We start from the raw sequence: 72,089 nt of genomic DNA on the forward strand, positions 1-72,089 counted from the left end.
TTCTGATTATGAACAAGGTGTTGTTGCTTGATAACTGGATCACGTCATTAGGAGAATCACGTGATGGACTAGACCCAAACTAATAGACGTAGCATGTTGATCGTGTCATTTTGTTGCTACTGTTTTCTGCATGTCAAGTATTTGTTCCTATGACCATGAGATCATATAACTCACTAACACCGGAGGAATACTTTGTGTGTATCAAACGTCGCAACGTAACTGAGTGACTATAAAGATGCTCTACAGGTATCTCCGAAGGTGTTCGTTGAGTTAGTATGGATCAAGACTGGGATTTGTCACTCCGTGTGACGGAGAGGTATCTCGGGGCCCACTCGGTAATACAACATCACACATAAGCCTTGCAAGCAATGTGACTTAGTGTAAGTTGCGGGATCTTGTATTACGGAACGAGTAAAGAGACTTGCCGGTAAACGAGATTGAAATAGGTATGGGGATACTGACGATCGAATCTCGGGCAAGTAACATACCGAAGGACAAAGGGAATGACATACGGGATTATATGAATCCTTGGCACTGAGGTTCAAACAATAAGATCTTCGTAGAATATGTAGGATCCAATATGGGCATCCAGGTCCCGCTATTGGGTATTGACCGAGGAGTCTCTCGGGTCATGTCTACATAGTTCTCGAACCCGCAGGGTCTGCACACTTAAGGTTCGATGTTGTTTTATGCGTATTTGAGTTATATGGTTGGTTACCGAATATTGTTCGGAGTCCTGGATGAGATCACGGACGTCACGAGGGTTTCCGGAATGGTCCGGAAATGAAGATTGATATATAGGATGACCTCATTTGATTACCGGAAGGTTTTCGAAGTTACCGGGAATGTACCGGGAATGACGAATGGGTTCCGGGTTTTCACCGGCGGGGGGGGGGGGGGGGGGGGCAACCCTCCCCGGGGAAGCCCATAGGCCTTGAGAGTGGCGCACTAGCCCTTAGTGGGCTGGTGGGACAGCCCAAAAGGGCCCTATGCGCATTGGAAGAAAAAATCAAAGAGAAAGAAAAAAAAGGAGGAGGTGGGAAGGGAAGGAAGGACTCCCACCCACCAAACCAAGTCCAACTCGGTTTGGGGGGGGAGACCTTCCCCCCTTGGCTCGGCCGACCCCCTTGGGGCTCCTTGAGCCCCAAGGCAAGGCCCCCCTCTCCCACCTATATATACGGAGGTTTTAGGGCTGATTTGAGACGTTTTTTCCACGGCAGCCCGACCACATACCTCCACGGTTTTTCCTCTAGATCGCGTTTCTGCGGAGCTCGGGCTGAGCCCTGCTGAGACGAGATCATCACCGACCTCCGGAGCGCCGTCACGCTGCCGGAGAACTCTTCTACCTCTCCGTCTCTCTTGCTGGATCAAAAAGGCCGAGATCATCGTCGAGCTGTACGTGTGCTGAACGTGGAGGTGCCGTCCGTTCGGTACTACATCGTGGGACTGATCGCGGGATTGTTCGCGGGGCGGATCGAGGGACGTGAGGATGTTCCACTACATCAACCGCGTTCACTAACGCTTCTGCTGTACGGTCTACAAGGGTACGTAAATCACTCATCCCCTCTTATAGATGGACATCACCATGATAGGTCTTCGTGCGCGTAGGAAAATTTTTGTTTCCCATGCGACGTTCCCCAACAAAGAGGACGTCTACGGCGGTGGCGGATGAGGATGATACGACTCCGGCGTGGTTTCGGCGACGGAAAAGTCGAGGCAGTGAAGCTCTTCTTCGCCGGTGTCGAGACTTCCAGTGGTGGCGCTAGGGTTCGAGGCTTTGCTGTGGTAGGAGAGCGATGGAACGAAGAAGTGTTTACCGAGGGGGATGGGGACATATTAATAGCCAGGCGGTTACTGTTGGCGCGAAGAAATCAGACCGAATAGCCCCTGCCTCTACGTCTCCGCGGGACACGTGTAGCTTACGAGAAAAGCGGTGGAGATCGTGGTTATCCGAACGAGGAAAGTGGAGTTCAGTTACTGTTAAATTTTTTATTTTTGAAGATTTGAGGATTTTGTTACAAAATCATCAGCTGACAAGGACACAGTGAGGATTTCGAACAAAGTTTCAAGTAGAACGCATATGAAGAATTGAATAGACTGGATGAGAATAGCATAGAGGGAAAGTAGGGTCCGATCACATTCACTTAGATGAAATATCAACATGAAGAAATAGCTATAAGTGAATGCTGTTGAGGACATGAAATCACAGTCTATCTAGGTAAAGGAAAGTCATCAAGTGTTTTTTGAAGATTTGACAAACTTGAGGATTTTGTGATAAATCGTCACAATGATGAAATTTAGTTTTGAAGAAAATCAAATTTTGAGAAAATGGAACTTTGAAGAAAATCAACTTTAAGAGTTTCATGTTGGGCGGTGGCCTGACCCACCATATAAGAATGTTGATTACACACGCCGCGTACAATTATTGTAGGGCCTTGAGAATCAATTTCTTCGTTGATTTCTTCACACTCAGAGTGATATTCTTCATTAGTTGAAGAAAATCGATTCATCGTGTGTTGCACATCTAAGTCATCAATTTTGCATAAGTGTTAGGATGTGTGCATGTTTTTACAAAACATTTAAAGATTCTAAGATATTTAGCTCACACCGCAACTTGCAAAACCTTTTATCATCCAAGGGCTTAGTGAAGATATCTGCCAGTTGATCATCAGTCTTCACATGGTCGATGAGGATATTGCCCTTGAGGACATGGTCCCGAAGAAAATGATGACGAATCTGGATGTGCTTGGTCTTCGAGTGCTGTACTGGGTTGTATGCAATCTTTATTGCGCTCTCATTGTCGCAGTAGAGAGGCACATTCTTCATGTTGATGCCGTAGTCCTTGAGGGTTTGCTTCATCCATAGCAATTGAGCACAACATGAACGAGAAGCAATGGACTCAGCTTCGGAAGTGGAGAGTGATACGTAGTTCTGCTTCTTTGAGGACCAGCAAACTAGTGATCTTCCGAGGAAATGACATGTGCCAGATGTTGACTTGCGATCCACACAGTCACCAGCATAGTCAGAATAAGAATACCCTACCAGATGAAGATTTGAGCCCTTGGGATACCGCAATCCTAGTGTTGGTGTGTGAGCTAAGTATCGAAGAATATGCTTCACAGCCTTATGGTGTGATTCCTTCGGTTTTGCTTGAAAACGTGCACACATGCAAACACTAAGCATTATATCTAGCCTAGATGCACATAGATACAATAAAGAGCCAATCATAGAGCGATATACCTGCTGATCGAATTCTTTACCATTTTCGTCAGTGCTAAGGTGGCTGTTGGTAGGCATTGGAGTCTTGGCACCTTTGCAATCAGGCATGTCGAATTTCCTCAAAACATCCTTGAGGTATTTCTCCTATGATATGAAGATTCCATTGCGTTGTTAACGAATTTGAAGACCTAAGAAGAATTTCAGCTCCCCCATCATAGACATCTGATATTCTTCACTCATCATGTAAGCAAATTCATCACTGTATCGTTTATCAGTACAACCACATATAATATCATCGACATATATCTGGCACACAAATAGCTCATTATCATAGGATTTAGTGAAAAGAGTTGGACCGAGTGAACCAGGTTTGAAGCCTTTCTTCATGAGGAATTCCTTCAATGTATCATACCGTGCCCAAGGGGCTTGCTTGAGACCATAGAGCGTCTTTTTGAGTCTGAAGACTTTGTCTGGATTCTTTGGATCCTCAAAACCTGGGGGCTGAGCAACATATACTTCTTCCTCAAGCTTACCATTGAGGAATGCACTTTTCACATCCATTTGATATAATATGATGTTATGATGATTAGCATAAGCAAGTAGTATTCGAATAGCTTCGAGTCTAGCAACATGTGCAAAAGTTTCATCGAAATCTATTCCTTCAACCTGGGTGTAGCCTTGGGCTACAAGTCGTGCCTTATTCCTCACCACTTGACCATCCTCATCTTGCTTGTTTCGAAAAATCCACTTGGTTCCGATGATATTGTGTTTGCGAGGATCTGGTCGTTTGACGAGCTCCCATACGTCATTCAGCTTGAATTGAAGAAGTTCGTCTTGCATAGCTTGGATCCACTCCGGTTCCAGGAATGCCGCAGCAACTTTTGAGGGTTCTGTGATAGATACAAAGGAGAAATGCCCACAAAAGTTAACTAAGTGTGAAGCTTTTGAGCGAGTGAGAGGACCTGGCGCGTTGATGTCATTGAGGATTTTGTCAAGTTCTACTTCATTTGCAATCCTCGGATGAGCTGGTTGAGGATTTCGTCTGGGCTGAGGAAGTGGTTCTGGAGCAATTTCCTCAGGAGCACCTTCTTGATTGTCATCAGTGATGGCGATGGTTTCTTCATCAATTTCCTCAATGGGAACAATGTCTTTAGTAGGTTTGAGCTTTATTGCTTCCTCAGGAGACAACTTATCTGTATCAGAAGGCAATTGCTCTCTTTGCGAGCCATTAGTTTCATCCAACCGCACACCTACAGTCTCAACAACTTTGTTGGGATAGATGTTGAAGACTTTGTAGGTGTGCGAGTCCTTTCCATAAGTGAGCATAAAACCCTCATGTGCCTTAGGTGCAAATTTTGAGCTATGGTGAGGATCTCTAATCCAACATTTTGCACCGAGGACTTTGAAATAACTTACAATGGGTTACTTATCAGTGAGGAGTTCATATGAGGTTTTCTTGAGGAATTTGTGAAGATATACCCTATTGATGATATGGCATCCAGTGTTGATTTCTTCAGGCCAAAAGCGACGGGGAGTCTGATATTCTTCAAGCATGGTTCTTGCCATCTCAACCAGAGTCCCGTTCTTCCTTTCGACGACACCGTTCTTTTGAGGAGTATAAGGAGCGGATAATTCGTGAGTAATACCAAGTTCATCAAGATAATCATCAAGACTAGTGTTTTTGAACTCTGTTCCATTATCACTCCTGATATGTTTGATCTTGATGCTGAAGTTCGTCGAGGCCCTTGAAGAAAATCGTTTGAAGATTTCCTACACTTCAGTTTTATATAATATGATATGCACCCATGTATATCTAGAATAATCATCACTATGACGAAGCCATATAAAGATGCTGCATTTGTTAGTGTGGCATAGTGAGTAGGTCCAAATAGATCCATGTGAAGCAATTCAAATGGACGACTAGTGGTCATGATAGTCTTCGAGGGATGCTTGGATCTGGTCATTTTCCCAGATTCACATGCACCACAAAGATGATCCTTGAGGAATTTGACTGATTCGATGTCGATGACATGCTTCTTCTTCGCGAGCGTGTGCAAATTCGTCATGCTTGCATGACCTAGTCTTCGGTGCCACAGCCATCCTTCAGAGGTTTTTGCTAGTAAGCAAGTGGCTGGTTGAGGACCTGTAGAGAAATCAACAATGTACAAGTCCCCTCTTCTTACACCTTCGAAGACTTTGGATTTGTCAGATTCCATGATCACAACACATCTATATCTACCAAAGATAACAATCATATCAAGATCACAAAGCATCGAGACTGACATGAGGTTAAATCCAAGGGATTCAACAAGCATCACTTTGTCCATATGCCTATCCTTGGAAATAGCCACTTTGCCAAGTCCGAATACCTTGCTTTTACCTTTGTCAGCATATGTGATTTGCTTCAGAGGTGATGGAATTAGTGGCATATTCATGAGCAGGCTTTTATCACCAGTCATGTGATGTGTGCAGCCACTATCAAGAACCCACTCAGTACTCTTGGGTTTGTCATCCTGCAAATGAATTAGTACAGCTTATCATCCCATATGCTTCAAACTTGAAGAATATGATACCAATTTCATCAGATAGGAATTTCATCATAACAGAATTATAAGGACATGTGAAATATTTCTATTTCATCAATATTAGCTTGCGTCCTATCAAGTATTTCCTCAGGTCTCGAGCAACTTCTTCAGATGATGATTTTCATCTGGAGACCTGACCTGCAGAAGTGATTAGTTCAATTTCTTCATCACCCACATCTGAAGGGGTGGTAAAGCATTCATCATCCTGCGAGCACCATATGAGAAAGGAGGCATTGAAGCTAATGCACTTGTCTTAGCAGTAGGGGGGGTTAAAGTACTTATATGAATATGCAGAGAACTGGTTGAGGATTTATGAACATAATGATTTGAAGAGTAACACTCATATTCATATTCCTTGTAGTTTCCCTGCATGTTAGAAGCATTAGCACGGGTACGAGCATAGCTTTGACCAGTTGAAGATTTTGATCTTCTTGAAGATTTTGGTCCTCCTGAGGAATTTGATCTGGGGTTCAGATTCTTCATTGGTGGTGTCATGAGGACATTCACCTGAAGATTTTCAAGACAACTTTTGGGAACCCAGATTTTCCTCACGGGAGGGCCATTCCTGCAGTTAGTTCCAACATATCAAGCAAATACTTCACCAGCTTGATTTTTGAACAGTTTATAGTTGGAGTCAAATGACTCATCTGAGGAATAGGATAATTCACATGAAAAACCAGTTAGATTGGATGGATCAAAAGGAGGCCCAGTAGCAGCAACCCATGAGGTTTTGGGATACTGCTCAGGTTTCCAATAAGATCCATCAGCATTCAATTTCCTCTCAAAGGCAATTCCTTCTTTCCTCGGGTTCCTGTTCAAGATCTGCTTTTTGAGCACATCACAAAGGGTTTGATGTTCTTTGAAACTTTTGTATATGCCTGTCACATACAATTCCTCCAGCCCTGCATTTTCATCAGTGACATGTGTGTTTTCCTCAAGTGAGGAATTTGACACTACAGGAGCAGTAGAAGAATTTGTAGCAATAGAAGCATTTGACGATTCTGGTGAGGAATTAGCAATTTCACGTTGAATGCATTTAAGGCATGGAGGAATGACTTGAGCAGCGCTGATCTGTTGAGCTAGTAATGAATCATTTTCCATACGAAGATCGTCATGAGAAATCCTCAACTTCTCTAGATCAAGCTTCCTTTGAAGAAATTCATAGGAAAGTTTCTCATGATTACCGAGGAGTGTATCATGACGATCTTGAAGATTATCAAATCTAGACTGAAGACTTTTCACATCTTCAGTCAGGATTTGGGTAAGATTCATTTCATCATTCAACAGATCATCGCTTCTATCTAGCAGTTTCTAAAGCTTTTCCAGGGCAGTTTGTTGTTTAGTGGCAATGATAGCAAGTTTACTGTAACTGGGTTTTTTATAATCATCAGGTTCACAGTCACTTGAATCAGAGGAGGAATAATCATTCGGTACCTTTGAACCTTTTGCCATGAAGCAATAGGTTGGAGCGAAGTCATCAGCATAGTCATCAGTGTGGATGGTGTTATTATCTTCTTTAAGGTTGAAGATTGACTTGCTGACGAAAGTGGTTGCAAGTGCAAGACTGGCCTGTCCAGATTCTGAGTCTTCATCAGAACCCTCCTCTTCATCACATTCCTCAGATTCTGCCTCAGAATCCATTTGCTTGCCAATAAGTGCCTGAGCCTTTCTAAAACTAGTCTTCTTGTGCGATGAGGACTTTGAGGATGAGGATTTTGAAGATTTCTTCTTTTTCTTCGAGTCATAAGAACTTTCATCCTTGTATTTGTTCTTCTTTGATTCCTTCAGCCAACAAGGACAATCAGCAATATAGTGACCTGATTTCTTGCATTTGTGACAGGGTCTTTTCTTGTTGTACTCAGATGAAGATTATGATTTCCTCGTATCTCTTCTTGAAGATTTACCAAACTGGCCACGTCTTGTAAACTTCTGGAATTTTCTCACGAGCATTGCAAGCTCCTGTCCAAGTTCTTCAGGATCACCAATGCTGCAATCCGAGTCGTCTTCTTCAGATGAGGAAATTGCTTTGGCCTTCAGTGCACGAGGTCTAGAATAGCTTGGTCCATATAGATCTCTCTTTCCATCTTGTTGGAATTCATGAGTATTGAGTCTTTCAAGTATATCAGCAGGATCAAGCATCTTGTAGTCTGGTCTTTCTTGAATCATCAGAACTAAAGTGTCAAATGAAGAATCCAAAGATCTTAGCAGTTTCTTCACAAGTTCATGGTCAGTAATGTCTCGAGCTCCCAGTGCTTGCAGTTCATTTGATATGTCAGTGAGGCAATCAAAGGTATCTTGGCAGCTTTCATTGTCAAGCCTCTTTAAGCGATTGAAGAGATTGCGAAGAACATGAACACGAGAGTCACGCTGAGTTGATACTCCTTCATTGACTTTGGACAACCTTTCCCAGATTAGTATTGCTGAGCCCAAAGCACTCACTCTTCCATACTTACCTTTGCTGAGATGGCCACAAATGATATTCTTCGCTTGAGAATCAAGTTGCTTGAATTTGTTCACATCAGCGGTAGAGACAGTAGCAGTGATGAGGGGAACACCATGTTCCACAATATACCAGAGATCATTGTCAATAGCTTGTAGATGCATCTGCATCTTGGTCTTCCAAAAGGGAAAGTCCTTTCCTTCGAAAGTAGGACATCCTGCAGTAACCTTGATCATGCCTGCAGTCGACATAACTAAAACTCCACGTGGTTAAACCAAAATCACACAGAACAAGGGAGAACCTTGCTCTGATAGCAATTGAAAGTGCGTTATATCGACTAGAGGAGGGGTGAATAGGAGATTTTTAGAATTTCATCGCTGAGAAAATTCCTTTTGAGGAAATTCCTCACTAATGAATAACTTGCAGCGGAAACAACACATGATCAGGGGTTAAAAGTATCACAACAACAGCTTTCAAGATGAGGAATATGAAAAACAGTTTGCATAGTACTACTACCTCTTGAGATTGCGTTGGTTTTTCCCTTGAAGAGGAAAGGGTGATGCAGCAGAGTAGCAGTAAGTATTTCCCTCAGTTTGAGAACCAAGGTATCAATCCAGTAGGAGTATCAAGCCAAGTCTCCACCGTACCTGCGCAAAAACAGCAAACTTGCACCCAACGCTACAAAGGGGTTGTCAATCCCTTAACGATTGATTGCAAGGTCAGATCTGAAGGCGGAAAGTGCAACAAAATAAAAGTGTAGGGCTGAAAATATGATGTGAAGTAGACCCGGGGGCCATAGTGTTCACTAGAGGCTTCTCTCATGATAGCAAATATTACGGTGGGTGAACGAATTAGTGTCAAGCAATTGATAGAACCGCGCAAAGTCATGACGATATCTAAGGCAATGATCATACATATAGGCATCACGTCCGAGACAAGTAGACCGATAGTTTCTGCATCTACTACTATTACTCCACACATCGACCGCTATCCAGCATGCATCTAGTGTATTGAGTTCATGACAAACACAGTAACGCCTTAAGCAAGATGACATGATGTAGAGGGATAAATTCATGCAATAGATATAAACCCCATCTTTTTACCCTTGATGGCAACAACACGATGCGTGCCTCGCCACCCCTTCTGTCACTGGGTGAGGTCACCGCACGGTATGAACCCAAAACCAAGCACTTCTCCCAATGCAAGAATCATAGATCAAGTTGGCCAAACAAAACCCACAACTCGAAGAGAATTACAAGGATATGAAATCATGCATATAAGAGATCAGAAGAAACTCAAATAAGATTCATAGATAATCTGATCATAAATCCACAATTCATTGGATATCGACAAACACACCGCAAAAGAAGATTACATCGGATAGATCTCCATGAAGATCATGGAGAACTTTGTATTGAAGATCCAAGAGAGAGAAGAAGCCATCTAGCTACTAGCTATGGACCCGAAGGTCTATGGTGAACTACTCACACATCATCGGAGAGGTAATGGTGTTGATGAAGAAGCCCTCCATGTCTGAATTCCCCCTCCGGCAGGGCACCGGAACGTCCCCTAGATGGGATCTTGCGGAGACAGAAGCTTGTGGCGGCGGAAAAGTATTTTCGTGGCTCTCTCTCATGGTTTTGGATTTTTCGGGGATTTATAGGCGGAAGAAGTAGGGGTAGAGGAGCCACAGGGGGCCCACAAGCCTACTAGGCGCGACCCCCCAGGCTTTGGCTAGGGGGCTTGTGGCCTCCCCTGGTGCCCTCGGCCTTGGTTCTCAAGCTGCATGCGTATCTTCTGTTCCGGAAAAAAAATCTTTTCGGAGGTTTTATTCCGTTTGGACTCCGTTTAATATTCTCCTCTAAAAAGGGTGAACAACACGGAAAAACAGGAACTAGCACACTGAATTAATAAGTTAGTCCCAAAAAAGATATAAAAGGCATACAAAACATACAAAGTTTGACAAGATAATAGCATGGAACCATAAAAAATTATAGATACGTTGGAGACGTATCAAGCATCCCCAAGTATAACTCCCGCTCGTCCTTGAGTAGGGAAGTGATAAAGACTGAATTTTTGATGTGGAATGCTACCTAGCATATTTATCCTTTGTAACTTCTTTCATGTGACATGAATGTTCAGATCCGTAAGATTCAAAACAATAGTTTGCTATTGACATGAAAACAATAATACTTCAAGCAAACTAGCAAGGTAATCATGAACTTTCGAAATAACAAGGCCAAAGAAAGTTATCCCTACAAAATCATATAGGCTCGCTATGCTCCATCGTCCCCATACAACGAATTTAAATCAGCACAACCCCGGTATTGGCCAAGTAATTGTTTTCGCACTCTTACTTTCTCAAACCTTTTTCAACTCTCACGCAATACATGAGCGTGAGCCATGTATATAGCACTATAGGTGGAATAGAGTGTGGTGGAGGTTGTGAGGCAATAAGAAGGAGATGGTCACATCAACACGGCGTATCAAAGGGCTATGGAGATGCCCATCAATAGATATCAATGTGAAATACTAGGGATTACCATGCAATGGATGCACTTAGAGCTCTAAGTATGTGAAAGCTCAAAAGGAGAACTAGTGGGTGTGCATCCACCTTGCTTGCTCACGAAGACCTAGGGAAATTTTGAGGAAGCCCATCTTTGGAATATACAAGCCAAGTTACATAATGAGGATTCCCACTAGTATATGGTGGTGATAAAACAAGAGACTGTCAATCATGAAGAACATGGTGCTACTATGAAGCACAAGTGTTGAAAAATATAGTAGCATTGTCCCTTCTCTCTTTTTCTCTCTTTTTTTGTTTGGGCTCTTTGGCCTCTTTCCTTTTTTTGTGGGAAACTTTGGCCTCTTTTTTTTATTTCCTCACATGGGACAATGCTCTAATAATGATGATCATCACACTTTTATTTACTCACAGCTCAATGATTAGAACAATGATGACTCTATAGGAAATGCCTCCGGCAGTGTACCAGGATGCACAAAGGTCTAGCTTAGCGTATGACTCGCTATCTATCAATATGAAAGTGACGGCACAAGTCATGAGTCGGAACAGTGGGAGTTGCATGTCAATATATCTCGGAATGGCTATGAAAAGGCCATGATAGGTAGGTATGGTGGTTGTTTTGAGGAAGGTATATGGTGGTTTTGTGTACCGGCGAAAGTTGCGCGGCACTAGAGATGCTAGCAATGGTGGAAGGTGAAAGTGCATCTATACCATGGACTCACATTAGTCATGAAGAACTCACATACTTATTGCGAAAGTTTTTATTAGTAATCGAAACAAAGTGCTAAACGCATACTCCTAGGGTAAGGGTGGTAGGTGTTAACCATCCCGCGATCCCGACTGCAACACAAAGGATGACAATCAATAAATCAATTATGCTCCGACTTCCTAACATGGCGGTTCACCATACATGCATGTTACGGGAATCACTAACTTCAACACAAGTATTTCTAGATTCACAACACCCTACTAACATGACTCTTAATATTACCAAATCCATGTCTCAAAACTAATCGAGAGGAATCAAACTTCTCTTTCTAATCAATGCACAAGAATATGGATGTTTTATTGTATCCTCTTTGGACGCCTATCATCTTTAGGACAACTTTTATAGCACAAGCCAACTACCAAGTTACTCAGAGAGAGCACTCTCAAAAAGATATAAGTGAAGATCGAGAGTTATTATTTCTCCAAAATATGACCCCGCCGTGATCTAAAAGATCTAAGTGAAGCACTTAGAGCAAAGTTATCTAGCTCAAAAGATATAAGTGAAGCACATGTGAGCTAAATTTCCTAACTCAAAAGATATAAGCGAAGCTCAATGAGTATTCTAGCAAATTCACGTTGAGTGCATGTATCTCTCAAAAGGTGTGAAGCAAGGATGACTGTGACACAACAAAAATAAAAGACTCCTATGATACACGACGCTCCAAGCAAAACACATATCATGTGGTGAATAAAAATATAGCTCCAAGTAATGTTACCGATGGATTGAAGACGAAAGAGGGGATGCCTTCCCGGGGCATCCCCAAGCTTAGGCTTTTTGGTGTCCTTGAATTTGTCTTGGGATGCCTTGGGAATCCCCAAGCTTGAGCTCTTTCCACTCTTTATCCCTTTGTCCATGAGAACATCACCCAAAACATGAAAACTTCACAACACAAAACTTTAAACAGAAATTCGTGATATCATTAGCACAAGAAAACAAACTACCACCTCTTTAGGTACTGTGGAAAACTTGATTTCTATTTATATTGATGTTATATTAGTGTATTCTTACTTTTCCATGGCTAGTACCCCCCGATACTATCCATAGTTTCATCAAAATAAGCAATCAACACAACAAAAACAGAATCTGTCAAAAACAGACCAGTCTGTAGCAATCTGTATACTTCGTATAGTTCTGGTATCTCAAAAATTCTGAAAAATTACGAAAATTTGGGAAATTGGCATATCAACCAGAAGCAAAAAGAATCAACTAAAGATCTCTTTCTGGATAAAAATAAAAATTATTTCGCGAGCGAAGAGTTTTTGTCTTTTTCCAGCAAGATCAAACAACCATCACCAAAACTAGTCATAAAGGTTTTACTTGGCTCAAACACAAAAAGAAACACAAAAACACAATCATAACAGAATTATGATGGTGTGGACGCAACAAAACAGAAAGCAAAAAGCAAAGATAAATTTATTGGGTTGCCTCCCAACAAGCGCTATTGTTTAACACCCTTAGCTAGGCATAAGGCGATAGAATCACGTATCGTCGTCTTTGGTACTCAAACCATAAGTAGGGTGAACACTCATCATCTTAAGATCTTCATCTATCTTACTAGATGGTTCACCGCTATTTTTAGGAACAAAAACAAACTTGGTGGCCTTATTGTGGGCAAAATTTGGAGTGTTTTGCACAGCGGCAAAAGCGGAACCCAAGTTAGTTATAACATCCTCTAGTTTGCCAATCCTAGCGGAATCATGACCTAGTTTTTCGTTAACTGTGGGTTACCTCTCCTTTAAATTTTTCAAAGTCATTCGCACCTTGGATCCGTGCTGAGTGATTCGATTGTGGATCTTTCTATCCAAATTCTCAATGAGTTCAATCGTAGCAACTTTATTTTCAATGATATCCAGCCTACGCATCACATGTTCCAAAGTTAAGGTAGTTCCATTAACCATGAGTGGGGGTGAGCCTACCAAATTTATTAAAGCACCATAAGAATCAACGGTATGGCTACCCAAGAAATTTGCGTCTACGATGGTGTCGAGAACATACCTATTCCAAGGGGAAATACCCACATAAAATTTGCAAAGCAGGACGGTAATAGATTGCTTACGATTAGATCTACTCTGAGCATTGCAAATCCTATACCAAGCATCCTTTAAGTTTTCTTCCTCATTTTGTTTGAAATTGAGAACTTCGCTTTCGGGAGTATCGTTCAAAGCGGTAGGTCTAGCCATGGGGACAGGTAGACTATCCCACACAAGCAGGCAGAAAGCAAGCGAAAGAAAAGGGCGAACGAAAAAGGCAAATATTTTTGTAATTTTTTGTTTTTCAGAAGTGGGGGATAGGAAAACAAGAGGAAAAAAAAATTAAAGGCAAGAGATGAGTTTGCGACGGTTACTTGGATAAGCTTCACTTGATGCTCCCCGGTAACGGCGCCAGAAAGTCTTCTTGCTACCTCTTGAGCTTGCGTTGGTTTTTCCCTTGAAGAGGAAAGGGTGATGCACCACAGTAGCAGTAAGTATTTCCCTCAGTTTGAGAACCAAGGTATCAATCCAGTAGGAGTATCAAGCCAAGTCTCCACCGCATGTGGGCAAAAACGGCAAACTTGCACCCAACGCTACAAAGGGGTTGTCAATCCCTTAACGCTTGATTGCAAGGTGAGATCTGAAGGCGGAAACTGCAACAAAGTAAAAGTGTAGGGCTGAAAATATGATGGGAAGTAGACCCGGGGGCCATAGTCTTCACTAGAGGATTCTCTCATGATAGCAAATATTACAATGGGTGAACGAATTACTGTCGAGCAATTGATAGAACCGCGCAAAGTCATGACGATATCTAAGGCAATGATCATACATATAGGCATCACGTCCGAGACAAGTAGAAAGATACTTTCTGCATCTACTACTATTACTCCGCACATCGACCGCTATCCAGCATGCATCTAGTGTATTGAGTACATTACAAACAGAGTAACGCCTTAAGCAAGATGACATGATGTAGAGGGATAAATTCATGCAATAGATATAAACCCCATCTTTTTTACCCTTGATGGCAACAACACGATGCGTGCCTCGCTACCCCTTCTGTCACTGGGTGAGGTCATCTCACGGTATGAACCCAAAACCAATCACTTCTCCCATTGCAAGAATCATAGATCAAGTTGGCCAAACAAAACCCACAACTTGAATAGAATTACAAGGATATGAAATCATGCATATAAGAGATCAGAAGAAACTCAAATAAGATTCAAAGATAATCTAATCATAAATCCACAATTCATCGGATCTCAACAAACACACCACAAAAGAAGATTACATCGGATAGATCTCCATGAAGATCATGGAGAACTTTGTATTGAAGATCCAAGAGAGAGAAGAAGCCATCTAGCTACTAGCTATGGACCCGTAGGTCTATGGTGAACTACTCACGCATCATCGGAGAGGTCATCGTGTTGATGAAGAAGCCCTCCGTATCCGAATCCCCCCTCCGGCAGGGCACCAGAATGTGCCCCAGATGGGATCTTGCGAAGACAGAAGCTTGTGTCGTCGGAAAAGTATTTTCGTGGATCTTCTAATTTTTTCCGGGATTTTAGGGAATTTATAGGCGAAGGAGCTAGGGCAGGGGAGGCCCAGGGAGCCCACAAGCCTAGGAGGCGCGGCCCCCCTGGCTGCGCCATGAGGGCTTGTGGCCTCCCTCGGGACTCTCTGCATTGGTTCCCAAGCTTTCTACGTATCTTTTGTTCCGGAAAAAATCTTTTCGGCAGTTTTATTCTGTTTGGACTCCGTTCAAAATCCTCCTCTGAAAAGGGTCAAAAACACAGAAAAACAGGAACTCGCACTTGGCACTGAGTTAATAAGTTAGTCCCAAAAAATATATAAAATGCATACAAAACATCCAAAGTTTGACAAGATAATAGCATGAAACCATAAAAAATTATAGATACGTTGGAGACGTATCAACCATCCCCAAGCTTAATTCATGCTCGTCCTCGCGCAGGGAAGCGATAAAGACTGAATTTTTGATGTCGAATGCTACCTAGCATAGTCGTCCTTTGTAACTTCTTTCAAGTGACATGAATGTTTAGATCCGTAAGATTCAAAACAATAGTTTGCTATTGACATGAAAACAATAATACTTCAAGCAAACTAGCAAGGTAATCATGAACTTTCGAAATAACAAGGCCAAAGAAAGTTATCCCTACAAAATCATATAGTCTGGCTATGCTCCATCATCCCCACACAACTAATTTAAATCATGCACAACCCCAGTATTGGCCAAGTAATTGTTTTTGCACTCTTACTTTCTCAAACCTTTTACAACTATCACGCAATACATGACCGTGAGCCATGGATAAAGCACTATAGGTGGAATAGAGTGTGGTGGTGGTTGTGAGACGAAAAAGGAGGAGATGGTCACATTGACTCGGCGTATCAAAGGCCTATGGAGATGCCCATTAATAGATATCAATGTGAATGAGTAGGGACTGCCAAACAAAGGATGCACTAGAGCTATAAGTGTGTGAAAGCTCAAAAGGAGAACTAGTGGGTGTGCATCCAACTTGCTTGCTCACGAAGACCTAGGGCAATTTTAGGAAGCCCATCATTGGAATATACAAGCCAAGTTATATAATAAAGATTCCCACTAGCATATGGTGGTGACGAAACGAGAGGCTCTCAATCATGAAGAACATGGTGCTATTATGAAGCACAAGTGTGGAAAAGGATAGTAGCATTCTCCCTTCTCTCCTTTTATCTCTCTTTTTTTATTTGGGCTCTTTGGCCTCTCTTTTTTATGTGGGCAACTTTGGCCTCTTTTTTTATTTTATTTCCTCACATGAGACAATGCTCTAATAATGATGATCATCACACTTTTATTTACTCACAGCTCAAAGCTTAGAATGATGATGACTCTATAGGAAATGCCTCCGGCAGTGTACCGGGATGTGCAACGCTTGGCGTATGACGTTGAAACATCTCGCTAGCTATATTACGATCATGCAATGGCAATATGAGAGCGACGTCACAAGTCATGAGAGGGAACGATGGGAGTTGCATGGCAATATATCTCGGAATGGCTATGAAAATGCTATCTTACGATCATGCAATGTCAATTATGCTCCGACTTCCTAACATAGCGGTTCACCATATGTGCATGTTACGGGAATCACTAACATCAACACAAGTATTTCTAGATTCACAACACCCTACTAACATAACTCTTAATATTACCAAATCCACGTCTCAAAACTAATTGGGAGGAATCAAAACTTCTCTTTCTACTCAATGCACATGAAGATGGAGGTTTTTATATCCTCTTTGGGTACCTATCACCTTTGGGACTACTTTCATAGCACAAGCCAACTACCAAGTCATGCACCGCCGTGCTCTAAAATATCTAAGTGAAGCACATACAGCAAAATTATCTAGCTCAAAAGATATAAGCGAAGCTCAATGAGTATTCTAGCAAATTCACGATGAGTGCATGTCTCTCTCAAAAGGTGTGCAGCAAGGATGATTGTGACACAACAAAAATAAAAGACTCCTATGATACACGATGCTCCAATAAAAACACATATTATGTAGTGAATAAAAATATAGCTCCAAGTAATGTTACCGATGGATTGAAGACGAAAGAGGGGATGCCTTCCCGGGGCATCCCCAAGCTTAGGCTTTTTGGTGTCCTTAAATTTGGCTTGAGATGCCTTGGTAATCCCCAAGCTTGAGCTCTTTCCACTCTTTATCCCTTTATCCATGAGAACATCACCCAAAAATTGAGAACTTCACAACACAAAACTTAAACAGAAACTCGTGATATCATTAGCACAAGAAAACAAACTACCACCTCTTTAGGTACTGTAGCAATCTTGATTTATATTTATATTGGTGTTAGATTACTTTATTCTCACTTTTCCAGGGCTAGTACCCCCCGATACTATCCATAGTTTCATCAAAACAAGCGACCAACTCAACAAAAACAGAATCTGTAAAAAACTGACCAGTCTGTAGCAATCTGTATACTTCGTATACTTCTGGTACCTCAATAATTCTGAAATATTACGCATGCCTGGGAAAAAGGTATATAAACCAGAAGCAAAAAGAATCAACTCAAAAGCTCCTTCTTAATAAAAATGAAAAATAATCTCGTGAACAAAAAGTTTCTATCTTTTTCCAGCAGGATCAAACAACCATCACCAAGCCTAGTCATAAAGGTTTTGTTTGGCTCAAACACAAAAAGAAACACAAAAACACAATCATAACAGGATTATGATGGTGTGGATGCAACAAAAAAGAAATAAAAAGGTAAATTCATTGGGTTGCCTCCGAACAAGCGCTATTGTTTAACGCCCTTAGCTAGGCATAAAGCGATAGAATCACGTATCGTCGTCTTTCGTGCTCAAACCATAAGTAGCGTGATAACTTATCATCTTAAGGTCTTCATATTTCTTACTAGATGATTCACCACTATTTTTAGGAATAAAAAAAGACTTGGTGACCTTATTGTGGGTAAAATTTAGAATATTCTGCAAAGTGGCAAAAGCGGAACCCAAGTTGGTTATAACATCCTCTAGTTTGCCAATCCTAGCGGAGTCATGACCTAGTTTTTCGTTAACTGTGGGTTCCTTCTCCTTTAAAGTGTTGAAAACCATTCCCACCTTGGATCCGTACTGAGCGATTTGATTGTGGATCTTTTTATCCAAAATCTCAATAAGTTCGATCGTAGCAACTTTATTTTCAATGACATCCAACCTACACATCACATTTTCCGGAGTTAAGGTAGTTCCATTAACCATGAGTGGGGGCGAGGCTACCAAATTTATTACAGCTCTGTAAGAATAAACGGTATGGCTACCCAAGAAATTACCACCTACGATGGTGTCAAGAATATACCTATTCCAAGGAGAAATACCCACATAAAAACTGCGAAGCAGGACGGTAGTAGATTGCTTATGAGTAGATCTACTCTGAGCATTGCAAATCCTATACCAAGCGTCCTTTAAGTTTTCTTCCTCAATTTTTTTGAAATTGAGAACTTCATTCTCGGGAGTATCGTTCGAAGTGGTGGACCTAGCCATGAGGACAGGTAGACTATCCCACACAAACGAACAGAAAGCAAGTGAGAGAAAAGGGCGAATGAAAAAAGGCAAACGAAAAAGGCAAATATTTTTGTAAATTTTTGTTTTTTCAGAAGTGGGGGAGAGGAAAACGAGAGGCAAAAAAGTAAATGCAGGAGATGAGTTTGCGACACTTACTTAGATGAGTTCATGACTTGATCCTCCCCGGCAATGGCGCCAGAAATTCTTCTACTACGGCGACAGAAATCCTTCTGTCGTCTCTTGAGCTTGCGTTGGTTTTTCCCATGAAGAGGAAAGGGCGATGCAGCACAGGAGCAGTAAGTATTTCCCTCAGTTTGAGAACCAAGGTATCAATCCAGTAGGAGAATCACGTCAAGTCCAAAGTACATGCACAAACACAAAAGAGCTTGCACCCAACGCTATAAAGGGGTTGTCAATCCCTTCAAGATTGATTGCAAAGTGAGATCTGAAGGCGGAAAGTGCAATGAAGTAAAAGTGTAAGGCTGAAATTATGGTGTGAAGTACATGTAACATCCCAAATTTCCTAATTTGGAATGTTTTACAATTGTAGCTAAGCATCTATGCATATTGATTGAAATAAAGTTGGCATTGGAATTCTTTCAATTTTTCCTTTTGCATTTCTATTTTTCTTCGTGCAAGAAATGCCGGGAAATAAATTCTTGCAAGCAAGAAAGAGAGGAGGAATATGACCCTCCAAAACCAGGGGCATTTTTTGAAATATTTTTAGCCAAGAAAACCAAAACTTTATTGAGAAAATAATTGCAAAAAGAAAATAAAGCTTTTAGGGGTTTTTCTGAAAAAACATTTTTAAGTTTTTATTTTGGCCTTGAAAAAATGTTAAACGTGTAGAGATTTTTTTTTCTGAAAAGTTTGGTATATAATACCCCTATATTTGGATTTTATTTTATTCCTTTTTTTATTTTACTTTCTGTTTTTGAAAAAAATAGAAAAGGAAATTTTTTTTAGGAAAGCGCCTGAGCGCTTTATAGCCACATCAGGCCGATCTCTTTGGCCCGGGACCGAATCCTCTAAGGATCGGCCGACTGCCACCCAGGATCCTCCCTCCCTCTCGCTAACGCTGGGCCCCACGCCTGACCCGATCCCCTCGGTCATCTTCTTCCACCCCACGACCCCGATCTCTTTCCTTCCTCGCCGGCAGCACCACGGGATCCGATCCCCTCCCCGGATCTCTCTCCTCCTTCCCTCCCGACAGCTCCCCTCGCCCCTATTTAAACCCGGCCTCCTCCCCACCCCATTCCCCTCATCGCCGCCTCTCCTCGCTGCCCCCACGCCGCCCCTGCCATTGCCTCGCCGGAGCCGAGCTCCAGGAAGACCCCGACACCCTGCCGCGCCACCCCACGCCTCCCCGCACCACCCGACGCCACCAGTAGCCACCCCACCGCCCCCGCAACCCATTTCCCCCCAAGGCCCCGAGCTCCACCGTCCCATGCCCCAGACTCCATCGTCGGAGCTCCGACCAGGAGCCGAAGCTCCCTGGTCTCCCCCTGCTCGCACCGACCCCCTCTCGCCTCGTCGTCATCACTAGGGACCGCTGGAGCCCACTTCACCCTTTGGACCCCTCAGACGCCGCCTAGGACCGCTGCATCGACATCCCCGTGCACCGCCACCTCCCTGCTTCACCGGAGAAGGACCAACACCGACAGTTCCCCCTATGAGCAACTGATACATGAAGGGTTTCCGCGACAAAAGGGCTTGTGGGAACCCTTGTGCCCCACTGGCCCCCCTCTTTTGCTATATGAAGGGTTTCGTCCGGAAAAAAAATCAGGGTGGAGCTTTTTCGTGGATTCTTCGCCGCCACGAGGCGGAACTTGAGCAGATCCAATATAGAGCTCCGACAGGACGATCCTGCCGGGGAAACTTCCCTCCCGGAGGGGGAAATCGTCGCCATCGTCATCACCAACACTCCTCTCGTCGGAGGGGAGTCGTCTCCGCCATCATCTTCATCAGCACCCAGGATCCTCCCTCCCTCTCGCGACTCCGATTGGTACTTGTAAGGTTGCTAGTAGTGTTGATTACTCTTTGTAGTTGATGTTAGTTGGATTACTTGGTGGAAGAGTTTATGTTCAGATCCTTGATGCTATTCATTACACCTCTGATCATGATTATGATTATGCTTTGTGAGTAGTTACTTTTGTTCCCGAGGACATGGGATAAGTCACGCTAATAATAGTCATGTGAATTTGGTATTCGTTTGGTATTTTGATATATTGTATGTTGTTTTTCCTCTAGTGGTGTTATGTGAACGTCGACTACATAACACTTCACCATGTTTGGGCCTAGAGGAAGGCATTGGGGAGTATTAAGTAGATGATGGGTTGCTAGAGTGACAGAAGCTTAAACCCCAGTCTGTGTGTTGCTTCATAAGGGGCTGATTTGGATCCACTAGTTTAATGCTATGGTTAGACGTTGTCTTAATTCTTCTTTCGTAGTTGCGGATGCTTGCAAGAGGGGTTAATCATAAGTGGGATGCTTGTCCAAGTAAGGGAGTACCCAAGCGCCGGTCCACCCACATATCAAACTATCAAAGTAACGAACGCGAATCACATGAACATGATGAAACTAGCATGACAGAAATTCCCGTGTGTCCTCGAGAGCGCTTTTCCTCCTATAAGACTTTGATCAGGCTTGTCCCTTGCTACAAAAGGGATTGGGCTACTTTGCTGCATTGTTGCTACTACTTGTTACTTGTTACTTTTCGCTTGTTACGTTTCACCTCACTACACCATCACTTGTTACCGCTACTTTCAGTGCTTGCAGTTATTACCTTGCTGAAAACCGTTTATCAGAGCCTTCTTCTCCTCGTTGGGTTTGACACTCTTACTTATCGAAAGGACTACGATTGATCCCCTATACTTGTGGGTCATCAAGACTCTTTTCTGGCACCGTTTCCAGGGAGGGAAGCTCCTTTGGTAAGTGGAATTTGGTAAGGAAACATTTATATACCATGCTGAAATCTATTGTCACTTGTCACTATGGAGACTGTTCCTTTGAGGAGTTTGTTCGGGGTATCTTCACCACGAACGGAAGCAAGAGGAGTTGTTCCTCAACCTGAGGTACCTACTGAAAATATCTTTTATGAAATTCCTTCGGGTATGCTTGAGAAACTGCTCGCTAATCCTTTTACAGGAGATGGATCATCACATCGAGACTTGCATCTGATCTATGTAGATGAAGTTTGTGGTTTATTTAAGCTTGCAGGTTTGCCCGAGGATGAGGTAAAGAAGAAAGTATTTCCTTTATCTTTGAAGGATAAGGCGTTGACATGGTATAGGCTATGTGATGATACTGGATCATGGGACTACAATCGGTTGAAATTGGAATTTCATCAAAAGTTTTATCCTATGCATTTAGTACATCATGATCGGAATTATATTTATAACTTTTGGCCTCGTGACAGGGAAAGCATAGCTCAATCTTGGGGGAGGCTTAAATCAATGCTATATTCATGCCCCAATCATGAGCTCTCGAGAGAAATTATCACTCAAAACTTTTATGCTCGGCTTTCTCATGAAGATCGTACCATGCTTGACACTTCTTGTACTCGTTCTTTTATGAGGAAGGATATTGATCACAAGTGGAATTTATTGGAAAGAATCAAATGTAACTCTGAATATTGGGAGCTTGAAGAAGGTAAGGAGTCAGGTATGAATTTCCTGTTTGATTCCGTTAAATCTTTTGTTGAAACAAACACTTCTAGAAATTTTAGCGCTAAGTATGGACTTGACTCTGAGATAGTAGCTTCTCTATGTGAAATTTTTGCTGCTCATGTTGATCTTCCCAAAGAGAAGTGGTTTAAGTATCATCCTCCTGTAGAAATCAACATAGTTAAACCCAATCTAGTTGAATAGAAAGTCATTGCCTTTAGTGATCCTATTGTTCCTAGTGCCTACACTGAGAAACCACCTTACCCTGCTAGGAAAAAGGATTATTCTAAAGCTTCAACTGTGATACGTAGGGGTTACATTAGACCACTTGCACCCCCTGAGGCAATTAGAGTTGAACCTAGTGTTGCTATTATCAAAGATCTCTTAGCCGAAGACATAGATGGGCATGTTATCAAATTTGGTGACGACTCCGCTAGAATAGCTAAACCTCACGCGAAAGACAAATACGAACCTCTAGTTGGCCTGCCCATTGTTTCTGTTAAGATAGGAGATTACTGTTATCATGGTTTATGTGATATGGGTGCTAGTGTTAGTGCAATACCCCAGTCCCTATATGATGAAATCAAAGATGAGATTGCACCTGCTGAGTTAGAACCCATTGATGTCACTATTACGCTAGCTAATAGAGACACTATCTGTCCCCTGGGAATTGTGAGAGACGTAGAAGTCCTGTGTGGTAAGACGAAGTATCCTACTGATTTCCTCGTCCTTGCTACTGCACAAGATAGCTTTTCTCCCATCATATTTGGTAGACCCTTTCTCAACACTGTCAATGCTCACATTGATTGCATTAAACAGACTGTCACTGTTAGTTTCGAGGGTGTGTCTCATGAATTTAAATTCTCGAAGTTTGGAAAACAACCCCATGAAAAAGAGTCGTCTGGTAGGGATGAAATCATTGCTCTTGCCTCTATTGCCGTACCTCCTACGGATCCTTTAGAGCAATATCTGCTTGAGCATGAAAATGATATGCATATGGATGAAAGAGATGAGATAGATAAAAATGTCTTAGAACAATATCCTATTCTCAAGAATAATCTGCCTGTTGAACTGCTTGGGGATCCTCCCCCAGCAAAAGCTGATCCTGTGTTCGAGATAAAACAGTTACCAAATACTCTTAAGTATGCCTATCTTGATGAGAAGGAAATATATCCTGTTATTATTAGTGCTCACCTCTCGAATCACGAAGAGAAGAAGTTATTAAAAACTTTGAGGAAGCACTGTGCTGCTATTGGATATACTCTTGATGATCTTAAGGGTATTAGTCCCACTCTATGTCAGCACAAGATTAAAACTGATCCTGATTCCAAGCCAATTGCTGATCATCAACCGAGACTAAATCCGAGGATGAAGGAGGTCGTGAGAAAAGAAATATTAAAGCTTCTGGAAGCAGGAATCATATATCCTATTGCTCATAGAGATTGGGTAAGTCCAGTACATTGCGTACCTAAGAAGGGAGGTATCACCGTCGTTCCTAATTATAAGAATGAACTAATCCCACACAGGATTATTACTAGCTATAGGATGGTGCTAGACTTCCGGAAACTGAACAAGGCAACCAGGAAAGACCATTATCCTTTGCCGTTTATCGACCAAATGCTAGAAAGGCTATCTAAACACACACATTTCTGCTTTCTAGACGGTTATTCAGGTTTCTCGCAAATACCTGTTGCACAATCTGATCAAGAGAAAACCACCTTCACATGCCCCTTCGGTACCTTTGCTTATATATGTATGCCTTTTGGCTTGTGCAATGCACCTGCCATCTTTCAAAGATGTATGATGGCTATATTCTCTGACTTTTGTGAAAAGATTGTTGATGTTTTCATGGATGATTTCTCCGTCTACGGTTCTTCCTTTGACGATTGCCTCAACAACCTTGATCGAGTCTTACAGAGATGAAAAGATACCAACCTCGTCTTGAACTGGGAGAAGTGCCACTTAATGGTTAATGAAGGCATCGTCTTAGGACACAAAATCTCTGAGAAAGGCATTGAAGTTGATAAGGCTAAGGTTGATGCAATTGAGAAAATGCCTTGCCCCACAGATATCAGAGGTATACGAAGTTTCCTAGGTCATGTTGGTTTCTATAGAAGGTTCATTAAAGACTTCTCTAAGATTTCCAGGCCTCTTACCAACCTCTTGCAGAAGGATGTTCCTTTTGTTTTTGATGAGGATTGTGAGGAAGTTTTCAAAATACTTAAGAAGGCCTTGATAACCGCACCTATTGTTCAACCACCTGATTGGAACTTGCCCTTTGAAATCATGTGCGATGCTAGTGATTATGCTGTTGGTGATGTTCTAGGATAAAGAGTTGACAAGAAGTTGACTGTCATTCACTACGCTAGTAAAACTCTAGACAGTGCCCAAAGAAACTATGCCACTACGGAGAAGGAGTTTTTAGCAGTCGTGTTTGCATGTGAAAAGTTCAGATCTTATATAGTTGACTCCAAAGTCACTATTCACTCTGATCATGCTGCTATTAGGTACCTTATGGAGAAGAAGGACGCTAAGCCTAGAACAATCAGATGGGTTCTCGTGCTACAGGAATTTGATTTGCACGTTGTTGACCAAAAGGGTGCTGATAACCCTGTAGCACATAACTTGTCTAGGCTAGAGAATGTCCTTGATGACCCATGACCTATTGATGACAGCTTTCCTGATGAGAAATTCAATGTCATCCGCACTTCACATAGTGCACCGTGGTATGCTGATTACGCAAACTATATCGTAGCCAAATACATACCACCCAGTTTCACCTACCAGCAAAAGAAGAAATTCTTCTTTGATTTGAGACACTACTTCTGGGATGATCCTCACCTTTATAAGGAAGGAGTAGATGGTGTTATTAGATGTTGTGTGCCTGAACATGAACAGGGACAGATCCTGCAGAAGTGTCATTCCGAAGCCTACGGAGGACACCATGCTGAAGACAGAACTGCTCATAAGGTATTGCAATCAGGTTTCTATTAGCCCACTCTCTTCAAGGATGCTTGTAAGTTTGTCTTGTCTTGTGAGGAATGCCAAAGAATAGGGAATATCAGTAAGCGTCAGGAAATGCCTATGAACTATTCACTTGTCATTGAACCATTTGATGTCTGGGGCTTTGATTATATGGGACCTTTCCCGAGTTCCAATGGGTATACTCACATCTTAGTTGATGTGGATTATGTCACTAAGTGGGTGGAAGCTATCCCCACTAGAAATGTTGATCACCACACCTCTATTAAGATGCTTAAAGAGGTCATTTTCCCAAGATTTGGAGTCCCTAGATATCTGATGACTGATGGCAGTTCACACTTTATTCATGGTGTTTTCCGCAAGATGCTCGCTAAGTACGATGTCAACCATAGAGTTTCATCTCCTTATCATCCTCAGTCTAGTGGTCAAGTGGAGTTGAGTAATAGGGAGATCAAATTGATCTTACAAAAGACCGTTAATAGATCTCGAAAGAATTGCTCTAGCAAACTTGACGATGCACTATGGGCTTATAGGACTGCTTATAAGAATCCCATGGGCATGTCGCCATATAAAATAGTTTACGGTAAGGCCTGTCATTTACCTCTTGAGCTGGAACACAAAGCTTATTGGGAAATCAAAGAGCTCAACTTTGATTTCAAACTTGCCGGTGAGAAGCGGTTGTTTGATATCAGCTCATTAGATGAATGGAGGGCCCATGCATATGAGAATGCCAAGTTGTTCAAGGAAAAGGTTAAGAGGTGGCACGATAAAAGAATACAAAAGCGAGAGTTCAATGTAGGTGATTATTTCCTGCTATAAAATTCTCGTTTAAGATTCTTCGCAGGGAAGCTTCTCTCTAAATGGGAAGGTCCCTACATTGTCGAGGAAGTATATCGTTCCGGTGCCATCAAAATCAATAACACGGAAGGTAATTTTCCAAGAGTGGTAAATGGGCAAAGAATCAAGCATTACATCTCTGGTACTCCCATAAATGTTGAGACCAATATCATCAATATCATAACTCCAAAGGAGTACATAAGGGATGTTTATCAGCCTGTTTCAGACCCTGCAAACGAAGAGGTATCTGTTTCAGTAAGTAATTGGACTCCGAAACTTTTCCAATAGGAAATTTTCTCCGTTTTGGAATTTTTGGAAAATTTGAAAAATAAAAAGCAGTCCGGAGAGCGCACGAGGCGGCCACAAGCTTGGTTGTCGTGGCCTCCCCCCTGGCCACGACAACATGGCTTGTGGGCACCTCGTGTGCCTCCTGGACTCTGTTTTCTTGCGGAGCACTCCTTCTGGTCCAGAAAAAATCATTATATATACGCCCGAGGGTTTTGATCTCCGTATCGCGCAGTTTTCCTCTGTTTTTGTTTCGAGCCTATTGTGTGCCGCAGATTTAGAGCAAAGATGTCTCAGGAATCTGTTGGGGAGAATAATCTCCCTCAAGTTCATGAAGAAGTAGATGGTGATCTGAAAAGGGTAGAAGTCACGGAAGCCAGGGACAAAACTAAGGAGAAACCCCAAGCTAGGGAGGAAGTTCAACCTATGTTCAACATTGAAGACGTTGAAGGAGTAGATTTTCTCCAACCCTTCCTTCACGTGCTGTCTCCATCCTAGATTGAACTCTTGAGGTTTTGTGAAACAACTCATGCTCGCAATATTTCCCTTTCTCATGAAATTGTTTTGCTTGAAAACCATGTCGCAGATCTGAAAGGTATAAATCAAAGATTGATAGCTCTCTTGGAATCAAAGGCAAAGACTACTTCAACAACACCACCACCATCACAACCAAAGGAAGACAACTAAGCATTGGTATGGGAAATCCCCTTGGCTTATGCCAAGCTTGGGGGAGTTGCCCTGGTATCGTATCACCTTTATATCTTTTGCTTTTACCTTTGTTTTAGTTCTTTCCTTTTCAGTTTTCTTTCTTCTCTTAGTGGAATAAGTCTTTAGTGTTTAGTTTGAGTCTTTTGCCTTGTGTCTCCCCTGATGTATTTGAGCTTGCGAGCTATATAATAAAGAGTATCTTAGTGAAGGGCTTTGTTTTGTGCCGTGATCAAAAGTATGAAAAGAACGATAGCATGAAAGATCATGAGATGATCTTATGGAAAGTGATAGCTTCACATATAACAAGTATGATGATTGAAACTTGTTGGAAATAGACCAACATAGACCTCGGTCATTGTTGAAATTAATAAGAAGTAATAAGGAAAGAGAGGTTCACATATAAATATATCATCTTAGACACTTTCTATAATTGTGAGCACTCACCAAACTATTACATGCTTAGAAGTAGATGTTGGACAAGGAAGACAACATAATGAATTGTGTTTGCTTGGTTCCAAACAATGTTATATGATTAGACATCCCTTAGCATGTGACGATTGCTTCCGCCTCATGTTAGCCAAAACTCCCGCACCAAGTAGAGATACTACTTGTGCATCCATAAACCTTCAACCCAGTTTTGCCATGTGTGTCCACCATACCTACCTATGGATTGAATAAGATCCCTCAAGTAAGTTGTCATCGGTGCAAGCAATAAAAATTGCTCTCTAATATGTATGATCTATTAGTGTGTGGAAAATAAGCTTTGTACGAGCCTGTGATTAGGAAGACATAAAAGCAACAGACTGCATAATAAAGTTCTTTATCAAAGTAGGCAATATAAAGTGACGTTCCTCCGCACTAAGAGGACACGCATCCAAACCTCAAAAGCGCATGACAACCTCTGCTTCCCTCTGCGAAGGGCCTATCTTGTACCTTTACTTTTTCCCCTTGTAAGAGTCATGGTGATCTTCACCAATTCCTTATTTAGCCTTTTTCTTGGTGAACGTCATATGCTTGGGAAAGATCTATATTCATATATCTACTTGGAGCTGAGTACTTATGCTTTATTATTGTTGACTTTACCCTTGAGGTAAATGGTTGGGAGGCAAAATTATAAGCCCCTATCTTCCTATGTGTCCAAGTGAAACTTTGATATCATGAGTACCACGTGAGTTGTAACAATTGTGGAAGACAAAAGAGATGATTGAGTATGTGGATTTGCCTTACAAGCTCTTATTTGACTCTTTCTGATGTTATGATAAATTGCAATTGCTTCAATGACTATGGACTATTGTTGGCTACTTCTCGGTAAGGTTTTTGTTTCATACTTTGCTTTGTGAAGGAATTGTTACTTTCCCATAAGAATCTCTATGATGTATTGTTGTTCTATGTTTGATCATGATGCCCTCATGACCGTATTATGTTTTATCGACACCTTCATCCCTAAACATGTGGACATGTTTTGGGTCTTGGTTTTCGCTTGAGGACAAGCGAGGTCTAAGCTTGGGGGAGTTGATACGTCCATTTTGCATCATGCTTTCATGTTGATATTTATCGCTTTATGGACTGTTATTTTACTTTGTGGAACCATACTTATGCCTTTTCTCTCTTATTTTGCAAGGTTTATTTGAAGAGGGAGAATACCGACAGCTGGAATTCTGGACTTGAAAAGGAGCAAGTTTGAGTCCTCTATTTTGCGCAACTCCAAATGCCCTGAAAATCAACGTGGATTTTTTTGGGAATATATAAAAAATACTGGGCGAAAGAAGTGTCAGAGGGGAGCAACCAGGGGCCCACAAGCCTGGTTGCCGCGGCCTACCCTCCTGGCCGCGGCAACAAGGCTTGTGGGCACCCTGGTGGCCCACTGGCCCCCCTCTTTTGCTATATGAAGGGTTTCGTCTGGAAAAAAATCAAGGTGGAGCTTTTTCGTGTATTCTCCGCCGCCACGAGGCGGAACCTGAGCAGATCCAATCTAGAGCTCCGTCAGGACGATCCTGCCGAGGAAACTTCCCTCCTAGAGGGGGAAATCGTCGCCATCGTCATCATCAACACTCCTCTCGTCGGAGGGGAGTCATCTCCACCAACATCTTCATCAGCACCATCTCCTCTCCAAACCCTAGTTCATCTCTTGTAACCAATCTCTGTCTCGCGACTCCGATTGGTACTTGTAAGGTTGCTAGTAGTGTTGATTACTCTTTGTAGTTGATGCTAGTTGGATTACTTGGTGGAAGAGTTTATGTTCAGATCCTTGATGCTATTCATTACACCTCTGATCATGATTATGATTATGATTATGATTTGTGAGTAGTTACTTTTGTTCCTGAGGACATGGGATAAGTCATGCTAATAATAGTCATGTGAATTTGGTATTCGTTCGGTATTTTGATATGACGTATGTTGTTTTTCCTCAAGTGGTGTTATGTGAACATCGACTACATAACACTTCACCATATTTGGGCCTAGAGGAAGGAATAGGGGAGTAGTAAGTAGATGATGGGTTGCTAGAGTGACAGAAGCTTAAGCCCCAGTCTATGCGTTGCTTCGTGAGGGGCTGATTTGGATCCACTAGTTTAATGCTATGGTTAGACGTTGTCTTAATTCTTCTCTCGTAGTTGCGGATGCTTGCGAGAGGGGTTAATCATAAGTGGGATGATTGTCCAAGTAAGGGTAGTACCCAAGCGCCGGTCCACCCACATATCAAACTATCAAAGTAACGAACGTGAATCACATGAACATGATGAAACTAGCATGACAGAAATTCCTGTGTGTCCTCGGGAGCGCTTTTCCTCCTATAAGACTTTGATCAGGCTTGTCCCTTGCTACAAAAGGGATTGGGCCACTTTGTTGCACCGTTGCCACTACTTGTTACTTGTTACTTTTCGCTTGTTACGTTTCACCTCACTACACCATCACTTGTTACCGCTACTTTCAGTGCTTGCAGTTATTACCTTGCTGAAAACTGTTTATCAGAGCCTTCTTCTCCTTGTTGGGTTCGACACTCTTACTTATAGAAAGGACTACGATTGATCCCCTATACTTGTGGGTCATCAGCAACCCCCTCCTCCCTTAGCCGTCCGATTGAAGCTCAACGGTGTAGATTAGAACGAAATACTTCTTCGGTTTTTAGTCAAAAACCTGAACGGTTTTTCTCCACTTAAGTTTTAGCCGGAGACTTTTACTTCATATGCGGCCATTCACTAGCTAAGCCACCGCAGCGCACACCCCTGGCCAATTAGGAGCTGCCATGTACCGCCCCTGTTCGCTAGATCTAGTTTTTCTTTTTCTGTTTTAGTTTAGAAAACAGAGAGAGTTTCAATTTTGTTTTCTTTATAACTTTTTTTCTATGACTCCAGTGGAGTTGATTATTTTTGCAGTAGATCACAATTGTTCTGTAGTTTCCGAAAACATATTATTTGCCTATGTTTGAAATTTCAAAATTTGAATTTGAACAGATTTAGTTTAAATCTTGTTTTGCTTATTCCAGGAGTTTAAAAATAGGTTTTGATTTAATTCTTTTTGCTGCTGCTTCCTAGTGATAATATATTTCAGTAGTTTAAGTTTCAATTTTTTAATATTTTTACTTGGGGTTTCATCAAAAACAGATTCTGCGTTGGTTAGGTTAAGTGAATTACTTCACTTTGTGCAATGGTGTTTATATGTTAGTGATTGTAGTGCTTATTGTGTGTATTGTGTTTGTATCGATAGACCACCCGGTATGGTCTGTATGAGTACACGGTCATGTCATTTGGACTGACTAATGCTCCGGCATATTTTATGAATCTGATGAACAAGGTATTTATGGAATACTTGGACAAGTTTGTCGTAGTGTTCATCGATGACATATTGATATTCTCCAAGAATGAGGAGGAACACAAGGAACACTTGCATCTGGTTTTGAAGAAACTTTGAGAGCATCAGCTGTATGCGAAGTTCAGCAAATGTGAATTTTGGTTGAAGGAAGTCGGATTCCTCGGACACGTCATTTCAGGAGAAGGAATAGCAGTGGATCCTGCCAAGGTTGCAGCAGTTACCGAATGGGTAGCACCCACTTTAGTTAAGGAGATCCGCAGTTTCCTCGGACTTGCCGGATATTACCGGAGGTTCATTGAGAATTTCTCAAAGATCGCCAAGCCCATGACAGAGCTGTTGAAGAAGGAGTCCAAGTATGTTTGGACCGAGGAATGTGAAGCCAGTTTCCAAGAGTTGAAGAAACGTCTGGTTACAGCCCCAGTGCTGATATTGACGAACATTCGGAAGTATTTCCATGTTTATTGTGACGATTCTCGTCGAGGACTTGGAGGAGTGCTCATGCAAGAAGGAAAAGTTGTAGACTGTGCATCCAGGCAGCTCAGAACCCATGAGTCCAATTATGCCACACATGACTTGGAACTAGCAGCCGTAGCGCACGCTCTCAAGACGTGGAGACATTTCCTGATCGGAAATAGTTGTGATGTTTACACTGATCACAAGAGCCTGAAATATATCTTCACGCAGAAGGAGTTGAACCTTAGACAGAGGAGATGGCTAGAGGTAATCAAGGACTATGACATGAGATTGCACTATCATCCAGGGAAGGCAAATGTTGTAGCAGATGCCTTGAGCCGTTAGAGTTATGTGAACACACTCATAGCGGGAGGATTACCCAGGAGTTAGCCGATGATCTCAGAGAGCTCAAATTGGAGACAGTCCCAAGAGGATATGTGGCAACGCTGGAAATTCAGTCCACCTTGACCGAAAAGATCCGCGAAGCACAGAAATCAGACAAGGAGATAGCTGAGATAAAGCAGAAAATGAATGACGGGAAGGCTAAAGGTTTTCGTGAGGATGAACACGGAACTCTATGGTTTGAGGATCGCATCTATGTGCCCAATGATCCTGAACTCAGGAAGTTGATACTTCAAGAGGCCCATGATTCCCCGTATTCGATACACCCAGGCAACACCAAGATGTATCTGGATTTGAAAGAAAGTTTCTGGTGGAGAGGAATGAAGAAAGATATTGCTGAATTTGTAGCGATATGCGATGTTTGTCAGCGAGTAAAGGCTGAGCATCAGAAGCCAGCAGGATTACTTCAACCATTGCCAATACCCGAGTGGAAATGGGAGAATCTTGGTATGGACTTCATCACACGATTACCCAGGACCCATTCTGGTTATGAGTCTATCTGGGTTGTGGTCGATCGCTTGACCAAGGTAGCTCACTTCATCCCCATGAAGACTACTTACACGAGTGCTAAGCTGTCCAAGATATATATGACCAGGATCGTATGTCTACATGGAGTACCGACGAGTATCGTGTCAGATAGAGGAACTCAGTTCACGTCAAAGTTTTGGCATCAACTACACGAAACTTTGTGAACGAGATTGGAGTTCAGTACAACTTTTCACCCTCAGACCGATGGACAGACCGAGAGAGTCAATCAGATTCTGGAGGACATGTTGAGAGCTTGGCACTAGACTATGGGTCTAGCTGGGACGACAATTTACCTTATGTCGAGTTCTCATACAACAACAGCTATCAGACCAGTCTGAAGATGGCCCCTTTCGAAGCTCTATACGGAAGGAGGTGCAGAACACCATTAATGTGGGAAGGTGTTGGAGACCGACAACTTTTTGGTCCTGACCTTATCCGAGATCCTGAAGAGAAGGCCAAGCTGATTCGTGACCGACTCAAGACAGCTCAGTCCAGACAGAAGAGTTATGCTGACAGCAAACGCATGGAAGTAACATATGAAGTGGGAGACCGAGCATACCTTCGGGTGTCTCCACTTCAAGGAATCAAGAGATTTGGTGTGAAAGGAAAGTTAGCACCCCGATTCATTGCCCCCTACAAAATTCTTGAACGTAGAGGCGAAGTTGCATACAAACTAGAATTGCCGGAAGGATTGTTCGGAGTTCATGATGTCTTCCATGTTTCCCAGTTGAAGAAATGTCGTGCTGAGATGGCTGATGTTCCATTGAGATATACAGTGCCCCTAGAGGCCATACAGCTTGACAGTGATCTGACGTATGAGGAGAAACCCGTCCGGATTCTTGAGACTGCCAACAGAGTTACCCGCAGCAAGATCATCAAGTTTTGCAAGGTTTTGTGGAGTCACCACACCGAGGAAGAAGCCACCTAGGAACGAGAAGAGGATCTTCGTCGAGACCACCCGCACCTATTTTCTAGCCAACCCGAATCTCGAGTGCGAGATTCATCTTAAGGTGGGTAGATTTGTAACATCCCAAATTATTTGGAATATTTTACAATTGTAGCTTCGGATCAAGTCGCTACTGATCAAGTCGCCAACTGAAGAGGAAGTTAATGATAATTTTCATGAAGCTTCGGATCAAGTCGCTACTGAACCACGAAGGTCCGCAAGGGTACGTTGCGCACCAGAGTGGTACGATAACGCTGTGATGGAAATCATGTTGTTAGACAACGGTGAACCTTCGAACTATGAAGAAGCAATGGCGGGCCCGGATTCCAACAAATGGCTTGAGGACATAAAATCCGAGATAGGATCCATGTATGAGAACAAAGTATGGACTTTGTTGGACTTGCCCGATGATCGGCGAGCCATAGAAAATAAATGGATCTTCAAGAAGAAGACTGACACAAACTGTAATGTTGCCGTTTATAAACCTCGACTTGTCGCAAAGGGTTTTCGACAAATTCAAGGAGTTGACTATGATGTGACCTTCTCTCCTGTAGCGAAGCTGAAGTCAGTCCGAATCATGTTAGCAATTGCCACTTTTCATGATTATGAAATTTGGCAAATGGATGTCAAAACAGCGTTCCTTAACGGGTATCTTAAGGAAGAGTTGTATATGATGCAACCAGAAGGTTTTGTCGATCCTAAGAGAGCTAACAAGGTATGCAAGCTCCAGCGCTCCATCTATGGGCTGGTGCAAGCATCTCGGAGTTGGAACATTCGCTTTAATGAGGTGATTAAAGCATTTGGGTTCATACAGATTTATGGAGAAGCATGTCCGTACTAGAAAGTGAGTGGGAGCTCTGTAGCTTTCCTCATACTACATTTGGATGACATATTATTGATGGGGAATAATATAGAGTTATTGGAAGGCATAAAGGTATACTTGAACAAGAGTTTTTCAATGAAGGACCTTGGACAAGCTGCATACATATTAGGCATCAAGATCTATAGAGATAGATCGAGACGCCTCATAGGTCTTTCACAAAGCACATACCTTGACAAGATATCCTTGCCATAAGTTTGGTAGGAAGGTACCAAAGTGATCCCGGTATGGAACACTAGATAGCGGTCAAGAATATCCTTAAGTACCTGAAAAGGACTAAGGAGATGTTTTTCGTTTATGGAGGTGACGAAGAGCTCGTTGCAAAGGGTTATGTTGATGCTAGCTTCAACACAGATCCAGATGACTCTAAGTCACAAACCGGATACGTGTATGTTTTGAATGGCGGGGCACTAAGCTGGTGCAGCAACAATCAAGACGTCGTGGCAGCATCTACATGTGAAGTGGAGTACATAGCTGCTTCGGAAGCCGCTCATGAAAGGATCTGGATGAAGGAGTTCATCACCGACCTTGGAGTGGTTCCAAGCGCGTCAGGTCCGATGACACTCTTCTGTGATAACACTGGAGCCATTGCCATAGCCAAGGAACCCAGATTTCACCGGAAGACCAAGCACATCCAACGCCGCTGCAACTCCATCCAGGACCAGGTCCAGAGAGGAGTCATAGATATTGGTAAAGTACACACGGATCTGAATATTGCAGACCCGTTGACTAAACCTCTTCCACGAGCAAACCATGATCAACACCACAATGTTATGGGTGTTTGATTCATCACAATGTAACTAGATTACTGACTCTAGTGCAAGTGGGAGACTGTTGGAAATATGCCCTAGAGGCAATAATCAAATGATTATTATCATATTTCCTTGTTCATGATAATCGTCTATTGTTCATGCTATAATTGTATTAACAGGAAACAATAATACATGTGTGAATAAATATATCACAATATGTCCCTAGCAAGCCTCTTGTTGTCTAGCTCGTTGATCAATAGATGATCATGGTTTCCTAATCATGGACATTGGATATCATTGATAATGGGATCACATCATTAGAAGAATGATGTGATGGACTAGACCCAATCCTAAGCATAGCACTAGATCGTGTTGTTCGTATGCTAAAACTTTTCTAATGTCAAGTATCTTTTCCTTTGACTGTGAGATTGTGCAACTCCCGGATACCGTAGGAGTGCTTTGGGTGTATCAAACATCACAACATAACTAGGTGACTATAAAGGAGAACTACGGGTATCTCTGAAAGTGTCTGTTGGGTTGGCACGAATCAAGATCGGGATTTGTCACTCCGTGTGACGGAGAGGTATCTCTGGGCCCACTCGGTAGAACATCATCATAATGAGCTCAGTTTGACTAAGGACTTAGTCACGGGATGATGTGCTACGGAACGACTAAAGAGACTTACCGGCAACGAGATTGAACAAGGTATAGGAATACCGACGATCGAATCTCACACAAGTTCTATACCGACAGACAAAGGGAATTGTATAGGGGATTGTTTGAATCCTTGACATCATGGTTCATCCGATGAGATCATCGTGGAACATGTGGGAGCCACCATGGGTATCCAGACCCGCTGATGGTTATTGGCCGAAGAGGTGTCTCTGTCATGTCTGCATGCCTCCCGAACCCGTAGGGTCTACACACTTAAGGTTCGATGACGCTAGGGTTATAGGGAATTGTTATACGAGGTTACTAAAGGTTGTTCAGAGTCCGAGATGAGATCCCGGACATCACGAGGAGCTTCAGAATGGTCCGGAGGTAAAGATTGATATATAGGTTGGATGAGTTTGGATGCCAGAAATGTTTCGGGCACCACCTGCAAAGTGCCGGGACCACCCGAAGGGTTCCGGAGGCCCACCGGGAGGGGGATACGTCTCAAATGTATCTATAATTTTTGATGGTTTCATGCTGTTATCTTGTCTACTTTGGATGTTTTATATACATTTTATATCTTTTTTTGGAACTAACTTATTAATTCACTGCCAAGTGACAGTTCCTGTTTTTTTGTGTTTTTGACTCTTTTCAGATCTGATTTTGGAACGGAGTCCAAACAGAATAAAATCCCCGAAATGAATTTTTCCAAAACAGAAGAAGATAGGGGGACTTGAGGGCCAAGGCAGCAGGCCCAAAGGGTGCCCACAAGCCCTGTAGCCGCGGCCAGGGGGGCGCGGCTACCAGGCTTATGGCCCCCCTGGAGCTCCCCTGCCCTAGCTCTTTCGCCTATATATTCCCTAAAATCCCAGAAAAAATAAGGGCGTCCACGAAACCACTTTTCCGCCGCCACAAGCTTCCGTTTCCGCGAGATCTCATCTGGAGACCCTTCCTGGTGCCCTGCTGGAGGGGACTTTGGAGCTGGATGGCTTCTACATCAACATCATTGCCTCTCCAATGACTCGTGAGTAGTCTACTTCATACCTACGGGTCCGTAGTAAGTAGCTAGATGGCTTCTTCCCTCTCTTGGATCTTCAATACAAAGTTCTCCATGATCTTCATGGAGATCTATCCGATGTAATCCTCTTTGGCGGTTTGTTTGTTGAGATCCGATGAATTGTGGATTTGTGATCAGATTATCTATGAATTATATTTGAGTCTTTGCTGATTTCTTATATGCATGATTTGATATCCTTGTAAGTCTCTCCGAGTCTTGGGTTTTGTTTGGCCAACTATATCTATGATTCTTGCAATGGGAGAAGTGCTTGGTTTTGGGTTCATACCGTGCGGTGACCTTTCCCAGTGACAGAAGGGGCAGCAAGGCACGCATCGTGTTGTTGCCATCAAGGTTAACAAGATGGGCTTTCATCATAGATTTGAGATTGTCCATCTACATCATGTCATCTTGCTTAAGGCGTTACTCTGTTCTTATGAACTCAATACACTAGATGCATGCTGGATAGCGGTCGACGTGTGGAGTAATAGTAGTAGATGCAGAAAGTATCGGTCTACTTGTTATGGACGTGATGCCTATATGTATGATCATTGCCATAGATAACGTCATGACTTTGTGCGGTTCTATCAATTGCTCGAAAGTAATTCATTCACCAATCGTCTACTTGCTTTCATGAGAGAAGCCACTAGTGAACACTACGGCCCCAGGGTCTACTCACAATTATCATCTCCGCTTTTACTTTTACTTTGCTTTGTTTACTTTTTGCTTTGAGTTCTCACTTTGCAAACAATCTGTAAGGGATTAACAACCCCTTCATAGCGTTGGGTGCAAGCTCTTTGTGTTTGTGTAGGTACTTGTGACTTGACGCGATCCTCCTACTGGATTGATACCTTGGTTCTCAAACTGAGGGAAATACTTCCCGCCGCTGTGCTACATCACCCTTTCCTCTTCAAGGGAACACCAACGCAAGCCTCCAAGGCCGCGAGGGAATCCTTTGCATATTTGCCAAGGAAATCCCTATAGGCGTAGCCAGCAGCAGAAGGATTTCTGGCGCCGTTGCCGGGGAGAGATCAAGTCAAGATCTATCCAAGTAAGTGTCACAAACTCATCTCTTGCATTTACCTTTTTTGCCAGTTGCCTCTCGTTTTCCTCTCCCCCACTTCACATTTGCCTTTCTCCTTTGTTGTTTTCATTTGCCTTTTTGCCGTTCTCTTTTGCCCGTTTCACTCGCTTACTTCCTGCTCGTTTGTGTGTGGGATAGTCCATCAATGGCTAGACCCACCACTCCAAACGATACCCCTGAGAACGAAGTTCTCAATTTCAAGCAGAATGAGGAAGAAAATTTAAAGGACGCTTGGTACAGGATTTGCAATGCTCAAAGTAGATCTACTCGTAAGCAATCCACTACCGTTCTTCTTCGCAGTTTTTATGTTGGAATCTCTCCTTGGAATAGGTATATTCTTCATACCATCGTAGGCGGGAATTTTTTGGGGAGCCATACTATTGACTCCTATGGAACTATCATGAATTTGGTAGGCTCACCCCCGCTCATGGTTAATGGAACTACATTGACCTTGGAACACGTGATGCAAAGGCTTGACGCCATTGAAAACAAAATTGCCACAATTGAACTTATTGAGGATTTGGATAGCAAGATCCACAATCAAATTACTCAGTACGGATCCAAAGTGGGAATGGTTTTGAAAAATTTAAGGGAGAAGGAACCTATAGTTAATGATTCCTCTAGAATTGGCAAACTAGTAGATGTCATAACCAACTTGGGTTCCGCTTTTGCCGCTGTGCAAAATACTCCAAATCTCACTCTCAAAAAGACCGTCAAGTCTGTTTTTGTTCCTAAAGCTAGTGGTGAGTCATCCAATAAAGATGAAGATCTTAAGATGATAAATGATCACACTACTTATGGTTTGAGCACCAAATATGACTATACGTGATTCCATCACCTTATGCCTAGCTAAGGGCGTTAAACAATAGCGCTTGTTGGGAGTCAACCCAACGAATCTATCCTTTTTCTTTCTGTTTTGTGTTTTCCACACTTTCATAATTCTGTTATGATTGTGTTTTTTGTGTTTCTTTTGCGTTTGTGTCAAGTGAAACCGTTATGATTAGCCTTGGGGATGATCGTTTGATCATGCTGGAAAAGACAGAAACTTTATGCTCACGAAAAGAATTTTCATTTTTTTCTGTGAGAGTTTTTGAGTTGATTCGTTTTGCTGCTGATTCCTACGCAAATTCTTCAGACTGTCGTAATTTGTCAGAATTTTTGAAGTACCAGAAGTATACGAAGTATACAGATTCCTACAGACTGGTCTGCTGTTAACAAATTCTGTTTTTTGTTGAGTTGGTTGCTTATTTTGATGAAACTATGGATAGTATCGGCGGGTATTAGCCATGGAAGATTGAAAATACAGTAACCCAACATCAACATAAGTAGAATTTAAGTTTGCTACAGTACCTAAGGAAGTGGTGATTTGCTTTCTTATACTATTGATATCACGAGTTTCTATTTAAGTTTCGTGTTGTGAAGTTTTTAAGTTTTGGGTGAAGTTCTTATGGACAAAGAGATAAAGAGTGGCAAGAGCTCAAGCTTGGGGATTCCCAAGGCACCCCAAGTTGATTCAAGGATGCCGAAAAAGCCTAAGCTTGGGGATGCCCCGGGAAGGCATCCCCTCTTTCGTCTTCAATCCATCGGTAACGTTACTTGGGGCTATATTTTTATTCACCACATGTTATGTGTTTTTCTTGGAGCGTCTTGTATCGTAGGAGTCTTTTATTTTTGTTGTGTCACAATCTTCCTTTCTGCACACCTAGAGATAGAGACATGCACTCACTGTGATTTTGTCGAGCTTCACTTATATCCTTTGGTTAGACAATTCAGCTCACATGTGTTTCACTTATATCTTTTGAGCTAGTTGATTTTGCTCTGTGTGCTTCACTTCTAGCTTTTAGAGCACGGCAGTGCGTGGCATGGTAGCTGATCTATGCTATGAAAGTAGTCTCAAAAGGGGTAGTTATCCAAAGGGATATGAAAACTTCCACCTTCATGTGCATTGAGTAGTTAGAGAAGTTTGATTCATCTCAATTAGTTTTGAGTTGTGGTTGTGGTAATATTGAAGTTATACTAGTAAGGTGTTGTGGATCTAGAAATACTTGTGTTGAATTTAGTGATTCCCGTAGCATGCACGTATGGTGAACCGCCATGTGATGAAGTCTGAGCATGATTAGTTTATTGATTGTCATCCTTTGTGTAGTGGTCGGGATCGTGCGATGGTTTATACCTACCAACCCTTCCCCTAGGAGTATGTGTTGAATGCTTTGTTTCGATTACTACTAAAACTTATGCAACAAGTATATGAGTTCTTCATGACTAATGTTGAGTCCATGGTATAGATTAACTTTCACCTTCCACCATCACTATCTTCTTTAGTGTCGTGCAACTTTGCCGGTGCATAAAACCATCATTAGCCTCCCTCAAAACAGCCACCATACCTACCTACTATGGCTTTTTCAAAGCCATTCCGAGATATATTGCCATGCAACTACCACCATGACATGTGCCATAGCTTCTACATTGCCATGATCATAAGATAGCTAGCATTATGTCTCCATTGATGTCTATGCCATGCTAGATCATTGCCACGGTACACTACCGAGGGCATTCCATATAGAGTCATCATTGCTCTAAGTTTTGAGTTGTAAGTGTGATGACCATCATTGATGGAGCATTGTCCCATGTGAGGAAATAAAAGAGGCCAGCGAAGCCCATTTACAAAAAGAGGCCAAAGATGCCCACAAAAATAATAATAATAATAATAATAAAAGGGGCCAAAGAGCCCACCAAAAAATGAGAGAAAAAGAGAGAAGGGACAATGCTACTATCTTTCCACACTTGTGCTTATTAAGCACCATGTTCTTCATGATTCAGAGTCTCTCGTTTTGTCACCACCATATAGCTAGTGGGAAATTTTCATTATATAACTTGGCTTGTATATTCCAATGATGGGCTTCCTCAAAATTGCCTTAGGTCTTCGTGAGCAAGCAAGTTGGATGCACACCCACCCGTTTTCTTTAAGAGCTTTCACATACTCTTAGCTCTAGTGCATCATTTTTATGGCAATCCCTACTCATTCACATTGATATCTATTGATGAGCATCTCCATAGCTCATTGATATGCCTAGTCGATGTGACCATCTTCTCCTTGTTTGCCTTGCAACCTCCACCACACTCCATTCCACTTATAGTGATAAAACCATGGCTCACGCTCATGTATTGCGTAAGAGTTGAAAAAGTTTGAGAAAGTAAAGGTGTGAAAACAATTACTTGGCCAATACCGAGGTTGTGCATGATTTAAATTCGTTGTGCAAGGATGATAGAGCATAGTCAGACTATATGATTTTGTAGGGATAACTTTCTTTTGGCCTTGTTATTTTGAAAGTTCATGATTACCTTGCTAGTTTGCTTGAAGTATTATTGTCTCCATGTCAATAGCAAACTATTGTTTTCAATCTAACGCATCTGAACATTCATGTCACATAAGAGGAGTTACAAAGGACATCTATGCTAGGTAGCATGAAAGCATCAAAAATTCATTCTTTATCACTTCCCTACTCAAGGACGAGCAGGAGTTAAATTTGGGGATGCTTGATACGTCTCAAACGTATCTATAATTTTTTATGGTTTCATGTTGTTATCTTTTCTACTTTGGATGTTTTATATACCTTTTATATCTTTTTTTGGGACTAACTTATTAATTCAGTGCCAAGTGCGAGTTCCTGTTTTTTCTGTGTTTTTGACTCTTTTCACATCTGATTTTGGAACGGAGTCCAAACAGAAGAAAATCCCTGAAATGAATTTTTCCAGAACAGAAGAAGATCGGGGGACGTGAGGGCCAAGCCAGGAGGCCCACAGGGAGCCCACAAGCCCTGTAGCCGCGGACAGGGGGGCCCGCGGCTACCTGGCTTGTGGCCCCCCTGGAGCTCCCCTGCCCTAGCTCTTTCTCCTATATATTCCCTAAAATCCCAGAAACAATAAGGGCGTCCATGAAACCACTTTTCCGCCACCGCAAGCTTCCGTTTCCGTGAGATCTCATCTGGAGACCCTTCCCGGTGCCCTGCCGGAGGGGACTTTGGAGCTGCAGGGCTTCTACATCAACATCATTGCCTCTCCAATGACTCGTGAGTAGTCTACTTCAGACCTACGGGTCCGTAATAAGTAGCTAGATGGCTTCTTCCCTCTCTTGGATCTTCAATACAATGTTCTCCATGATCTTCATGGAGATCTATCCGATGTAATCCTCTTTGGCGGTGTGTTTGTCGAGATCCGATGAATTGTGGATTTGTGATCAGATTATCTATGAATTATATTTGAGTCTTTGCTGATTAACAGGGGCATGCCCGCGCCCACCAATAGTCCCCAAGACACGCCATCCTCTAGTAGAACACCTCGTACTACTCCACATACGAAACAAACCTAACTCAGACTGACTCATCGTTGGCCACCACCGGAGGGGAAAACTATTAGGAAGTAACATGACTAAACTACGGCCTCCTCGGCAGCTCCATCAGGTCCGACCATGCATGCCGCTACCTGTAGGTTCTCATTGTCGAGGCGTGTGAGTTTGGCGATGACCGCAATGTCACTATCCGTTAGTGGCTCGTCAAAATGGTGCAAGAGAGCTTCGGCTACCTCGGTTGTCATCCTCTCCCGTGGACCGAGCAGGCCCAACTCCTTGACGATGCAGAGGGACGCACGTTGTGCCACCGGTATGGTGGACGTGTTGGCCTCCTGTCGAGCACTCTGGTGTGTTGGCATATTGGTGGTGCGGCTCTTCGAGGGCAGATGATCGGCGCTCGGTTGACGAGGCAACAAGCGGGGGCATGTTGTTGCGGAATAGGCGGCGCGGGTCCAATCTATCCTCAGTGCCGGCAATCTCCAGTTGGCAGACTCGTCTGGTCACCGCGCCTAGCTGCACCTCAAGCGTGCACACGGGCATGGGAGTGGCGCGGTTGAACTGGTCATTGGCAAGGGGGCTGTTGACAGCTCGGGCTAAAAACGTCTGGCTGCATCTCCGGCCCGACGTTCTCCTTCTGTGGCCCCTTGTCGAAGTCGAGGTGGGCAGCTATGATGTTGTCAGCGGTGGCCTACACGTCTGCCACTAAGCTATCCTCGATCATAGAAGCAACAACTGGCCTTCTTGCCACCTTGAAGAACTCGTCGGCGGGATCATTGCCATTGTTTATGACGCCGTCAGCCTCCACCACAGCCCTCAGGGCCGATAGCAGTGGCAGAGGTGTCAACTGCCGATGTTGTAGGGGACGAGGCATGCCCGACGACGTCCTTCCTTCACCGTGGTGGCTAGCACGCGCGTCCTTGGAGTGGCACCTTGCGGGGAGGGGGAGCGGTTGCGTTGGCGCGGGGCAGGCGCCATCGTCTGCTCGGCCAATGTGCGTGCATTGTGCAGCAGGGCGTCCTTGCAGGAGCGATGTCCACGACTGCCGGAGCCGTCCTTCCCATCTTGGTCTCGTCCATGTCCTCCACGAGGCATGCCGCGGCAACCCAGGTCGGCCACAGGTGCACCAAGCCATGCGTTGATGGCGCTCGCCGTGCTGACCATCTTCGATCCCCATCGTCCAAGAGCCGGGGCGACCACAGGGAACGACCGGTCATTGGGGTCAGAGTCGGACGATGGCAACCCGCTCTGGCAGGAGTGGGATGATCGAGGGGAAGCGCCGTACAGTCTTCTACTTGGTCGACGTGGATGAGCATGGTGTAGTCCGCGGTGCCCGGAGGCGGGGCGACACGCCTGTCGGGCGGCAAGAAGCCCTCCATTTCCTTGACCCGTCCCACACTACGCGGGAGCACCCCTAGAGTGTGCTTGGTGGGGATGTTGGTGACGTCGTTGTTCCAGACCCAACAGTCGAAAGTTTTGGTGTGGCCGCGCTCGTGCGTCCTGCTGTCGAGGCGGTCGACACGCACCCTCTTCCCGAGGATCTCCTCTGACCCTCTACAGACCAAAACTGCATATGGACCTTCTCGATGATGACGCGAGCGTGCAACTGGAGCGTGTCGAAGGAGGCGCGGTCGTGCTCGTGCCACGACGCAATGTTAAGGCGCCGTCGACCCGAATGGAGCCACGCCGCACTACGTTGACTTGGTGTGTCGGCTGGCTGAAGATGACGAGGTAATGCTCCGGATGATGGGCCGTGACGCGCAGCAAGTGCTCCGGGACGGTGAGCTATGCCTCCAGCGCAGGGCCCACTGCCATGGGAACGTGGCGTTCACCCCGTCAGCGGCGCACAAGGTGAAGACGTGGATGCACATGAACAAGATGGCCTGGTCCACCGCCGGAGAGGAGACGTTCATCGTGCGGCTCTCCCTGGGGCGACGCGATGGGTCGACTTGGCGAAGCAAGGCCGGGGTCAAGGCAGGCATGGTCGAAGCAGCTAGCGGAGGGAAGCTCAGACACGCATGTTGAAACGTCGGAGCGGGCACCGGGCCAAGCCGGTTTCTGGTACTACCACCTCTACCCTTATTTTGTGGATTTTGGGGACACTGATTGCCAACGTGCCCCGGCAGCCCGCACATGATGGAGAGGATTTGGTCGCGACACTCAGCACGGCGGTGGCGCTTACTGAAGCATAGAAAGCAGCGGCCGCCGAAGCGCCTTAAGAAGGTGTCGTGAGCGGGGTCATCATTGAAACCATCACAGCGGTCCGACCGATGTGCTCGAGGGCGTGCACTCGAGCCCATCGGATCGGGGACGGGGCTCCGGTTCTTTTGGTGAACGACCTCGGTCCAGCTATCGTCCACGCGCGGAAAGGGCAATTTTGACAGCGGGGGATGAGGCGACTACGATGGATTTAAGACGTGGGGCGGGAGGCGACATCGGATCCGCCAAACTAGAGGGCGTCTCGTCCAGCTGAAGTGCGGCGTGTTGCGGGATCCGCGGCGACGTGGTCGGATCTTAAAAGGCCTCGAATGGCATTTCCGAAACCACGAACAGACCGGAGGAAACGGGGGTTTCCCCAACATAAGGTCCGGTCCGAGCAGGCGAGGATGGGGCAGGGCCGGCCCTGAGGGGGGAGGGGAGGGGCGGCCGCCCTGGCCCCCCGAAAAGAAGGGGGGCCGCCCAGCCACGTGTAAGAAGCTCTCTACAAGGATCGGCAACCGCGCTGGATCCTCGAGTAGCTATTAACGATCTAGAACCTGTTCGGTGGTCTCACGTAGAAGAACGAGGCTGAAACGTTATTTCTCTAGTACTCGGCCTTGGGCCGTTCCAAAGAGAAGACTATGGTGGTGGGTCACAGTAGGCTGGGACACCACTGGTTCAGCATAATTGGTCCTAAAAAACTTGTTAAATATAATTAGTGATCCTTTTTCTGGAAGAAGGAATTAAATACTCGGGAATAGAGCCCTGTCGTTGCTCTTCTTTCCTGTAAATGTTTTATATTATTTTATAAGAAGTACATGATTTCATGTTATAAATTGACAGCTGTTTGTTTTCATTAAATTTATTTAGATTTTTTATGTATCCAACTTTGACCTTAATATGTTCGTATAGTCCCGGTGTAATTCTTGTATGGTTGAATATGCATTATAAGTCATAGAAATATCTTCACTACAGATTTACCATACCAAAAATTTAGTTCTTTCTAAACCATCATGGGTGTAATTTGGTCCACATTGAAAGGGGACCGCATTGTGCCCACCGATCACAATGAATGCTAGCATCTTAGGATGTTAGATTTTTTTTTATAATATTTTATAAATTACTTGACAGGATATTGCTTTTTATGTGTTTATTAAATCTTTATTAATAACATTTTATTTTTATTAACATACATTAACTTTTTTTATGCTTTTATTACAGGGGTCGTGTTTTATTTTCGTCCCGGCCCCCAAAATCCCAGGACCGGGCCTGGAGGGATCAGTCATGGGCATGAAGGCTTTCTTGATGGCCGCGGCGGCCGGAACGGCCAGCGGCGCAGGGGCGGGGGAGCGGCTTGAGGCTGGCCATAGTGGGGTATTATAGCTAGTAACATAGTCTTGGGACTAGCAAACATGGTGATGTGGCAAATAATTAAAGAGAGAAAGGATTAGAGTAACATAGGTAGATACCGTAACATGTTAAATGCTATACTACTATGTGTCATGCATGCCAATAAATGAGATCATCTATGATACTAGTTTATGATACTATGCACTATGAAGATAGTATCATACAATAGTAACATATGCATGATACTACTATATGTTACTCTCCACTATGAGCAGCCTGAGAGCTTCGGAGTCCATACCACTCACTCTCACACTACAGTTGCTACTCTCATGGATGAGTTGGAGATGCTCAGAGGGTGCTTGGATCCAAAAGACTAAAACTAGTCTGACTAAAACTAGTCTCTTTAAGAGGCTAAAGTTTCAAGCACCCCTGACTAAAGAGAGGCTAAAACTAGTCTTGAGGCTAAAATCTTTTAGTCAGGGGTACCCCTACTAAAATGTGCATTAGTCCTCTCTCTCCTCATTTAACTCCTCATGTAAGTTCTGTATTGAAGGGTTTGGAGGATAATAAATGCTCATTAACTTGATTTTAGTCTCTTTAGTACTTGGATCCAAACATGAATGAGACTAGCAAGTTTTAGTCTCATTACTTTTAGTCATGGGACTAAAACGTATCCACACATCCTCTCATTCTTTCTAGAAGGACTACGGACACTAACAGAGAATTGATGAGTAATTATTTCGACATATAGTACGAAAGGCCAGCTACCGCTGTACGTCAGTCGACCACCGGTGTTGAGAGGAGAGCGACGGACGTTAGAGCAATTGAGCGGTTGGTGCGCTGCCTTCGTGCTACGAGCCGCAAAGTCAGTCAGCGTCTTGGACACGAGAAAGAGACACAATGAGGCAATGCAACCCACGAGCTCGACATGGAGAGCAGCCGGAGCCCGGCCCCGTCCCGTCGTACGGGGGCATTGAAGAAAGATCACTCGGTGGCAACAGCTACAAAAGGGAAAAACCAACCAATGCCAACTCGACAGCGTGATCCATTTACATCCAGTAATAGCCGTAGAATAATCCTTACACACTGTAAATTTGCACAAGAGATCTCTTATTTAGTGGACGCCTGATTGCATCACATGATCACATTCACATGATCACATCATTGAGCTATCCGACGAGAGAGATAACGGGTGACCGCGACCGGAGACAGGTCTGCGTTGCTCCTCTCAATCCACGCGGCTCCAACCTCTAGGCGTGGCGCAGTTATTTAAGCGGACAACGAGACAGCGTGACACACACACACATACAAGAGTTCGACACACCAATAGCTGCACCGTGACACTCTCCATGGCTGCCTCACCGCCGCTCCGTCACGTGGCCATGCTTCCCTTCATGGCCAAAGGCCACGCCATGCCGCTCCTCCACCTCGCGCGCCTCCTCCTCGGCCGCCGCCTCGCCTCCGCCGTCACCTTCTTCACCACCCCGCGGAACGCGCCCTTCATCCGCGCGGGCCTCACCGGCGCCGCGGTCATCGAGCTTCCGTTCCCCTCCGAGGACGCCCCGCAGTGCACGGAGGAGCTCCCGTCGTCGACGCATCTCGTCGACTTCGTCTCCGCAATGACGGTGCTCGGCCCGGCGTTCGCGGACGCGCTGGCCGCGGTCGAGCCCAGGCCGGACCTGCTCATCCACGACGGGTTCATCGTGTGGGCCAAGGACATCGCCGACGAGCTCGGCATGCCGCGGATCGTCACCCTCGGCATCGGCAGCTTCTCCTCGTACGTATGCGGGGCGGTCATGACGCACAAGCCGCAGGCGCTCGTGAGCTCGCCGACCGAGCCGTTCCCGGTCCACGGCTTGCCGGACCTCCGCATCACCATTGCCGACCTCGGCCCGCCCTTCGACGACCCGGAGCCGGCTGGCCCGCACTGGGACTTCGTGTGTGAGAGCTGCAGCAGCATGTACTCCAGCAGGGGCATCATCGCCAACTCCTTCAGCGAGCTTGAGTCGGTCTACATCGACATGTGGAACCGGGAGTTCGATATCAAGATGTGGTCGATCGGACCGCTCTGTCTCGCGGCGTCCGAACCGGCAGTGCAGACCAAAGACGACCGTGACATCTCCGACTGGCTGGACTCGAGGCTCGCCATGAACCGGCCGGTCCTGTACGTCGCGTTCGGCTCGCAGGCCGAGCTGAGCCGGGCGCAGCTTGAGGAGATCGCCGTCGGGCTGGACCACTCCGGCGTAGACTTCCTATGGGTGGTCCGGTCAAAATGGTTCGACACGAAGGATCGGTTCAACAACAGGTTCGGGAATAGGGGCAAAGTGGTGGAAGGATTCATCAACCAGCTCGGAGTGCTAGGTCACAAGTCAATCAAAGGTTTTTTCACTCACTGCGGGTGGAACTCGGTGCTGGAGAGCATCGCCATGGGCGTGCCAATACTGGCGTTCCCAATGGCGGCCGAGCAGAAGCTCAACGCGAAATTCGTCGTGGACGTGATCCGCATGGGGCTCCGGGTTTGGCCAAAAGAAGACGCGGACAAGGAAGGCGGTGGATTGGTTGTGAGTGGAGACGTGCAGGTGTTGGCAAGGGAGTTGATCTTCGGAGAGGAAGGGAGACGTGCCGCGGCTAGAGCTAGTGAGCTCTCTGTGTCTTCTAGAAAGACCATGGAAGTGGGTGGTTCCTCGTTTGAAAACCTGGCAAAGATGGTACAGGAGGTCAGTGAGAGTGAGACTCATGCCAATGGTGAATAGATAAAATCATTCCAAGTTGCTGTTTGGTTTGCGTGCTTGGCAGTATTTGTGCTCCGGTGGCTAAGATTATGGTCGATCATGTTTAGGATGTTTGGAGCCATCTGTATTATCTCAGTCTTTATAGCTTTTTTTAAGTATATAAGTTGAAAAAAGTTTGCCTTCACCCTGTAGATCACACGTGAGCCATCCGTCGTCTGCTTTGTCTCACGCGTGCCATCTTTGTAAATTGCTTTTTTTAACAACATTCATGTCATAAAAATTGCTTTCTTTAACAACGTTCATGTTACAAAAATAATGAAGACAAAAAAACTATAAATACTTTTTACAACATCGTTTATGTTGCATTTTTTTCTCTAACAGCACCCACGTTATAAAAATAATGCAATTTTTTTACAACATAACCCATGTTGTAAAAATTTCTACAACATATACTTTGTTGGAAGGTATTCTATAACACAAGTCTTTTTACAAGAATGAGGACTCTGTTGGATACTATACGGATATAGATCTAATGACCGTCTAGCCGGTGGATCTTTTAAAGCGATCTGTGGGCCTACGCATAGCATGGTCCATATTTTTATTTCTATAAAGAGATTAAACTTCCGGTCTCTGCATCAATCGATGCATGCAGTCATCTTTATTAATTATTTCATAAAGGTCTAACAAGAACATACATCAATCTATCTGAAGCCATCATTTAGACCTACAAACTCAAAATATGAAGTGCTCTCACTCCCCATATCTAAAATCGGTTTCATCGCCAATCCCTCCACATAACGTATCAGGACGAACAACCGGTGCAACCTACCTAAAATCGCACACCACATTCACATGTTTTAGAAGTCGCCATCAGCATCGGACCATAGACCCATCTTCAGAGAGATATCCGCCTCATCCTTGCCAGTCCGTACATCCGTCGATGCCACCACGACGTCCAACGACGCCACCGCCCTGCGCTTATCCGTACAGATGCGAAGACTCTGAAATACCTGTCGTGCGTAGCACCTGCCAACCAGTCATTACTCAACGTAACACCTGTCGGTCAGGCATGACTTGACAACTCCACCGAAGCTCCGTGCATGACGAACCTGTCCATCGAAGCTCCTCTGTCTTCCAGCGCTGCTCCACAAACTATGCTCCCGCGAAAGAAACGACACCATAGTACCACCATCATCCGATTTGAAAGACCAAATCCTAGGGCTCCCCCCAAAAGCAACATGAGTGGGTCGACAACAGTTACACGACGATGTCTTCATCAAGGTAGCGACGCAAAGCGTCGTCATCACCCACCAACGAGCCTATTTTTACCGGCAATTGTGTCTCTCCGACTCATAGCGGAGACTAGATGACGAATCTCGAGATCCAACCACCTAGTCGCAGGCCGACCACCTCTGAGTTGGCGTACAACATTTTCAGGTCACATCGTCCCTCCGCTCCTTTTTTATGCCCTCGTCCCTTCTCTCATACCTCCACAACGAGCTCAACATAATACCCCCGAACACAATGTTAGTCATATTACCACATGGTGAGGTGGGAACACATTTTCCAACCAAAGGATCTGGGAGGCTTGGGGCGATTAAACCAACATTATGAACTGGTGCCTTATGGCCAAATGGGCATGAAAAACTTTCACTGGTCAGGGCGGGCTTTGGCTTGACATTTTTAGAGCTAAATACCTCGATGCGGATGGAGTGGAGTTCAAACACAATATCTCTTTATCTCAGTTTGCGAGGGACATTCGAAAAGTACAACCTCTCTTACAGCGGAGAACTAAGTTCACATTGCGAAATGGGCGATCTATCTCTTTTTGGTGGGATCGCTGGCTCTTGGATCATCCCCTTGAGGAGGCATTCCCTCATCTGTGTGCCATTGATGGGAACCAAAATGCGAGGGTGGCGGACGTGTGGCACCAAGACCGCTGAAACCCAAGGTTTCGGCGCTCCTTTGGTCCTCCGGATATGATTGAGTGGGATGAGTTTCGTTCGCACCTCCAGCACGTGCACATTTCTGATGGGCAGGATGAGGTGATTTGGCGGCTTGATTAGTCCGGCCAATTCACTACCGGGTCTTTATATAAAGAAATCTTTCGTGGGTCCCCGCAATGCGACCTTTTTGGTATTTGGAAAGCCCCTCTACCGGACAAAATTCAGATCTTTCTTTGCCAAGTGGCCCGAAATAGGATTACTAGTGGGGACCAAATCCTGAAACGTCGTGGTCCTGGAGATGGGAGTTGTCCCTGTTGTGGGGAGAGTGAGGATAGAGATCATATACTGTTTTGGTGCGTTATGGCGCGATTTGTATGGAGCGCGATTAGAGAGGTGACCAAGAATGATTGGAACCTGTCTGGTTTTTCGGACTTTTATCGTCTCGCCAGAGACCTGAGAGGGAGACAGAAACGGCTCGTGTGGGTGGGACTTGGGGCTATTGCGTGGGCTCTTTGGACCACTAGGAATAAAGCTTTGATAGAGGGTATTTTCATTCGACACCCAGCTGACCTGCTGTATGAAACGGTTTCTCTGTTGCAGCTGTGGAAGTTGCTGGCAAGGCGCTAAGACAAAAGGCTCATGGAGGGACTCGCGTCAAGGGGTGCGAGCAAAGTGCACTGAACTTCGGCGTGCTGTGTAGGGCTGTTTAGAGGTGGACGGCCCATGCCTCCGTCTTCACGTTGACCATTCTTGCTAGTCTTACCATGCTTCGTCACGTGTATGGCGTGATGGCCTGTATCGGCTACCTCTCCTTTCTTTCTTTTTTGAACCTTGTAAGGGCCTCAGTTTAAGGCCGGACAGCTGCCTCCTTTCTAAAAAAAGATTAGTCATATTGCAAACCCATTCAAGTTCAATAGGTGTTTGCAAAGTGAACGCATGGCGAGTCACGTTACAAACCATGGGTGGCAACATGGCTCATGTTACAAACGCGTCCATACCGATAAAGCTAGCGTGACATGGGGCTATGTTGCCAACCTGTAATCTCTAGTTGAACACTTGACGCAGGCAGTTACACGTGGAATCCAACTGTTTTGGAGGCAACCGATGTGACACACGCTTTAACCGGCCGATGCTTAGCGTGCCAAAGCAAATCTGTCAAGCTTTCATTTTCTGAAGAGTTACCGTTGTCCTAATTTATTTACCCACATTGTATTTATGGTCATATTTTGACCATGAATTTAACTAACAAACATGAGTTGTACGTAGCAAAAATATTATCATTGAAAACTATAATTAGATACGAATCTAACAATATACTACTCCCTTGGTCCGAAAATACTTGTCTGAAGAATGAATATATCTAGATGTATTTTTGTTTTAGATATATACATTTCTATTCATTTTTGCGATAAATAATTCCGTACGGAGGCAATATATGTTTATGAGATGCATGCAACCTTGATTATGCATGAATATAAAGCTGGTTTACATGCAATGAAGTGCGTGGGCCTGCATCTTGCAACTAAAATGACATATCTATTAATGGTTGTGTTTAGGAGAGAAATCATAGTTTTGATTGTAAGACTGGTTGTAACGGGAGTATTGTAGGTAGTATCATGCATGTCAACTAAGCAAATTTTTATGAGGTGGTATAAAATTGAATGAAAAAGAAAGATTTGAGTAGTATCATATCATGATACCATATCATATTAAATATTGTGCTACTATGTGTCACGCATGGCAATAAATGACCTATCATATGATAATAATATATGATACTGTACACTATGAGTGTACTGTCATACACTAGTATCATATGCATGATACTAATATATGATACTCTTCATTACAACCAACCTAAGGAAGACCGGTCCGGTTTCTTCTTCTCCTTCAATCTGCTTACATCTAGGTCACGCTGCACTCCCTAATCTGGCTTAAAGCATGATTAATAATACATCCAACAATCTACTATAAAGAGTTAATGTCGTGATTTTGTCACGACAGATGTCCTTGTGAACGGACTTAGTGGTGAGGCCATTGTCACAGTGTGGCGACTCGAAGGGGTTGACTAGGAAAAGAGAGGCGAATTTACCCAGGTTTGGCCCCTCCGATGGAGGTAAAAGCCTACGTCCTGCTTTCTGTTTGTATTGATGGGAATCTCGATTAGAAGGATGCAGAATCGCTAACCTAGCTCTTTGAGAGTTTCTTACTTGATTCTTCTAACTTGAGGGCTCTCCTTTATATATAGGTAGTGGCCCCAAGTTTACAATAGAGTCCGGCTCGAATAATACACGTGACCTATTATAAGTCTACCTTATCTTTCTTCCCAAGTGAGGAAAACTGCTGGCGTCTCTTGCCTTGTATGTCTTTGAGCCGCCGTCTCCTGGTGATGGGCTGCTTGGTGGTTTGTCGACTAAGTCCTCCAGCCCATCTTCTCATGTTGTCCTTGCAGCTTGACCCGACCCCATAGGGCGGGTTATATCCCCGACATTAGGCCTCGGATTGACTTGAGCTTTCTTCATGGCAAGCTATTTTTAACAAGCAAACGAGCCGGCAACCAATGCCGGGTCATTGTCTCTTCGTTGAGACTTAACACCCTTTTAGTCTTTATTGACGTGACATCATCAAGTCAACTGCCGTCGTCATAGGTCATCATGGCGAATCTTTTTGAAAGCAGCATCGAATCTGGTCTGGCGCGAAAATCTAGGCGCAAACTTAGCCGCTCATTCCCTACGACCATTTTGTTTTGGTCCTCCTTTTCCTTATAAATAGTTGGGCAACCCCCCGTGCTATTATTTTTACCTTCTTCTTCCTCGCATCTTCCTCCTTTACCACGCGCGTCAGATCTTGATTGCGGCAAAGGAAATTCTTCGAGCGGCTTGCCGATCCACAAACCTTTGTTTCCTCGTCAAACATCCTGAAGTCGTCAATCTTCTTTTCGGGTAACATATGGTACGTATATTTCTTGTCGAGGGTTTGTAGATTTGCTGATGGGTTCATGTCATGTTCTTCAGGTCATCACAGAAGAAATGCTTCTTAGATCCATAACTTGAAACAACTATGTTGCTGCTGCGGCCTTATCCAGCCTTGCACAGTACACAAACTTGGACAAAAACCCTTTTAGGACAGCTTTGTTCCAAAATTTTCACATCGGCCTCTCCGCCACTTTTGGAACATATATTTCTCTTATTTTTTGTTCATATTTATATCTATCATGATGAGAGCACTTGTTTGTAACTTGTTTATGAGGTAGTTTTCTGCCAAGTCTTTCCTGGATCTTTCCCTCTGAATTCCCCTCCTTGTCTTGCCGGCTTAAAACCTAGTTGCAACATTGGCCGGCTTAAGATGTCCTTAATGATAATTTTGGCGACTTTAGCAACCAATAAGCCTCTCAATATCTTCTTCCTTGGTTAACTTACGCTTATTTTCTTTTGTATCTATCTTGAGTAACAGATGGCCCCCAAAAACTCCAAGGCTTGTAACTGGGACAGATCTCAGGAATCCAGGCTTACCTTAGATAATCTGGTAAGTCAAGGACTTCTGCCACCCAAAAAAGAGATAAGCTGGGGAGCTGCCAAAGAAGAGACTTATCCCCAGCCTCGGGAGGGGCAAGTTGTCGTATTTATTGATCATTTGCAAAGGGATTTTCGCCTTCCCGGCTCAAAATTCTTTAGGGATCTTCTGCATTGTTTCAATCCGAGGCCCCAAGACTTTGCTCCCAACTCAATGACCAACATATGCTAGTTTCTGGTTTTATGCAAAGTCTATCATCAAACTGAGCAAACAACAACCATATTCAGGGAATTCTTCTATGCCAACCGCCAGATCGAGGTTAAAAAAGTCCATCTTGTGAACTTGGCGGAATTTCTTTTCAGAAATGGAAGAACAACCTATTTCCAGAGTCAAAATTGGTGAGTCATCCCAAAGGATGGTACAAAACTTGGTTTTATTGTAAGAATAGCACCCTGCAAATGAAAATCCCTTGTCGGGTTATAGACTCGAATGGATTGATAAAAACGTCGAGCTGCTTGGCTGGCCAACGGGAAAAGAGAGAGATGAAATGGCTCCCATGCACACAAAGCTACGAGTATTAATCTCTCATGCCCTGACTGGGATTGATTTGATCCGCTGCTGGCTTCAGAGGCATATTCAACCTGTTAGTGTGAGACCCGACCTGATGTGTGATTACTCAGGCTCATTATCTGACCCTCAACGCTTTTCCTCCGACAATATAACCAATGATGTTCTTGTCAAAGAGACGAATAAGTTCTTTTCTCATTCAAATGAACGGTACAGTACCTCTAGTGCCGAACAGACGGCACCTCCGTGTTCAGCACACGTACAGCTCGACGATGATCTCGGCCTTCTTGATCCAGCAAGAGAGACGGAGATTTAGATGAGTTCTCCGGTAGCGTGACAGCGCTCCGGAGGTTGGTGGTGATCTTATGTCAGCAGGGCTCCGCCCGAGCTCCGCAGAAACGCGATCTAGAGGAAAAACCGTGGAGGTATGTGGTCGGGCTGCCGTGGCAAAGTTGTCTCAAATCAGCCTAATACCTCAGTATATATAGGAGGGAGGGGAGGCGCCTTGCCTTGAGGCTCAAGGAGCCCCAAGGGGTTTGGCCGAAGGGGGGGAGGAGGAATCCTCCTCCAATCCTAGTCCAACTAGGATTGGAAGGTGGAGTCCTTCCCTTCCTTCCCACTTCCCCTTTTTTTCTCTTTGATTTTTCTTATCTCCTGCGCAGGGGCCTTCTTGGGCTTGCCCACCATCCCACTAAGGGCTGGTGCGGCACACCTAAGGCCTATGGGCTTCCCCGGGGTGGGCTACCCCCCCGGTGAACATCCGGAACCCATTCGTCACTCCCGGTACATTCCCGGTAATGCCGAAAACTTTTCGGTAATCAAATGAGGTCATCCTATATATCAATCTTCGTCTCCGGACCATTCCGGAAACCCTTGTGACGTCCGTGATCTCATCCGGGACTCCGTACAACATTCGGTAACCAACAACATAACTCAAATACGCATAAAACAACGCCGAACCTTAAGTGTGTAGACCCTACGGGTTCGAGAACTATGTAGACATGACCCGAGGGACTACTCGGTCAATATCCAATAGCGGGACATGGACGCCCATATTGGATCCTACATATTCTACGAAGATCTTATCGTTTGAACCTCAGTGCCAAGGATTCATATAATCCCGTATGTCATTCCCTTTGTCCTTCGGTATGTTACTTGCCCGAGATTCGATCGTCAGTATCCGCATACCTATTTCAATCTCGTTTACCAGCAAGTCTCTTTACTCATTCCGTAATACAAGATCCCGTGACTTACAATAAGTCACATTGCTTGCAAGGCTTGTGTGTGACGTTGTATTACCGAGTGGGCCCCGAGATACCTCTGTGTCACACGGAGTGACAAATCCCAGTCTTGATCCATACTAACTCAACGGACACCTTCGGAGATACCTGTAGAGCATCTTTATAGCCACCCAGTTACGTTGTGACGTTTGATACACAGAAAGCATTCCTCTGGTGTCAGTGAGTTATATGATCTCATGGTCATAGGAATAAATACTTGACACGCAGAAAACAGTAGCAACAAAATGACACGATCAATATGCTACGTCTATTAGTTTGGGTCTAGTCCATCACATGATTCACCCAATGATATGATCCAGTTATCAAGCAACAAGACCTTGTACATAGTCAGAAGACCCTGACTATCCTTGATCAACTGGCTAGCCAACTAAAGGCTTGCTAGGGACAGTGTTTTGTCTATGTATCCACACATGTATCTAAGTCTTCATTCAATACAATTATAGCATGGATAATAAAAGATTATCTTGATACAGGAATTATAATAATAACTTATTTATCATTGCCTCTAGGGCGTAATTCCAACAGTCTCCCACTTGCACTAGAGTCAATAATCTAGTCCTCACATCGCCATGCGAATTACATTGTAATAAATCTAACAGCCATACAGTTCTGGCGTTGATCATGCTTTGCCCGTGGAAGAGGTTTAGTCAGCGCGTCTGCCACATTCAGATCCGTGTGCACTTTTCATATATTCACGTCCTCCTCCTCGACGTAGTCGCGGATGAGGTTGAAGCGTCGTTTGATGTGTCTGGTCTTCTTGTGAAACCGTGGTTCCTTTGCTAACGTAATGGCACCCGTGTTGTCACAAAACAGGGTTATTGGATTCAGTGCGCTTGGCACCACTCCAAGATCCGTCATGAACTGCTTCATCCAGACACCCTCCTTAGCCACCTCCGAGGCAGCCATGTACTCCGCTTCACATGTAGAATCAGCTACGATGCTTTGCTTCGAACTACACCAGCTTACCGCACCCCCATTAAGAATAAATACGTATCCAGTCTGTGACTTAGAGTCGTCCGGATCTGTGTCAAAGCTTGCATCGATGTAACCTTTTACTGCGAGCTCTTTGTCACCTCCCTATACGAGAAACATCTCCTTAGTCCTTTTCAGGTACTTCAGGATATTCTTGACCGTTGTCCAGTGATCCACTCCTGGATTACTCTGGAACCTGCCTGTCATACTTATGGCCAGGCTAACGTCCGGTCTAGTGCACAACATTGCATACATGATAGAACCTATGGCTGAAGCATAGGGGACGGTGCTCATGTGCTCTCTATCTTTATCAGTTGTTGGGCACTGAGTCTTACTCAATCTCGTACCTTGTAAAACTGGCAAGAACCCCTTCTTGGACTGTTCCATTTTGAATCTCTTCAAAACTTTATCAAGGTATGTGCTTTGTGAAAGTCCTATTAGGCTTTTTGATCTATCCCTATAGATCTTTATGCCTAGAATGTAAGCAGCTTCTCCTAGGTCCTTCAGAGAGAAACTTTTATTCAAGTAATCCTTTATGCTCTCCAAAAACTCCATGCCGTTTCCAATCAGTAATATGTGATCCACATATAGTATTAGGAACGCCATAGAGCTCCCACTTAGTTTCTTGTAAATACAAGATTCTCCAACCACTTGTATAAACCCAAATGCTTTGATCACCTCATCAAAGCGTTTATTCCAACTCCGAGATGCTTGCACCAGTCCATAAATGGATCGCTGGAGCTTGCATACTTTGTTAGCATTTTTAGGATCGACAAAACCTTCGGGTTGCATCATAGACAACTCTTTCTTAAGGAAACCGTTAAGGAACGTCGTTTTGACATCCATCTGCCAGATTTCATAATCGAAAAATGCAGCTATTGCTAACATGATTCGGACGGACTTAAGCATCGCTACGGGTGAGCATGTCTCATCGTAGTCAATCCCTTGAACTTGTGAAAAACCCTTTGCCACAAGTCGAGCTTTATAAATGGTCACATTACCGTCAGCGTCTGTCTTCTTCTTAAAGATCCATTTTTTCTGAATAGCCTTGCGGCCTTCAGGTAATACTTCCAAAGTCCAAACTTTGTTTTCATACATAGATCCTATCTCAGACTTCATGGCCTCCAGCCATTTGTTGGAATCCGGGCCCACCATTGCTCCTTCATAATTCGCAGGCTCTTTGTTGTCTAACAACATAATTGATAAGACGGGATTACCATACCACTCTGGAGCAGTACGCGATCTCGTCGACCTGCGAGGTCCGATAGAAACTTGATCCGGATTTTCATGATCATCATCATTAACTTCCTCCTGAACCGGCGTCGCAACGACAGGGGTTTCCCCTTGCCCTGCGCCACCATCCAGAGGGGTGAGAGGTTCGACAACCTCATCAAGTTCTATCTTCCTCCCACTCAATTCTCTCGAGAGAAACTCCTTCTCAAGAAAAGCTCCGTTCTTAGCAACAAACACTTTTCCCTCGGATTTGAGATAGAAGGTATACCCAACTGTCTGTTTCGCGTAACCTATGAAGATGCATTTTCCGCTTTGGGTTCCAACTTTTCAGGCTGAAGCTTTTTGACATAAGCATCACATCCCAAACTTTAAGAAACGACAACTTTGGTCTTTTGCCATACCACAGTTCGTATGGTGTCGTCTCAATGGATTTTGATGGTGCCCTATTTAAAGTGAATGCAACTGTTTCTAATGCATAACCCCAAAACGATAACGACAAATCGGTAAGAGACATCATAGATCGCACCATCTCTAATAAAGTACGATTACGACGTTCGGACACACCATTACGCTGTGGTGTTCCAGCCGGTGTCAACTGTGAAACAATTCCACATTGTCTTAAGTGAGCACCAAACTCGAAACTCAGATATTCACCCCCACTATCAGACCATAGGAACTTGATCTTCTTGTTACAATGACTTTCAACTTCACTCTGAAATTGCTTGAACTTTTCAAATGTTTCAGACTTGTGCTTCATCAAGTAGACATAACCATATCTACTCAAATCGTCAGTGAAGGTGAGAAAATAACGATATCCGCCGCGTGCCTCCACACTCATCGGACCACACACATCGGTATGTATGATTTCCAACAAGTCACTTGCATGCTCCATTGTTCCGGAGAACAGAGTTTTAGTCATCTTGCCCATGAGGCATGGTTCGCACGTGTCAAGTGAATCAAAGTCAAGTGGCTCCAAAAGTCCATCGGTATGGAGTTTCTTCATGCGCTTTACACCAATATGACCTAAGCGGTAGTGCCATAAAAACATGGCGCTATCATTGTTAACTCTAACTCTTTTGGTCTCAATGTTATGTATATGTGTATTATCACTATCAAGATTCAATCTGAACAATGCTCTCACATTGGGTGCATCACCATAAAAGATATTACTCATAGAAATAGAACAACCATTATTCTCTGACTTAAACGAGTAACCATCTCGCAATAAACAAGATCCAGATATAATGTTCATGCTTAACGCATGCACTAAATAACAATTATTTAAGTTCATAACTAATACTGATGGTAACTGAAGTGAAACTGTGCCGACGGCGATTGCATCAACCTTGGAACCATTTCCTACGCACATCGTCACTTCATCCTTCACCAGCCTTCGCTTATTCCGCAGTTCCTGTTTCAAGTTGCAAATATGAGCAACAGAACCGGTATCGAATACCCAGGCACTACTACGAGAGCTAATTAAGCACACATCAATAACATGTATATCAAATATACCTCATTTTTCTTTGGCCGCCTTCTTATCAGCCAGATACTTGGTGTAGTTGCGCTTCCAGTGACCCATACCCTTGCAATAATAGCACTCCGTTTCAGGCTTAGGTCCAGCTTTGGGTTTCTTCGTCGGATTAGCAACAGGCTTGCCGCTCTTCTTCGAATTACCCTTTTTTCCTTTGCCATTTCTCTTGAAACTAGTGGTCCTATTCACCATCAACACTTGATGCTCTTTACGGAGTTCTGACTCTGCGACTTTCAGCATCGCGAATAACTCGCCGGGTGACTTGTTCATCCCTTGCATGTTATAGTTCAACACAAAGCCTTTATAGCTTGGCGGCAGTGATTGAAGAATTCTATTAGTGATAGCCTCTTGCGGGAGTTCAATCCCCAGCTTAGCTAGACGGTTTGAGTACCCAGACATTTTGAGCACATGTTCACTGACAGACGAATTCTCCTCCATCTTGCAAGCATAGAATTTATCAGAGGTCCCAGACCTGTGGATCCGGGCGTTCTTCTGAAAGATAAACTTCAACTCCTGGAACATCTCATATGCTCCATGACGCTAAAAGCGACGTTGAAGTCCCGGCTCTAAGCCATACAAGACTGCACATTTAACTACTGAGTAGTCCTCCTTATGTGTTAACCAAGCGTTCTTAACATCTTGGTCAGCCGTAGCGGGTGGCTCATCTCCTAGCGCAGCATTAAGGACATAATCCTTCTTCCCAGCTTGCAGGAGCAACTTAAGATTATGAGCCCAGTCTACAAAGTTGCTTCCATCATCTTTCAACTAAGCTTTCTCTAGGAACGTATTAAAATTCAGGGTGACTGTCGCGTGAGCCATTGATCTACAACACAAATATATTTAAAGTGGACTTAGACTATGTTCAAGATAATTAGAGTTTAACTAATCAAATTACTTGCTAAACTCCCACTCAAAAAGTACATCTCTCTAGTCATTTGAGTGGTTCATGATCCAATTCCACTAGCTCAAGTCCGATCATCACGTGAGTTGAGGATAGTTTCAGTGGTAAGCATCCCTATGCTAATCATATCAACTATATGATTCATGATTGACCTTTCGGTCTCATGTGTTCCGAGCCCATGTCTACACATGCTAGGCTCATCAAGCTTAACCCGAGTGTTCCGCGTGTGCAACTGTTTTGCACCCGTTGTATGTGAACGTTGAGTCTATCACACCCGATCATCACGTGGTGTCTCGAAACGACGAACTGTAGCAACGGTGCACAGTCGGGGAGAACACAATTTCGTCTTCAAATTTTAGTGAGAGATCACCTCATAATGCTACCGTCGTTCTAAGCAAAATAAGGTGCAAAAAAGGATTAACATCACATGCAATTCATAAGTGACATGATATGGCCATCATCACGTGCTTCTTGATCTCCATCACCAAAGCACCGACACGATCTTCTGTCACCGGCGCCACACCATGATCTCCATCAACGTGTCGCCATCGGGGTTGTCATGCTACTCATGCTATTACTACTAAATCTACATCCTAGCAATATAGTAAACGCACCTGCAAGCACAAACATTAGTTTTAAGACAACCCTATGGCTCCTGCCGGTTACCGTACCATCGACGTGCAAGTCGATATTAACTATTACAACATGATCATCTCATACATCCAATATATCACATCACATCGTCGGCCATATCACATCACAAGCATACCATGCAAAAACAAGTTAAACATCCTCTAATTTTTGTTGCATGTTTTACGTGGTGACCATGGGTATCTAGTAGGATCGCATCTTACTTACGCGAACACCATAACGGAGATGTATGAATTTCTATTTAACCTCATCGAAGGACCTCCTTGGTCAAATCCGATCCAACTAAAGTTGGAGAAACCGACACTCGCCAGTCATCTTTGAGCAACGGGGTTGCTCCTAGCAATGAAACCAGTCTCTTGTAAGCGTACGAGTAAAGTCAGTCCAAGCCGCTTCGATCCAACAATACCGCGGAATCAAGAAAAGACTAAGGAGGGCAGCAAATCGCACATCACCGCCCACAAAAACTTTTGTGTTCTACTCGAGATGACATCTATGCATGGACCTAGCTCATGATGCCACTGTTGGGGAACGTCGCATGGGAAACAAAAAAATTCCTACGCGCACGAAGACCTATCATGGTGATGTCCATCTACGAGAGGGGATTTCTGATCTAAGTACCCTTGTAGATCGCACAACAGAAGCATTAATAAACGCGGTTGATGTAGTGGAACGTCCTCACGTCCCTCGATCCACCCCGCGAACCGTCCCATGAACCGTCCCGCGATCCGTCCCACGATCCGCTCCGATCTAGTGCCGAACGGACGACACCTCCGCATTCAGCACACGTACAACTCGACGATGATATCGGCCTTCTTGATCCAGCAAGAGAGACGGAGAGGTAGATGAGTTCTCCGGCAGCGTGACGGTGCTCCGGAGGTTGGTGGTGATCTAATCTCAGCAGGGCTCCGCCCGAGCTCCACAGAAACGCGATCTAGAGGAAAAACTGTGGAGGTATGTGGTCGGACTGCCGTGGCAAAGTTGTCTCAAATCAGCCCTAATACCACAGTATATATAGGAGGGAGGGGAGGGGCCTTTCCTTGAGGCTCAAGGAGCCCCAAAGGGTTCGGCCGAAGGGGGGGAGGAGGAATCCTCCTCCAATCCTAGTCCAACTAGGATTGGAAGGTGGAGTCCTTCCATTCCTTCCCACTTCCCCTTTTTTTCTCTTTGATTTTTCTTATCTCCTGCACACGCACCATCTTTGGCTTTCCCACCAACCCACTAAGGGCTGGTGCGGCACCCCTAAGGCCTATGGGCTTCCCCGGGGTGGGCTGCCCCCCCCCGGTGAACATCCGGAACCCATTCGTCACTCCCGGTACATTCCCGGTAATGCCAAAAAATTTCCGGTAATCAAATGAGGTCATCCTATATATCAATCTTCGTCTCCGGACCATTCCGGAAACCCTCGTGACGTCCGTGGTCTCATCCGGGACTCCGAACAACATTCGGTAACCAACCATATAACTCAAATACGCATAAAACAACGCCGAACCTTAAGTGTGCAGACCCTGCGGGTTCGAGAACTATGTAGACATGACCCGAGGGACTCCTCGGTCAATATCCAATAGCAAGACCTGGATGCCCATATTGGATCCTACATATTCTACGAAGATCTTATCGTTTGAACCTCAGTGCCAAGGATTCATATAATACCGTATGTCATTCCCTTTGTCCTTCGGTATGTTACTTTCCCGAGATTCGATCGTCAGTATCCGCGTACCTATTTCAATCTCGTTTACCGGCAAGTCTCTTTACTCATTCTGTAATACAAGATCCCGTGACTTACAATAAGTCACATTGCTTGCAAGGCTTGTGTGTGATGTTGTATTACCGAGTGGGCCCCGAGATACCTCTCCGTCACACGGAGTGACAAATCCCAGTCTTGATCCATACTAACTCAACGGACACCTTCGGAGATACCCCTAGAGCTTCTTTATAGCCACCCAGTTACGTTGTGACGTTTGATACACACGAAGTATTCCTCCGGTGTCAGTGAGTTATATGATCTCATGGTCATAGAAATAAATACTTGACACGCAGATAAAAGTTGCAACAAAATGACACGATCAATATGCTACGTCTATTAGTTTGGGTCTAGTCCATCACATGATTCACCCAATGATGTGATCGAGTTATCAAGCAACAACACCTTGTACATAGTCAGAAGACCCTGACTATCCTTGATCAACTGACTAGCCAACTAAAGGCTTGCTAGGGACAGTGTTTTGTCTATGTATCCACACATGTATCTAAGTCTTCATTCAATACAATTATAGCATGGATAATAAACGATTATATTGATAAATGAATTATAATAATTACTTATTTATCATTGCCTCTAAGGCATAATTCCAATAGTGCGGGGTCATGTTCTTGTGCTTAGAAGCAAGATATCTTGGACCCTCAAACCGAAAAGGCAGCCGTCAAAGTTGACACTCCTGAAGCACATGTCCCGGATGCCACGAATGATCCAGTGACTGTTGTTGAGGCACCCCTTCCTGATAAGTCGGTTTTAATAGACAGATAATCAAAACTCATTACTTGCTCTGCCAAGACGACGAGCCCGGCTCAAGACCCCAGCATGGCGACTCATACTGAAGTCCCCCTTCTGCCGGCTGATCAAAATACTCCAAAGGTTGTTTTTGTCAAAGAACAATTTCAAGCTCCTACTACTTCCACCGCTCTTGCCAAAATTGTGGCTAAAGAAGAGATGATGATCCTTGACAAAGGGAAAGATCACCTAGTGCTCCCAAATATATCCTCATTGAGTGTCTGAGAGGTCCTTCAACAATACTTGATCCGACTTACTTAGAACCGGGATACTGAAGCTGATATGATTCGTGCTTTGAATGAAAAATATGAGGTAACATGCTTATTTCAAGAATCTCTCTCTCTCTCTCTCTCTCTCTCTCTCTCTCTCTCTTTCCTATATATCACCTGCAGCCCCCAAGGGTCGGCTCATTTCCTTGAGTTGAGTTCGATCTTTAAATATAGACATTGAATTCGACCTATAGCCCCCAAGGGTCGGCTCGTCTCCCTCAGATGAGTCGGGTCTTTAAATATAGACATTGAATTCGACCTGTAGACCCCAAGGGCCGGCTCACTCCATGAGATGAGTCGAGTCTTTTATACGTCTTTTAAAGAACAGATGCACATTACCCACCAAGGGACAAGTATATTGCTTGTAATATTCTTGGGACATGCATATACTTCCTCATAGTTTACCTTTGTCTTGCCTTCGTCTTCTCGCTGCATAATCTTGTAGGAAATTCCGAATCCACCGTTGCAGATCTGCAAAGGCTTCTCAAGACAGAAAAAAGACTTCGGGCTGAGGCTGAATCTACGACGGCTCTTTTCCAAAGCTCTGTTCAGCAAATGCAGGATCGTCTTGATCAAGTCGAGAAGGACTTTGAGAATGAGAAAACTGCTCACTTAGCCCGTGCTAAAAAAGCCGAAGGGAAACTTGGCCCTCTTAAAGAAAATTATTCCATCTTAGTGAAGCAAATCAATGACCTGCTGGCGGCCATCTTTGGTAAAGTTTTGCAACTTTTATCTCTGTTTTTATTTCTGATACTCAGACGAACGACTCAGAAATGTTTCATATCTATTCTTCTGTCTGTAGGCCAAACACATCAATCCCTGGTACAGCCGCCATTGATGAAGTTGAAAACCATTTTTTCCTATGTGGAAAAACTGTATACCAGGTATGTGTACTCTATCGTGGGTGCGAAAAATCCCAAGTATCCTCCATAGACCATCAAGGATATGTTGAAAAATATTTGTGTTGTGCCGCTGTGGGTTTTTGAAAATCGAAAATCGGTCGCTCGTGGCGGGGAAAACTTGGCTCTCACACGCACCAAAGCATATTTACCAGAATTGGATTTTGGGATTTAAAAGATGAGTTTGCACAATACAAGTTGGATGGCTCAGAATTCTCCCGAGAAGAATTCGCTCGTGTCATAAAAGAGACACGGCGTTTGGCGACCATTCTGGCAAAATAGGTTGACACATCTCATCATTACCCGGCATATACTACTGATAATGAGCGTGTTCTAGTGCCTAAATATGATCCCTCCGAGCTCGTCCCCCCTCATTATAAGAAGAAGACTGCTTCTGTTATCGGACCTTCTACTTCAACTAGGACCGCTCCAAATTTTGAATCTTTGAGATCAATTCAGTGGAACCAGCAAGGCCAGGAGCATATTGATGATGACGATGAGTCAGAAGAATCGGGTGCTGCACCGGCCGATGGAGAAAACTGATGGTGGGTCATAAATGACCTGCCTAGCAAAAAAACTTTATCCTCTAGTATTTTTTATCAAAACATATTTGGGTTTTGATGAATCTTGACGTGAGTCTGTAATAGGGTAGCAACAACTCTGAGATGCCTCTGATCATGCCATCGAGCGTGTTTATCTTAGTTAATCATCAGAATATTTATAGCCATATCTTTTATGACCCGACTATCCATGATCTCGTAACACAACTCCATCTTCTTACGTCATTATCATAGGAGAAAACAAAATTTATTTTAAAAATAATACTAGTTGCAACATGTCATAATCCTGTTTTTATGAGAGTTTTTAGACAATACTCTGTGCTAAAAGATTTCTAAAAAATAAGAGATCACAGCGATTATTAGTCATGATTCACATGCCCGCTTAGTGTGATGCGGTTAAAAAAGACTGACTTTTGTGGCCTAGCCGTGCTTCAACGAAGAGGGTATAATAACCCATGATTTATCCTAGCTTTCAATATGTCGGCTCTCACATGACATACCCATGTTTTAACCTTGCTGATTCAGGGTCCACAATGGATTGATCAGTCAAGAGTACATAGAGTCACCTTCTTCGGAGTCGCCAAACCATACCAGCACGTTTAATCATGTTGTGTCATCTTTCCCACCAAGAGGGTAAGAAGCTGAACTCTTTGAGTTAGAAGCCCTCAAGTGACCTATGATCAAAATAGAAAGGCCTGGCATAGGATTGTAGAAGACAATGCTATTACTGCTAAACAACCCGGGGGCAGGTAGCCCATAGATAAGCCGGCTTAATTCTATTCATGATGATAATTTATTTGAACTTTGTAGCCCCATGATACGTCCATTTTGCATCATCCTTTCATGTTAATATTTATTTCTTTTTGGGCTGTTATTTCACTTCACGGTACAATAATTATGCCTTTTCTCTCTTATTTTGCAAGGTTTACATGAAGAGGGAGAATGCCGGCAGCTGGAATTCTAGCCTGAAAAAGGAGCAAGTTTGAGATGCCTATTCTGCGCAACTCCAAAAGCCATGAAAATCAACGTGGATTTTTTTGGGAATATATAAAAAATACTGGGCCGAAGAAGTGCCAAAGGAGCACAACCACGGGGCCACAAGCCTGGTAGGCGCGGCCACCCCCCCTGGCCGCACCTAGGGGGCTTGTGGTCTCCCTGCTAGCCCACTGGCTCCCCTCTTGTGCTATATGAAGGGTTTCGTTCCGAAAAAATTCAGGAGGAGGCTTTTTCGAGGATTCGCCGCCGCCACGAGGCGGAACATGAGAAGAACCAATCTAGAGCTCCGACATGACGATCCTGCCAGGGAAACTTCCCACCCGGAGGGGGAATCGTCGCCATCGTCATCACCAACACTCCTCTCATCCGAGGGGACTCATCACCATCAACATCTTCATCAGCACCATCTCATCTCCAAACCCTAGTTCATCACTTGTAACCAATCTCCGTCTCGCGACTCCGATTGGTACTTGTAAGGTTGCTAGTAGTGTTAATTACTCCTTGTAGTTGATGCTAGTTGGATTACTTGGTGGAAGATTTTATGTTCAGATCCTTGGTGCTACTCATTACCTCTCTGGTCATGAATATGATTATGCTTTGTGAGTAGTTACTTTTGTTCTTGAGGACATGGGACAAGTCATGCTAATAGTAGTCATGTGAATTTGGTATTCGTTCGATATTTTGATGTGTTGTATGTTGTTTTTCCTCTAGTGGTGTTATGTGAACATCGACTACATAACACTTCACCATTATTTGGGCCTAGAGGAAGGCATTGGGAAGTAGTAACTAGATGATGGTTTGCTAGAGTGACAGAAGCTTAAACCCTAGTTTATGTGTTGCTTCATAAGGGGCTGATTTGAATCCACTAGTTTAATGCTATGGTTAGACTTTGTCTTAATTCTTCTTTCGTAGTTGCGGATGCTTGCGAGAGGGGTTAATCATAAGTGGGATGGTTGTCCAAGTAAGGGCAGTACCAAGCACCGGTTGATGACCCACAAGTATTGGGGATCAATCGTAGTCCTTTCGATAAGTAAGAGTGTCGAACCCAAGGAGGAGCAGAAGGATCTGACAAGTGGTTTTGAGCAAGGTAAAATCTGCAGGCACTGAAATTGTCGGTAACAAGTGATTGTGTGGTGAGATGATTCATAGCAAGCAACAAGTAACAAAAGTAGCATGCAGCAAAGTGGCCCAATCCCTTTTGTAGCAAGGGACAAGCCTGGACAAAGTCTTATAGGAGGAAAAACGCTCCCGAGGACACACGGGAATTTCTGTCATGCTAGTTTCATCACGTTCATATGATTCGCGTTCGTTACTTTGATAGTTTGATATGTGGGTGGACCGGCGCTTGGGTACTGCCCTTACTTGGACAAGCATCCCACTTATGATTAACCCCTCTCGCAAGCATCCGCAACTACGAAAAAAGAATTAAGACAAAGTCTAACCATAGCATTAAACTAGTGGATCCAAATCAGCCCCTTACGAAGCAACGCATAAACTAGGTTTAAGCTTCTGTCACTCTAGCAACCCATCATCTACTTACTACTTCCCAATGCCTTCTTCTAGGCCCAAATAATGGTGAAGTGTTATGTAGTCGACGTTCACATAACACCACTAGAGGAAAAACAACATACAACATATCAAAATACCGAACGAATACCAAATTCACATGACTATTATTAGCATGACTTATCCCATGTCCTCAGGAACAAAAGTAACTACACACAAATCATAATCATACTCATAATCAGAGAGGTAATGAGTAGAATCAAGGATCTGAACATAAACTCTTCCACCAAATAATCCAAATAGCATCAACTACAAAGAGTAATAAACACTACTAGCAACCTTACAAGTACCAATCGGAGTCGTGAGACGGAGATTGGTTACAAGTGATGAACTAGGGTTTGGAGATGAGATGGTGCTGATGAAGATGTTGATGGTGATGAGTCCCCTTCGATGAGAGGAGTGTTGGTGATGACGATGGCGATGATTTCCCCCTCCGGGAGGGAAGTTTCCCCGGTAGGATCGTCCTGCCCGAGCTCTAGATTGGTTCTGCTCAAGTTCTGCCTTGTGGCGGCGGCGAAACCATGAAAAAGCTCCTCCTTGATTTTTTTTCTGGACGAAACCCTCCATATAGCAAAAGAGGGGGGCAGTGGGCCAGTGGGCTGCCCACAAGCCCCCATGGCGCGGCTTGGGGGGTTGTTGCGCCGTGCAGGCTTGTGGGCACCCCCTGGTGCCCCTCTGGCACTTCTTCGGCCCAGTATTTTTGATAAATTGTAAAAAAATCCCCGTTTATTTTCACGGCGTTTGGAGTTGCGCAGAATAGGTATCTCAACTTTGCTCCACTATCAGGCCAGAATTCCAGTTGCCCGTATTCTCCCTCTTCATGTAAACCTTGCAAAATAAGAAAGAAAAGGCATAAGAATAGTACCGTGAAGTGAAATAACAGCCAAAGAAGCGATAAATATCAACATAAAAACATGATGCAAAATGGACGTATCAACCCCCCCAAGCTTAGACCTCGCTTGTCCTCAAGCGAAAGCCTAGCTCAATAAATATGTCCACATGTTTAGGGAGAGAGGTGTCGACAAAACAAGATACGAACATGCTTGCATCATGATCAAGCTCAGAACAGCAATACCAACATATAATCTCTCATGCTAAAGTGATAATTCCTTCACAAAGTAAAGCATGGATCAAGAACCTTACCAAGAAGTAACAACCGATAGCCTTTAGTCATTGAAGCAATTGCAATTTATCACAACATCGGAAAGAGTCAAATAAGAGTTTGTAAAGCAAATCCACATACTCAATCATTATTTTGTTCTCTACAATTGCTACAACTCACGTGGTACTCATGAGATCAAAGTTTCAGCTGAACCCAGAGAACGATAGGGGCTTATAGTATTGCCTCCCAACTACTTACCTCAAGGGTAATGTCAACAATAATAATTCATGAATGCCTACCTCCAAGTAGACATATGAATATAGATCTTTCCCAAGCATGTGATGATCGCCAAGACAAAGGCAAAATAAGGAATTGGTGAAAATCACCATGACTCTTTCAGGGACAAAAAGTATAGGTACAAATAAGCCCTTCGCAGAGGGAAGCAGAGGTTGTCATGCGCTTTTGAGGTTTGGATGCGTGTCCTCTTAGTGCGGAGGAACGTCACTTTATATTGCCTCCTGTGATAAAGAACTTTATTATGCAGTCTGTCGCTTTTATGTCTTCCTCGTCACAGGTTTGTATAAAGCTTATTTTCCACACACTAATAGATCATACATATTAGAGAGAAATTTTTATTGCTTGCACTGATGACAACTTACTTGAGGGATCTTATTCAATCCATAGGTAGGTATGGTGAACACTCATGGCAAAACTGGTTTGGAGGTTTATGGATACACAAGTAGTATCTCTACTTGGTGCGGGAGTTTTGGCTAATATGAGGTGGAAGCAATCGTCACATGCTAAGGGCTCTCTAATCATATAACATTGTTCAGAGCCAAGCAAACACAATTTATTACGTTGTCTTCCTTGTCCAACATCTACTTCTAGGCATGTAATAGTTTGGTGAATGTTCACAATCATAGATGGTGTGAGAGATGATATATTTATATGTGAACCTCTCCTTCTTTATCACTTCCTATTAATTGCAACCATGACCAAGGTCTACGTTTGCCTACCCTCAACAAGTTTCAATCCTCATTCTTTTTATATGTGAAGCCATCACTTCCCATAAGATCATTACATGATCTTTCATGCTTTTGTTCTATTCTCCCTCTTTTGATCATGGCAAGAGGCAAAGCCCTTCAACTAAGACACTCTTTATTATATGGCTCACGAGCAAGAATACATCAGGGGTGACACAAAGCAAAACTCAAAACTAAAACACTAAGACTTTTAAACTACTAAAGAAAAAGAAAACTGAAAGGGAAAACTAGAACAAAGGTAAAGGCAAAAGATGTGATGGTGATACGATACCAGGGCAACTCCCCCAAGCTTGGAAAAAGCCAAGGGGGTTGCCCATACCAATGCTCAGTTGTCTTCCTTTGGTGGTGAAGGTGGTGGAGTGGTTGCAACCTTTGATTCCAAGAGGGCCATCGGTCTTTGATTTATATTTTGGAGATCTGTGATATGTTTCTCCAGCAAAACAACTTCACGAGTGAGATAAGTATTGCGAGCACGAGTTGTTTCACAAAACCTCAAGAGTTCAATCAAAGATGGAGACAGTAGGTGGAGGTAAGGTTGGAGGAAATCCACTTCTTCAACTTCTTCCTCGTTGAGCACAGATTGCACTTCGTCCCATGCCTGATCCTTCTCCTTAGCCTTGCCCTTGATTTCTTTAGGTGGCCTCTCCTTAGCCTCCATGACCTCCATCCTTTTCAGATCAGCATGAACTTCTCCATAGATTTGACGGAGGTTGTTCTCCCCCACAGATTCCTGGGACGACATATTGACCTAGATCTGCGGCAGAAAACAGGCTCGAAACGAGAAACAGAGAAAATCTACGTGATGCAGGGGTCAGACCAAACGGGAGTATATATAATGATTTTTTCCAAACCAGAAGGAGTACCCTGCACGAAAACGGAGTACGAGAGGTGCACGAGGTGGCCACAAGCCCTCATGGCACGGCCAGGGGGTGGGCCCGCACCGTGAAGGCTTGTCGCCTCCTCGCGCACTTTCCGGACTGCTTCTAATTTTTGTATTTTTTCAAATATTCCAAAACGGAGAAAATTTCCTATTGGGAAATTTTTGGACTCTGTTTTCTTACCGAATCACATACCTCTTCGTTTTCGGAGTCTGAAACAGGCTGATAAATGTCCCTTAGGTATTCTTCCGGAGTTATGGTATTGATGATATTGCTTTCAACATTTATGGCAGTACCTGAGATATAATGCTTGATTCTCTGCCCATTCACCGCTCTCGGACAATTACCTTCCATGTTGTTGATCTTGATAGAACCGAAACGATATACTTCCTCAACAACATAGGGACCTTCCCATTGAGAGATAAGCTTGCGTGCAAAGAATCTTAAACAAGAGTTATATAGCACGACATAATCACCTACGTTGAACTCACACTTTTGTATCCTCTTATCATGCCACCTCTTAACCTTCTCTTTGAACAGCTTGGCATTCTCATATGCCTGAGTTCTCCACTCATCAAGCGAGCTAATATCAAATAACCTCTTCTCACCGGCAAGTTTGAAATCAAAGTTGAGCTCTTTGATTGCCCAATAAGCTTTATGCTCTAGCTCAAGAGGTAAGTGACATGCTTTCCCATACACCATTTTGTACGGAGACATGCCCATGGGTTTCTTATAGGCAGTTCTATAAGCCCACAGTGCATCATCGAGCTTCTTAGACCAATTCTTTCTAGACGTGTTGATAGTCTTTTGCAGAATCAGTTTAATCTTTCTATTACTTAGCTCTACTTGACCACTGGACTGAGGGTTATAGGGAGACACAATTCTATGGTTGACATCGTACTTAGCAAGCGTTTTACGGAAAGCACCATGAATGAAGTGTGAACCACCGTCGGTCATTAGATATCTAGGGACTCCAAATCTAGGGAAGTTAACTTCTTTCAGCATCTTGATAGAGGTGTTGTGATCAGCACTACTAGTGGGGATAGCTTCTACCCACTTAGTGACGTAATCAACAGCAACTAAGATGTGAGTATACCCATTGGATTTTCGAAAAGGTCCCATATAATCAAAGCCCCAGACATCGAATGGTTCAATGACAAGTGAATAGTTCATAGGCATTTCCCGACGTTTGCTAATATTACCTATTCTTTGACATTCGTCACAAGACAAGACAAACTTACGGGCATCCTTGAAGAGAGTGGGCCAATGGAAACCTGATTGCAATACCTTGTGTGCAGTTCTATCTCCCGCATGGTGTCCTCTGTAGGCCTCGGAGTAACACTTCTGTAGGATCTATCCCCGTTCATG

At 44.0% G+C, this 72,089-nt stretch overlaps 1 protein-coding gene across 1 annotated transcript; it reads left to right on the forward strand.

The window, feature by feature from the left end:
- The first annotated feature begins 46,687 nt into the window (after positions 1-46,687).
- Positions 46,688-48,288, forward strand: LOC123409686 (UDP-glycosyltransferase 90A2-like). The gene has a single exon (XM_045102552.1). It carries the CDS (start codon positions 46,860-46,862, stop codon positions 48,261-48,263), a length of 1,404 nt encoding a protein of 467 aa, XP_044958487.1. The 5' UTR covers positions 46,688-46,859; the 3' UTR covers positions 48,264-48,288.
- The last annotated feature ends 23,801 nt before the right edge of the window (positions 48,289-72,089 follow it).

The sequence above is a fragment of the Hordeum vulgare genome, chromosome 7H (assembly GCF_904849725.1).
Source record: "Hordeum vulgare subsp. vulgare chromosome 7H, MorexV3_pseudomolecules_assembly, whole genome shotgun sequence".
NCBI classification, from domain to species: domain Eukaryota; kingdom Viridiplantae; phylum Streptophyta; class Magnoliopsida; order Poales; family Poaceae; genus Hordeum; species Hordeum vulgare.

Coding starts and splice junctions, on each gene's coding strand:
- LOC123409686 (XM_045102552.1), top strand. CDS start 46,860: ATGGCTGCCTCACCGCCGCTCCGTCACGTGGCCATGCTTCCCTTCATG.